This window comes from Calonectris borealis, chromosome 6 (genome assembly GCF_964195595.1).
Source record: "Calonectris borealis chromosome 6, bCalBor7.hap1.2, whole genome shotgun sequence".
Classification (NCBI taxonomy): domain Eukaryota; kingdom Metazoa; phylum Chordata; class Aves; order Procellariiformes; family Procellariidae; genus Calonectris; species Calonectris borealis.
The window spans coordinates 30,158,598-30,213,478 of record NC_134317.1 but is presented as its reverse complement, the minus strand read 5'-3'; the positions used below and the strand labels follow the sequence as shown (position 1 = coordinate 30,213,478).

Below are 54,881 nucleotides of genomic sequence, written 5' to 3'. Positions count from 1 at the left end.
CGCCTGCCGAGGAGCCTGGCCGGGGATTAGGCTTCCCAAATCTGCACCAGTGTTCCGAAGCCAACACTTGTATTTTGCATGCCGGCCCCCGGTGGTGAGGGAAGTGGTGATGGTCCCACCTCACATGCCCATAGAGGGTTAGATGTGCCATGGTGGAAACCACAGCTTCATGGCTGTTAAGGTCACCTTGGCTAGACGTTCAGATCAGACAGGGCAAAACTTGGGCGGATCGTGGGAAACGCCCTGCTCCCTCAGCTGGGAAATGGCCTGAGCTGCTCAGACCACTGGAGTGGCGAGCACTGGTCCCAGGTCAAGAAAAAATCTCAGATTTCATGCTTCAAGGTTGCTCATTTGGCAGCTTTCCTGAGAGCTCAATTCACTTACAGCTATAAGCATACAAATGTATGTGTGGTACAATCACCCTGCTTGGAAATCCCAGTGGAGCAAAGTCTTTAACTCTGAAAAATACTTGGAGTAACTTCTTTGCAATGTATAGAGCAGCAAGCATTTCAGAAACAATCTAACTGTGTATTTAAACAGTCATTACTGCCTTCTGGGTAAATAACACATGTTTTTAAAATGGTCTCTATACACAATAGACGCTAACACAATAAATCCTAATTGCTCTGAAGGACCCATTAGGCTCTATCAGGTCAATACATGGCGGAGGTTTTTTGAAAGTCACTCACCCTGTTGTTACATAAGCCACAATTTGAAAGTCCATAAATAAGTATTTGCCCAATGAGGAGTGAGGGCTTTGCCAGGGCCATTCTAATTTATCATGTCAGCTTCACTATGGGGACTGTTTTCTTTTCAAGGGCCCATGTTAAAAAAAAAAAAAGAAAAAAGCACAACGTGATGTGTTTTAAAAACTACGTATCTGAAAAGTTTCAGGCTGCAATATGCTCCCCAAGAAAATCAAATGTAAGGTTCACTGCCTCCTCCTTATCTCAGCATTGTGTGAATCACAGCAAGGAGATTTGACGATCAGCAGTGGCTGTGGCGCTGGTGGCCGGGCTGTGGCGTGGCCGGGACCCTTCCTCATCCCCACCCACCCTCCTGCGCCTTTGAGCCAGGGCTCTGATCCTGCCTCTGCCTTCTGCGTGCTGTGGTGGTGGCACCTCGGGACAGGAACACCCCTTCAGTGTGCCAACCGTGCCTCGCAGAAGGGGGTCCCAGTCCCCAGGGAGACCAACCGAAACGAATTACATACATTTTATGTGCACTTATATCTACAAATATTGTTAAGTAATAATTGATGAGTCCGGCAAGTTGAGTTTCAAATGCAGCCACTCTTCCTGATTTTACTTTAGTCTTACTTATTTGAACTTCTGGTAGCATTTTGCAAACTGCAGCACTTGTGTCAAGTGTTGCTAAAGTCTGTGTCACTGTTAGAAATCAAGTTTTGCATTAATTCACTCAGAAGTTGTCTAGTTCCGTGTAGCTTTTTGAATATGACTACAGTTTGGCGTGGTTTTGTTTTCTTGCAATATGTTAAGGTGTGTATTGTACAGGTATATATACAAAACCAAACAGTATTGATGTAGGTTAGGATTTTCAAAGGAATTTCAAGGCACCCATGGTGAAAAGCATTCAAGTGATTTAAATCTGAATTCCTGTCCCTAGCCCACAGCTTTTAAATCATTTGGGCACATGAGAAAATGTTTACCCCTGTTGCTGTTGCGCGTCGGTAGGATTCGGGTGCCACGGTCCCTCGGCAGTGATTCTCGTTCTGCTTTGCCTGCTCGCAAAGGGCTAAGAGCCGCCCTGTCTCCCTACCTGCCAGGTCCCTCCTGCCTGCGGGGCAGCAAGGTCCTTGATCTCTTATTTAGGAGCCCCCCTCCAGGTCCAGTTACCCCCAGTCAGTCTTGGTGCTGGGGTTTGCAGTGCTGGCAGCCCGCAGCCTTGCGACTCTCAGGTGGGAACGCAAATGCTTGCCAGGAGTGGAAGCAGAAGCTTCCACCTGTCTTGGTGCAGCGTGCAACCGTGTCCTGTGCGTAGGGGAAACATCGATCTCCTTTGGTACCAGTACACGGTGGGTCTGCTGTGCTGGCGCTGGCTGGGGGCTGCATCATGATGCCAAACGTGACGGCTGTCCATCCCTGCACTCGCGGCAGGCAGTAAGGCACAGCCTTGCCAGTCTTGTGCTGCTGCAAACCACCCTGTGGTTCCCAGCACCCCCTTGCTCAAGCAGTTCGTTATCAGGGGTCACTGCTAATTCCAGCAGTGCCTGAGCTAGCACAGCCTCCAGCTGGGGTGACTGGCAGGCTGCCCACCAGCACCAGGAGCCCATAGTCACCTGCGCTGGGCCCCCACCGCTCCCTTCCTGGGAGCCAGAGACTTGTCTGCAGTGCAGACAAAACCGGGATTTGCTGCTCCAAGCAGGAAGGGTTGAGGGCCAGGGCTGGTCCTACAACAAGAGGGGCAGGAGGTTCCTGCCCTGCTTTGGTACAGGCAAAGCCAAGAGCGAGATCAGTGCTCCCCGGCTTTGTCCCTGCCCAGAGCCTGAGCTGAAAAGCTCTTTGCAAAAGTCTGCTGAGTTCTCTAACAAGGGCGAGGGCAATAGCCAGTCTTTACAAAGGAAGCTCACTTAGTCCTTTTCTAAAGTCTTTTAAAAGTCACGGTATCCTTCACAAAGGCAGTTTGTCCAGGTAAACAGTGTAGGCTGGCAATACAGCAGTGAAAGAACCAAATACAGAAATATTTACCACTTTTTTACTTTCTGCTTCTACCAGGAACCGCTGCATCCCAGCTGAAAGTGCCTCAACGGGTGGAAGGTATGTCCGTGCGGACACGTATATCGTCACCCCATGCCCAGATCCTCTGGGCTGGAGCCACGAGCAGGGACTAGCTGGACTCCCAAGCAGACCTGTCTAGTGTGGTGAGGCTTCATGAACACCTCTGCACATGGATTAAAGGTAAAGCGATTTCCTAATAATTTGTAGACTTTTTTAACAACAGCAGCAAGTTCTTAGGGGCGGGAAACACTTTCTCTTTTGTCTCCAGAGTTTGGCACGGTAGGTTTTGTGCAGGCACAGCTTCTGTCACTAATAGTGCTGGATGCACATAAAGCACTGTACTCTCATACTTACTGAGAGATGAATAACAAGCCTATCAACTGTACTTCACTTACACCATATTTAATCCTGTTCTGGTTGCTCTGCTACGTATTCATAAAAAAACAAAAAGGAAACAGAAGCACAGAGCAAGCCAACAGATGTCTACCTGGCTCTTAATTGGATTTAATGTGTCCCCAGTGTAGCAAATACAGCATTATTTACAGCCAGGCTCTAAGAATTAGATACATCTGGAGGAGTGGCGAAACCTGAACCAGGCTACAAGAGTTGATAGATTAACTGAGATGAAGAGCTGCCCCATTTTCCCCTTCTTATCTTCTCCCTTCCCACCTGTGTACCTGTTCCCCATTCTGTGTCGAATCAAACCAAGACATTGCCCAAGGGAACGCTTATAAAAATGAAAAATACCAGCAAAAAAGAGAATTTCTGCTCTTGTGGAGTTTCATCAGCATTTTCTAATTGTACAGCAATGATGATAATAAAAAGGCTGCCCTCTGCTCTCAGCTATAATTTGGATAATCAACTGAAAGCCATAATGAAACTGTCCGTGATTGCTTTCTGCTGGGCTGCTAGTTCACAGAAACTCATTGTTGGGGAGAATTAAAAGTTATGACTCCTGCTACAGGGATATGCCACTGTGTTCCAAAGGAACATGTGACTTGTAATTCTCTTCCGTATAGCTTTATTACAGGCAAAACTTACAGCGTAAAGCAAAGCGGTATAGGGACTTGAGCTTTTTTTTGCCTTTTTTTTAAAAGGTTGTTAAGCATCAAGGTTGACAGTGCCAAATGATACGCACGCCTAGGCTGGGTGGACTTGTAGACAGAGTATTTCGGAAGTGGTAACGAGGTCTCTGGCCTTAAAATCCCTGAGGCCTTTGGTGCGTGGTAGCAGCAGGCCGTGCTCTGCCCACAGGCACAGGAGCCACTGGCCACAGAGTGATAGGCAAGCCAGGCTTTACCTCTGGGAGGAGGGCAGGAGCTAAGTCATGCTTTGAGTCTTTGCTTTCTGGGCTCTGGATGCAGTTGGGGGTATTTTGGGTGCATGAGATTTTGGGTGCTGGCATTCCCCAGCACCAGGGCTGAATGTGAGCTGTCCCTGTCTGTGATGCTGTGGGTATGTCTTGACTAGCAGACCTAGTGCTTCATGTCAGTACTTTGGTCCGAATCGCCCTTCCATCACAGCCACTGAGGAGGAGTGAGGAGCTCCTGTGCAAGGGCTTGGGAGCAGCCTTCCTCCTTGGCCAGAATAAGGGCGCTGCCATAGCGAGTGCAGCTGTGACCCCCAAATCCAGCTTCTGAAGCAGGTCTGTTCCCCTGCGTGCCCTGGATGTGCCGTGGGCTTCAGGAGCAGTGGAAGACGCTGAAAACCGGGCCGGTAATTGAGGTGTTCGCTATGGATTCAAACTCCTTATGTCGGGCAGCTGAGCCTGATCGCCGCGGTAGCTGCGGCAGGAGCCCGCGCTTCCCATCGCGCTGGACAGGGACCCCTGCCCCGGGCAGGGTCTCTCGGAAGCGCCGGCTGCGTTCATTCGCACGGCGCTCCGGCGCCTGCCGCCTGCTTGGGAGGAAGGTGCTTCGTGGAACATCTCCCGAGGTGGAGCGGCGAGCCGGCCGGGAGCCCAGGCCAGGAATGCGGCAGCGCAGCAGCCTGCACCCTGCCAGCTGGGCGGGCGCAGGCAGGACCGGCTTCCCTTCCCCGCGGAGGCTCCGCGTTCCGGGAGGCGGGAGCGCTGCCCTACCGGGCAGCGGGCAGCAGCGGGAGGCGGCAACGGTAGATGCTGCCGTGGCCCGTGTACCCGGGCTGATGTACGATTGCCGGAGCAAGGCACACGCGGGCCAGGACCCCTGCACGCCTTTCCCCCCCAGGGTTTTCCCCTTTCCCCCCATCCCGGTTCGGCGCGGTGAGGCCCCGGCCCCTTCCCGCGGAAAGGGGCTGAAGGGCCCGAAGAGTAGGGGGCGAAGCGGCAGCAGCACCGCAGCCGCTGCCCCCGTCCCGCTTTGCTCTTCACGACGACGAGGGGAAGCCGGGCCGGGCCGGCGCGGCGCTGGGGCGGACGGGGGGTCCCGGGCCTCGGGAGGGACCCGGTGGGCAAGAGAGGAAGGAGCCGGGGTCCCTGCAGCAGGCACGGGGCCGGCGCGGATGCGGAGCGGTCAGTGGCCGGGCGGCACCGTCACCTTCTCATTTCGCCGCCTCCCCCCGGGCCGGGGCCGCCGCGGGTCCCTCCCCCCGGGCGAGGGTCCGCCAGGACGCCTCCCACAGCCAGGGCCAGGCGGGGCGCCGGGGGCAGCGCGGTCTCCCGGCGGGGCGCCCGGCTTCGCCGCCGCGGGACTCGGTGCCCCGGGCGGGGGCGGACCCTGGGAGCCCCGGCGGGGGCGGTGCCAGCGGCGGAGGGCGGGTCCGAGGGCTGGGCCATGGGCGTTCCCGGGGCGGGGCTAGGGGCGGGGGGCGTGCCGCGGGGCGGGGCGCGGGCGCGGCGCGGCGCGGGGGCGCCCGCCCGCCCCAGAGCGCAGGTGGCGGCGGCGGCGGCGGCAGTGGCGGTCCCGGCCGGGCCCCGCTCCCAGCGCGGCGGCGGCGGCGGCAGGTGCCCGGGGCATGCGGCGGCGGTAGGACGGGCGGCGGCGATGGGCGGCCGGGGGCTGCCGGTGCCGCTGGTGCTGGGGCTGCCACTGCTGCTGGGGCTGCCGGCGGCGGGGCGCGCCGCCTCCAAGGCGCTGGTGTGCCAGGAGATCACGGTGCCGATGTGCAAGGGCATCGGCTACAACCTCACCTACATGCCCAACCAGTTCAACCACGACACGCAGGACGAGGCCGGGCTGGAGGTGCACCAGTTCTGGCCGCTGGTGGAGATCCAGTGCTCCCCGGACCTGCGCTTCTTCCTCTGCAGCATGTACACCCCCATCTGCCTGCCCGACTACACCAAGCCGCTGCCCCCCTGCCGCTCCGTCTGCGAGCGGGCCAAGGCCGGCTGCTCGCCCATCATGCAGCAGTACGGCTTCGCCTGGCCCGAGAGGATGAGCTGCGACAGCCTGCCGGTGCTGGGGGACACCGAGGTGCTCTGCATGGGATACAACCGCACGGAAGCCACCACTCTGCCGCCTTTCTTTGGGAAGCCCACGCGCCCGGCCAAGGACGCGGCCAAAAACCTGACGCCGCTCGGCGGGCAGCGCCCCTCGGGGCTGGACTGCAGCCGAACTTGCAAGTGCAAAGCGCCCCTGATCCCCATCTCCAAGGAGTCCCATCCGCTGTACAACCGCATCAGGACTGGGCAGGTACCCAACTGCGCCATCCCATGCTACCAGCCCTACTTCACCCAGGATGAGAAGACCTTTGCCACCTTCTGGATCGGCCTCTGGTCCATCCTCTGCTTCCTCTCCACGTCCACCACCGTGGCCACCTTCCTCATCGACATGGAGCGCTTCAAGTACCCCGAGCGCCCCATCATCTTTCTGTCTGCTTGCTACCTCTTTGTCTCTGTGGGCTACATCGTGCGGCTGGTGGCAGGGCATGCCAACGTGGCTTGCAACCCGGAGCACCACCACATCCACTATGAGACCACGGGCCCTGCCCTCTGCACTGTGGTTTTCCTTCTCCTCTACTTCTTCGGCATGGCCAGCTCCATCTGGTGGGTCATCCTGTCCCTCACCTGGTTCCTGGCAGCCGGCATGAAGTGGGGCAACGAGGCCATCGCTAGCTATGCACAATACTTTCACCTGGCCGCCTGGCTCATTCCCAGCGCCAAATCCATCGCTGTACTGGCACTCAGTTCCGTGGATGGCGACCCGGTGGCCGGGGTTTGCTATGTGGGCAATCAGAGCCTGGAGAACCTGCGTGGCTTCGTGCTGGCACCGCTGGTGGTTTATCTCTTCACCGGCAGCCTCTTCCTGCTGGCCGGCTTCGTCTCGCTCTTTCGCATCCGCAGCGTGATCAAACAGGGTGGCACCAAGACTGACAAGCTGGAGAAGCTCATGATCCGCATCGGCATCTTCACTGTGCTCTACACCGTGCCCGCCACCATCGTCATCGCCTGCTACATCTATGAGCAGCACAACCGGGAGGCGTGGGAGCGGGCGCAGAACTGCTCCTGCCCGGGGGACCCCCACCGCCCCAAGCCCGACTACGCCGTCTTCATGCTCAAGTACTTCATGTGCCTTGTGGTGGGCATCACCTCCGGCGTCTGGATCTGGTCCGGCAAGACGCTGGAGTCCTGGAGGCGCTTCACAGCCCGCTGCTGCCGGGCCAGGAAGCCCGTGGGAGCCTCCGTGTACGGCGAGGCCAGCCCAGCGCTGGCAGGCAGGACGGTGCTGCCCAGCATGGCCTCCTACCACAAGCAGGTCCCGTTGTCCCACGTGTGATCAGAGGGAGCCTCGGTGACCCCAGCCACAGGGAGGAGAGGGTTGCAAAGACCCAGGGCCACAGAAGAGGGGGGTGGCAGCTGGGCCACCCCTGGCATCCTCAGCCCCACCGTGGCGGTGCTGCCCGGGACCGAGCGTGCGTGCCCGTGGGGCATGGAGCAGCCACGGCCCCAGGCAGGGCAGGGAGAAGTGCTGCCAGCGATGTAGGGGCAGAGGGACAGAGAGGCCTGGAGCCTGGCACCGCCGTGATGCCCCATTTGGGGTCCCACGCCCTGTTTGGGGTCCTGGGGTGCTGCCGCCTGCAGGCTGGTCAGGTGGCAGGTAGCCCTCGAGCACTGATGAGTATCCCACAGCGAGCCGCTGGGCAGGTCTTGCTGGTGCCGGGGTGAAGGGGAGAGCTGCAGCAGGCAGGGCGGGTGGTGGCCCCCGACCCTGGTGATGTGCTGGCACTGGCACTGCGCCGCTCGCCGGAGCCCAGGGGGGTGCGAGGGGGCAGGGGGGGAGCTGGCAGTGGGGGCAGCCTCCCTGCCGTGCTGCACCCGAGCCCCGCGGACAGAGCAGGATGGTGGCCCCAGGGCCCCCGGAGCCCGCGGGCACAGCTGCGTGTGGCGGAGGAGAGGGCTGGGGGCCCTGGCGTGACGCTGCCGCTGGCCCCGCTCGGGCAGCAGCAGGCTGAGCGGGAGGCAGGGAGCCGCGCGGGCCGGGGGCTTCGGGGGCGGTGGCGGTGCAGGAGGAAGGGGCTGCGGAGAGGAACTGCCACGGGGCCCTCGAGGTGGGCAGGGACAGGGTCCCGACTGCCTGCAGCAGAGGCGGGGACCGGGTGACCCCAGAGGTCCCTTCTCCCCCGGGCAAGCGCGCGCTGGCTCTCCCCGGGCAGGGGGCTCGGGGCCAGGCAGGGGCTCAGCTCTGCGGCACCGACTCCTGGGTCCGACCTGCCACTCTGCCATGGGCAGCCAGCTCCACCGCACGGGGAGCAACTCGTCCCGGAGAGCCGAGGGGCTGCACGGGTGACGAGGCTGCTGCCCCAGCACGGGGTTCGCAAGGAGCCCGGGGCACCGCTGGCTGTGAAGGGGCCGATGCTGCCCTGCACCTCTTGCCTCTGCAGCGGGGTGAGTCTCTCGCGTCTCCCTCGAGCCGTGCAGGTTACCTGGGGTGAGGTAGGCAGCCCCAGCTCCCTGCCCGCCGGCAGCCGAGCGTGGCACAACCAACCCTAAAAGGGTGGTCGCGCTTCTGCAGCAGGTAGTGTGTGCGTGGGGGGGTTCCGAGCCCGGCAGCAGGCTGTCTCTCCTGGGGAGCTGGGTTTTGCAGGCAGCCAGCTTCAACACTTCTTGCTGCTTTTTTCAAAGCTGCATCTCTGTCGGAGACAGTGCCGGGTTCGAGAGTGAGCAGTTAATTTAGGAAAACTCAGCAGAGCGCTCGTACTCCCTTTTCCTCCAGCTTCCCAAGCCTTTTTCATGTCCCCAGGTCAGGCAGCAGCAGAGCGCTGACAGAACCGGTGCCTGGCATTAAGTGGTGGTGACAGCTGGGTTTCGATAAGTAGAATGATGGGGGGGGGAGCCCTGCTGTCACCTTCTCTGAACGCAGCGAGGGTGAGGGGCTTTGACTGCAGCACATCGGATGGGGCACAGCTGGCAAGAGGCGGCTGCCTCTGGCTTCAGCCCGCTTGTGAAACCACCCAATTTTTTAATTTTTTTTTTCCCCCTGCCCTAAGTGGTAATCACGTATGTAACTGCCCAGCCATTACTCGAGTCCTTTTCACCCTCCTTCAAGCATGGCACTGTCACCCGGCTGCTCGAGCACTGGAGAACAACTGCTGGCTTTGCTCCCGCAGGACTGCAAGGATCCGAGGTTGTTCTCAACACCCTTGGACCACTTCAGTCAAGAAGGTTTCCACCTCATTTTAAAACCAAAGCCTGGGAAGTGAGGGGACGGCCGAGTGGCACATCTACTGATAAAGGTGCTGCCAAGGTACGGCAGGAGGGTCTGCAGGGCATTCTGACCAGCGGTGCAGGGACTGAGGGCTCGGCAGGGACTGCTCAGCCGCACATAGCAGCACTCTTGCGACAGAGGGCTCGCTCCCTCCAGCGTGTTGCAGTACTTCGTCGTGGACAGAATTGCACCGTGTTGTGTTACAAACTGTAAATAGTTGTATTATAGCCTGGTTTGTACATACAGAAGCCGTAGTGACCTTTGATACGGGTTTGGGACAGGTGTGTTCTTGGCAGCGAGGCAGGTCAGGCGCAGAGACGCTGTGGGTAGTCTCGTGGTGTAATCCAGGGCATTAAGTGACTCCAACCTGTTCCAATCCACGCCTCGCTGGACTCCTCTCTTTCTATAGTGCCTTTTGTAGATACAGCTACAAACACATCATGCAATACAATGAACAAAACCATGTCAAAGGTGGTGTTTTGTTGTTTTTGTTTTTTTCAAAGTGCAACTGACTGTGTAAAGCTTTTTTTTTAAAAAAAAAAAAATCCAAGATTAGCTACAAACTGTTGCCTATTGAAAAATGCAAGAGCATTTTCAGCTTTGATCTAACGGTAGGTTAATACAATCAACTTGTGTTTGAGCCTGGCTTCTCAGCAACAAGTGGCAGGAGGGGGAAAGGAGCCGTTGCTGTGTGCCCTGTATGCTGTAGCAAATTTACATGTGGGTTTTTGCCTTTTCCATTACTGATGCTGTTCAATGTTGTTTAAATAACTGTACTATATTTTGTGAAAAGCTGAAGAAATTTTATTGAAGAGATTAGTTATTTATGAGGACAAAAAAAAAAAAAGTGTGTGTTGTTTTCTTTGCTTCTGGTAGACTATTAATTACCATAAAAACTTAACTGTGGGGGGGACAGGGCGGCACGTGCTGTGGGGGGGCTGTGCACTTACCAGAGTGAGGCAACCACGCTTGCGTGGCGCAGGAATAGCACGTTCCATGTGCACGACCCCCCCCGCAGCGCTGCCCTCGGCATGGGGGATGTCACGCACCCGCGCCCTGACCGCCGCGTGCCGTGGCCCACACGGGGCTGTGCGGCCCAGCCTGGGTGCAGCTGCCCGGCTCTGCACTGAAGCAGGTTTAATCCTCAGGGGCTGCCGTGCCGGCCGGCTGTGCTGCTGGCTGGTGCCCGTCACCTCGCTGACAGCCTGTTTCCTTCAGAGGCCAAGGTCACACCTTGCTGGTAGAAGAGGGTTAACGATCAACTTTTATTGGCGTTGTGCAGTTTGCACAGTATCAGTCCCTCGCCCCGCGCGGAGATCGGGCCCAGAAGAGGTGCCCTTTGGTACTTTGCGGGCCAAGCAGATGACAGCTCTTAGCCAAGCGGGATGCTGCTCGCCCATTTGAGTGTCCATGTTGCCATCTGCTGTGCGCGCTCTCGGGTTGGGAGGAGCACTTTAGGAAGGACAGCAAGGGGTTAAGGCTGGCTCCGCGGTGACTAATGGTGCAGGACTCTGCTATCTAGTTAGGTGTGTAGGCACACACCAGGTCCCACTAGATAGGATCTCTTACCTGGAAGCAGCATTCCAGCACCCAGCGATAAACCTGACAGCCGCACAGACTGACTCACCTGATTCCTCAGTGCCGGGTGATCTGCCCCCCCCTCCCCGTGCTCAAGTACCGACAAAACACGCTGTCAGGGTCTACTCTTGTCTTGTGCAGGGCAGCTGTTTTGGGGAGTGGGGGGGCACATGCACCATCTCAGCACGAGGTTCTTACCGAGGAGCTGCGGACACTCGCCGCCTGCCTCTGGAACTCCAGCACCTCGCTGGCAGCCTTGTTGTCATCCTCGCCTCCCAGGAAGCCACTGTGTCCTCAGCTCCCCAGTGAACAGGAGTTTGGCAGAGCTGCCATCCACCGCCCACCTCGAGCCACTCTTCCGGAGCAAGGGAAGGGCCATTACTGGTGTACTGCTGTGTCACTCCCGTGCTCTCCGTGTCCCATTTGGTCAACTGAGGCCACCCTCGAGGCAGTCACTGGCTTCCTTGGGGTTGAACAGTGCAAATGCAGCACAAGTTCAGGCTGGGTGGCATGGGGAATGACAGGGTCTGACAGCATGGGGCCCATGAGGCTTCTCAAATAGGTTTTAATATCATAGAGCAGAAGCCAAAGTGGTGGTTTCACCTAAAAAAACAAAAAAAAAGCCTTGTCCACAAAGGCAGCCCGAGACGTTTCTAATCCTATGACAAACAAACAAGCCCATGTTCAGCCAGTTAAATGCTCTTTCCCTAGCTAGTCAATTGGGAGGGTGGTGTTAGTAAGTGCACTACAGTCGCTTTGGCAGCACACTACAGTGCACTTTGACACTTTGAATTACCCTGTAATTCACTGCGTATTGTCAAACAACTTATTTGGTACAAGTGTAGTTTTCCCAGATAACGTTACGGAAAGTCAGTCCTATGTAACGCTGCCGCACTCTTGTGCTGTGGGAAATACCAGCGCAGGACGGGGTCAGCAGCCCGCCCGGTGCTGAGCTCTGAACACACCAGCTCACCCTGCCCCACGCACGCCTGCCAACCCCCCCGTGCAAGCTCTTGCCTCAATGGCTCTTCTGTCCTCTTCTGCTTGCTCAGGTTATGCTTGACGCCTATACTCTTATCCAGAAGCGATGGTCTTGACATTTAATCCATCCCTGAAGTGCCTGTCCTCCTAACTGCCAAACTCACACCGAAGTAGTTCTCATAAAATTGCCTTAGAAACAAAATACACAGTCCCCGTACAAAGGGAAAGGGCTGCTGAAGCCCAAGGGCATCACGTAGCCCACAAACACATCCATGGCGCCCTGCCCCTGCTGACTGCTAACACACGATGCTCGCGTTATTCTCGCTGGGCCACAACACAGCTATTGTCTCTGCAAACAGTATTTACTGCCAGATGGGGAGCGCTGCCCTGGAACTGGATGCAGGCAGAGGTCACTTCAACACAGATGACATGTTATTCGGCTGTTGGGGTAAGAGAAACAAGGTACATTGATCCTGTAGCTGGTTGCTCTTCCCTGGGAGCAGAGGTAGGTAACAATCCCTGTAATTCCAGTATTCTAACCATGACTGTAATTTTTCTTTTGCATTTTTGAGAAAGGTGCTGCCAATATATAAAGCATAATGGGAGTTACAGGGTATCCCCCTCCCCCAGTTCATCTTCCGGCAGAACGACCCAAATGTAATTCCTTCTGAAACACTATCACTGCTCATCCCTTCAAAAGGGAGCTGGATGGTTTACTTTTTATTGTTTACCTAAGAAAGCCCCTGCAGCCCCTAGCTGTATTTTCCAGAATCTCACTCTTTTAGGGGGACCAGAATGTTAAATGGAACGGCCATTTTTCCTCTTTTAAGAAGTGGAGTCATAGTTGAGCCCTGTTTAGCATCTGCTGAACAGATCAAAATCCTATTGCCAATGTGCCCTGCCCTGTGCTACAGTAAAACTAAAGCCAGTTAAGGTTCAAGGCAAAATTAAGTTCAGAGCCGGTCTCCTGCAGGATGCATTGCAGAAGCCGCCGCCAGCTCAAGTTGTCATTCACCTGCCGTCCACATCAGCAGGAGGAGCCTCCATCTCATTTGGCAAAAAAAGGTGAATGGCTGCCCCAAGTTTCCGCTGAGCACCTGGCAGCTGCGTTTGCAGAAGCCGTGTGCCAGCCCGCAGCAAAGTGCCTCCAGACCGACCCCACAGAGCTGAAGGCACCTGGCGGGGCTACGGAAAGTAAAGCTCGTTACCAGCGAGGTCACAAGTCAGTCCAGGAGTTGGTCACTTGTACCTTCCAATCCAGTGCTCCTCAAGGGAGAACTTAAGAAACACCAAATCACTCCAGAGAGACTGGCCCTACTTAAAGGCCATTTAAGTGCAGAGAAACTGTCAGTGAGTAGTTATTATTTGAGCAGCCCGAGCCAAGTTCTAAATCCAAACTTGGATTTAGAAGCCAGGCAGGCAGGACTCCACCACGCCTCCAGCCGAAGCAGGCTGCTGGGGCCCCGCCCCGCGCCTGTGCTGCTCCGACACTCCCGCGCTCTCCATGTGCCATTTGGTCAACTGAGGCCATCCTTGAGGCAGTCACTGGCCACCAAGTGGCTCGCAGTTGCCGAATGACCTCTGCTGCCCAGAATTCAGCAGGCACCATGATAAAATGAAGGCGAGGGGCTGGTACAGGGAACGGAGGGGCCTTAAGGCACACCACTAAGTTTTTTCTTTTCTTTTTTCATGCTTGAGAGAAGCTGCACAGCACCAAATACTTGTGAGGGGGAGTGAAATCAGACAGCTGTACAGAACACACAGTTAACCTTTAACTTTAATTAAAATAGAGTTTATTAGCTTTTCTTTTAATACAAACATGAGAAAGGAAAACCACCTGAAGATGTAGCATTATTTTCAAAATTTAATTGTGATCAATACCTGAAGTACCAAGGTCCATGGATTTGGGAGTCAGGGGCTGGCATATTTGCATACCGCAAAGGACTATATGCATCATTTTAACAGCTGAGTGCAGCCAAACTGACGGTCACGCTCAGCAGCCCCACTCTCAAAGGCGTATGGACTGGCTATTCAGTGTAAGCTTCTGGGCCGTGGCTGGAAGAGGAAGCGCACAAAACCCGTGCCATTCGGAGGGAGATCTGCTCCTAGGACAAACCGCCTAGAATCTATTTGGATCCAAGAAGGGAAGGTACTACAAAGACTTGTAACAGGAAGAGTCCAATAATACTTATCCTGTTTAGAGTTCAGTTTCAGAGCCTGAAAGTAAGCTCCGTTCCAAAGTCTCAGAAAGAGCAAAACCCAAGCCTCTAGAGCAGCTGAGCAAGATAAAATTCACTTGGGGGGGGCGGAGGGGAAGGGTTTTATAGAAAGCTTTTTGATAATTCTCAATTGAACACAATATTTTTCAATCTACCTTGTAAGGTAGTCCAGGATTCTCAAACTCATTACTGTCTCATTATGAACGTAAATCCCTCCCAGGAAACAAAAACCCAAGGAGAGCCAGATGGATGCACAATATCAGCTTTAGGAACTCCACTGTATATAGCACAAGAGATCTGCAGTAGAACTCAGAGAAGCAGTGCTGCACACACGCCATTCACCACTGGATTGCTACACTGTTTGGGATGGTGATGATGTTTCCAGACCAACTTTATCATTCAATGCCTCAGAAAAATATACAGATTGCGCCTCTTCCAGAGCAATATAAGTATTAGAAAATGAGAGAAGCACCATAATTCACAAGAAATGCAGCATGGACCCTATACATTTTAACAATACATAAAACCGTATCTCTGCCCCCAGTCAAAACATTCAAAGTCTTTTGACAATCTCTACTGGAGTGAAGTTTTGGGTGCAGAGTTGGAATTCCTTCCTGCTGGGCAGCTTCTTGGTTATGAACAGATCACCAATAATAGCAGCTTTTAGTAGCCAAACCAGGGAAAAGCCGTCAACACGTGTCTATGCTACTGTTTTCAGCTCCAGAGTGGCTTTATACTTTAAGAGTCCCATGTTTTGTTTTGTTTTTGTTAACACTGCATCGACCTGAAATACAAATGCAGCGAGACTCTGGATGACAGGGGAGAGGAGGGAAGAACATTGTAACTATAGTCATGTGGTTAGTGTTTAAATTCTAAAATTTAAAACTACTTATTATTAAAAACCTCAAGAGTTCACAGCTATAGGCCTACATAGTAAGCAAACATCTGTGGGGGAGAGAAGGAGAGAAGTTTGTTTTTGCACCTCTGGATACATTAGAAGGAGGAGAGAGTTGATTTGACAAAGGTCTTGTCTTTTGCACCAAGTATGCTCCTCAAGCTCTGGGCTCCCTTGGCTAGTTTACCCTCCTCTCCTCCTCTTGCTGGAAGACACCATCACCGCTGGCTTGTGTGCACGGAGTTGGTGGTATTCCTCCGATTCACATGGATGCTGGTTCATGGTGCTGCACCTTTCTCTCTCCTCAGGAGAGGATGGCATTAGAACGGCGGATACCAACTAAGTTATCAGCACTGAAAGATCGTCTCATAGCAGCTTTTGACAAGTCTTTGTATTTGTCTTCACACAGCCGGGAGATAGCCTGGATACCAAGTTCAGATACAAAACGAAAAGTACACATTAGAAAAGGTTGAACATTTCAAGGAAGCTTTCACAAGTGTAACACCAACACAGCAGGCACTCTGTAGCAGTGACGCTACTAGCTTTTTTACCTAGAATGAGAGTAAGAAAGAACTACTTTGCAGGGAAATATTAAAGGGGTCTGTCCCCATGCTAACAAGAACACTATCCATCAGAAAGTAAGACGTAAAGAAGGTGAGTGGTTTCCGTATCCAAGTATCTTCATTCTTTTAGCAGTCTCACTATCTAATGGAAAACTTGGATCCATTTCAGACTTAGGAGTTTGTGGAAGTTATGTTCAAAATTGCACCTAGTAGCTAGGTCCGGTGCACGCGGCAGCACAAAAATTTTATTTTAACAGTACAAAAACGCACACAGCCATTTCTATGAGAGAAAAGGTTCAAACTGAAAAGGTTTCTGCACTCCCTCAGGCACTCAGTGCAAGTGAGCCTAGGAAGTGAAGTTCTACTAGGACATCTGTTTTGCCTTTACCTTTTCTACACCCTCGCCCCCAAAACGCTCTTCCCAGGATCACTCACGTGATCAGGTTCCTGAAGAGGTCCGAGAAGGGAGGGCAGCCCACTGCTCGATGGCATGCCAATAGCCATGGCACTTTAATGCAGCTATTAAATACCAGCACCTGTGGACAACTTAGTATTTAACTGCTTTTTCACCCATTTATTGGCTTGCCTCTTCTCTGCTTATCTAGCTAGTCAAGCAGCCTTTATTCTGGTGCAACTATTCTAGTAACAAGCCTAATTATTTAAATCCTCATAACACATGATTGTCCAGAAAACACTGTGTCCCTTCCCCTGCAAGGCCTATTTCCAATTGGAGCCTTCAGGCATTATCAATGCAAATAAATAAGGATACCTGTAATAAAAGGCTGAACTGCACTTCAGTCCTGAACATGCACTCCCATTAATAATTTACCACCTATCACCAGATGAACTTTCAGAGTCCTGCGATCAGCTACAAGCCTACACCTTCCCTTTAAGGCAGCACCCATTCAGCATAGCCCAAGTTCAAAAGGTGAAAAGCACTCTGAGCATGAATAAACTTCTAAGTGTATTTTAAAATAATTATTTACATTTATTTCTGCCGACCTTCTGGAGGCATGCATTTGGCTCAAGAGTGGCATTCTTTGAGACATTGGCTGCATGAGCTCCCGGTGCAAGACCAGGCGGACTCTCCATCCTGTTTTAATGCTAGCACATCAATCATAAAGCAACCTGTGTTGACATATTTAGCCCCAGTCGTCCATATGGTGTAAATCAGTTTTCAATCCCTGGAACTAATTCACTGCCTCGTACAGGCTCCTATCAATTGCTTGTGTGCTTCTAACCGAAAGGTAGAATTAAAAATTTTAGCAAATGGTTTAAATGTTTATCACGTTTTTAGAATTAAAAACCAAAGTGGCCTACATACATGCATTAGTAAGTGCATTATGGCAAATCACATACTGTACTGAAAAAAACTGTCTGGTTTTAATACCAAGCCCCCAAATGCTAGCAAAGAAGAAACAAAACAGGCTCACAATCTGTAAATCATCCACTTATGCCTGGGCACTGAGCAGTTCAGTAAACAATTTCCTGTGGAATATGAACTGCCCTACAACCACATTTACAATTAGTGACAGTGTTAGCTTAAAGTGCAAGTAACAAGGGTGAGACAAAGCAGAAGAGCTGCATTGCTTAACTTTAAATAGAGGAATTTGTAGGCACCTCATACCTATCATTCCAAAGGACCAGGAGGGATCACACTTATTCCCAAACTTCAGCCACTTCTGGGACAAAATAAAAAACCCTGGCACTTGGCAGAATTATGGGGGTGGACAATAGAACAATATAAGCCAAGAATACCGTAGCACACCCCTCTTTCAAAGGGGCGATGGTATCAGTGTACACAGGGCCTGCGGTAATGCCTTTGTCGAAAGGTCAACAAAACAACATGCAGAGTCATCAATTAAACCTGGACAGATGAAAGGTTGCATTGATCCAACAAGAAATTTTGCCTGGGAACCCAGGTAATGTAGATATTTTCAAGTATCTTACGTATCTCCAACAACTAGGAAGAAAGACTGACTCTGCAAAAGTTCAAGTTTTTTTAAAATGAGCCTTCATACCGAAGAGGGCTGTGGGGACTCTCAGAAGGGCAGCCTTTCCCATCGAGCAGAAAGGGCCAGTAATTTGTATTTACACTCCTCTGGACATTGTGAAGGACTCCTAAGAAGCAGCTATTCCAAAAGTTTATCTGAAAGCAACATTTCTTTGGAAAGGTGAGGTTCTAAAACTTGTGAAAAGAAACATATCATTATTTCTGCAGCTGTCCCCGGACAAATGGTTTATTAAACCATGAGAGCAGTAAGAGTGCTCCCTCTAAATCTAAGAGCAGCTGTGCAGTGGGATGCAGTGGGAAACCTTCAGCTGGTAGTATTTAGAGAGGTCTGAGTGTGACTGTCTCTAGGTGCTTGGAATACAGACTGTGAACAGGGAAGGACAGACAATCCATTACATATGACACTAATCCTTTCAATCTTAAGTAGCCTAGCTGAGCTGCAGTCCCCAAAATAACATCCATTTTATTTTGCGATCTGCTAGACTTCCATAATCTTTGTCCCTTCCTTTCCTCAGAATGCTAGCTTAGCCTAGGCATGGTTTTAGAAGTGCTAACTGTAGTTATAAACAGGTTAAATTAACCTGTAATACACTAATCTAAAAGCTTTTTAGTTTTTCTAACTGCCACTTAACATGATTAGCAACAGATGCTCTTACTACACACACAGACAGAGTCCTCTGTTCAGCCAATCTCAGACCATTACCTCCAGTTTCTGTGCTCTCTCTTTACTGAGAGGCTCCAGCAGAAAGCTCAGGTTATTGTCGTCTGCTAGGGAGCGAAGATCGAAGTAGTATTTGGCGTAAACACTGGCAGGAACATTGATATTGAACTGCAGTAGCTCCAAGAAGTGTCTTTCCATCTCGTTCCTAGGAAGTGTAAGGGACAGAAGACAAAGGAAAAAAAGATTGTTTTAGCTGGCTGAAAACACTGAAGAGACCTCAATCTTGTTTTTAAAACCAGCAACTTTGAAATAGTCATCAAGAGCTCTGCATTATTAGTTTCGAGAGACAGGTCATTCACTAGTGCTCAAAACAAGGTGCAGCTTTTGAGTCCTGGCACCTCCGGCTCGGAGAGAAAGGTAGTGCCCTGTCGTGCACTCGCGCGGCTGACCGGGGAGGTTCATTCTTCGGAGTTCCATTAGTGCAGCTGTACAATTCATGCGCCATTCTCACTCTCGTACGGCCCCACGCTATAGTGATCAGATGAAAGGAATGATGTATGCTGTTTATTAGCTCTGAAGAACTTGCAGACATTTTCACCAGGCTGATAACAGGAAGGGTGTTTATTGAAGTAGAGGCGGACTAACAAAAGGAGTAGGCAGATCACCACGGCAACAAATGGATCTATGAAGAGCTGCTGCTATTATCTCACAGAAAAAAGCCTCTTGAAGCAACATGGATTCATCTCCAATAAATAAATAAATAAGCAGCATTAGGTGGGAGAAGGAATTTTCTCCTCAATAGCATTAGGCAGGATAACAAAGTACTATGTCAAAGGGCACTGTCCAGTTTTTACTCACTCGTCTATTTTCACTGGCCAAAATATTTGGAGGAAAGTAGGGAGAGAGCCATGACATGAAAAAGGCTGCTTTGGCCACTGTACCGTGGTCAGCTAAATCAGAGGTGTTCTACAGAGGAAAAACAATGTTTTACAAATTAACCTAAAAGAAAGTGGTGGTACCCAAACCAAGCAATTCAGTTCAACTCTAACTCAACGATTGTTCCTACTGGTAGCAGACCTGTCTCAACAGAATTTAGCAGCTGTATAGGCCAACTGTGAATACACCAGAAGATAAGTTGCACAAATTCAGTCCAAGGCTGTTCTTGCTTTTCGGGAGCTTTTAAAATGGATGTTTTACCTCCCAAGAGGAGGAGGGAAATAAATCAAGGAATCATCCAGGTTGTGTGCTGTATTGGGTGGCGGGTCTCAATATGAATAGCAGCTTTGTGCTTGTTTCTAGCATAGTGGACTTGAGTATCATTGAACTTAGTGCCAAAATTAATTTCCTGTTCATATGGTCATAAGCCTATAGAAATGTAAATCAGATAATGTTTTGATGATCAGCTGATCAGAGCTTGATTTACCCTGTGAATAAATGCTCTTCACTGCCCCTTTTGTAGTCACTACCCTAATACATTTTAATTGTGTAAAAATACAATTCTTCATTGGATTAACAAGTCTATTAAGAGTGGTTTAAAACCTGGGAAAGGATAATGCCCATGTGTTTTCTGTGCCTTATTTACAAATATAGGTAGCCAAAAGAATGAACAGCATGTGTCCCCTTACAAGCAATCATAGCAAGATTAGAAGCTGCACAGCTAATTTTTCAGTGATTATGGATTCACTCTCATCAAAGCAAGCAAGTTTTGACAAAGGATGACTTCCAAATATCAATTTAATTTCCTTTGATTTTTTTTCCCTATTAGAAATAGGTAAAACAAAACAAAAAAAACACCCCCAAAAACCAAAAGAAAAACCCCTTTCTATAAAAAACCCACCTTTGCTTTGGTCAAATAAGAAAGGGCTTGTGATAGAAAAAATAAGATGAACACTTTACCTATGTTGAGTAGGAAGAGGGTAAGGCAAATGAACTCATCTGCCAGTCGCGAGGCCTGGATCACGTATCCTTTAACATACTTGAACCCACCAGCAGTTTCTGTGAGAGCCACACAGCTCACACTGCTAACAGAGTTGTGAGGTGGGGCTGCCAAACGAGTGTCTTTAAGCAGTCAGGAGAGTGTCTTCTCTGGTGGGGATCAGGTGAACCTACGCTGCCTTCAGAAGAGGTGCCTGGCTTTTACACGTACACGCACGCGCGCACACACAGATTTGCAAATTGGGTCAACTTAACCAGATATAAAACCCTTTTGCCAGTTCCAGAGTGGTGTATCTCCCATGCTTGGCTTGCAGTGGCTCAGCAAGAGCATCCATCAGGTTAGTGAGATCATTCTAGATATGGAGAGCCAAGAGGAAAATTCACAGAAAGTTCACAAACAAAACTCTCCACCAGTCCTTGTAGACAGGCCTTTACTGCACAGGAATGGCCCACCCAGTAGAGTCCTGCCAGCAATCTTTAGCTGGGGAGCTGTTGGGGTTTTGGGTGGGTTTTTTGGCAGCATCACCAGCCATCTCCAACGTTAGAATGCAACCATGCCTGAAATCCTTTGCCAATTGTTTTCTCTCAGTTACGCTTCAGAATACCTAATACTCACCATTAAGTGACTAGTTTAAAAAATAATGGAACAACAAAAGCTGACAATTAACTATAGTATCAACTATTAATTGAAAGTAGACTTATAACCTTAAAACTCAGTTTTGCTGAGTATTTTAAGCAGTTTTCCAAGGTCCTGATCGTGGTGATGTTATCCAATCCAGAAGCAGTGAAGCCTGCCGAGTTGCAGCAGTGCGGGGCCTGGGACGGACACTCCTGGGCCACTGTCAGAAAGGGCGTGTACAGTTTTTGCCCCTACCTGAATTCAAAGGTCTAAGTCATTTCAACTGAGACGGGATTACAAAAATCCCATCTTCAAATTGGGGGAAAAAATAAGCCTAAATTCAGTCTATTTTCCCTACCATCATCACTGCTTTGAAAATGCAAGTACTGACAATTTCAGGAGACCCAGCATCGGCAATAAACATTCTGCTTGTTACAGATATTTTCAGTGCTATCAATTTGATTTGTCCCAAATAGGGCCAGAAGAACAGACATCAAAAAGAGCAAGATGTATACTCCAGCACTCCTAGCATCGCTGACCCCACTTCAGCCATCTCAGAGTTATTTGCAGCAACGCTTCAAGTATGTTCCTCAGACAGATGAGCACTCTGAGCCAGGTTGAGTGAAGATGTACATTGTATAAATCGCTAATTATGCTTTCCTGAAAGCACAGCTGGCACAGCCCTGCATTTGGAAACAAAGACTCCCAGGCAAGAGGTATGTATAAAACAAGGTACTATGTTTGCTGTTGCTGTTTGCGACGTGAAATAACTTGAATAACAAAAACTGTTTTGGTGCAGATAACTCCCCCATTTTTAGAAATGCCACCCCCCACCTAAAAGGAAGAAAACTGGATATTCCTCCTCCTAAAGAGTCCCAGACAAATAATTACTTACTGTATTTTAAACATTAGCTTTGGGCTGAATCCAGGGAAGAGAGCCTGGGGCAAGAACAGACTCTCACGTAGGTGCCACGCAGCCTCCCAGTGCTGCGTGCAAACCTCTGCCACCTCAGTCTGCTCCTGTTCTAGAACTGACTGTTACGCATAGGCCTGGACACACGCTCAATTACAGCACAGCGGTGTGACAGAACTCAAACACACATAAAACATGTCATCGAGTTTATTAAGGCCAGAAAGCCTGATATTAAGCTAGCCTTCTAGCATTTCTACCACTGTGATAATAAGGGAAATAGAGGAACAAGCTGGCAAATAGAATCAAAACAACAATGTTGACATCTCAAGCTCTCAGAGACAGAACTTTGTGAGAAGGAATCTAACAGAAAATCTAATGGGCCAAATCCACTCCACATAAACATGCCGCCAACCCGTAGTATGAGCCTGGAGCCACAAGGACGAACATCCTCTGAAACTGCTTAAAGCTGAGTGCACCGAGAAAAGAGAGCAGATTCAAAATTTCTGGAAGACTGAAATCTACGTCTGAGACAAGAACATATACAAGAAACAGCCTTACATAAACAAGCAGTAGTAAGATTGAGGATTTTGTTCTCAGCACTGTCGGCAAGTCTAAGAACTCACCCAAAGAGGATGAGCTGTAGCAGTAGCTGGATGTAACACATGCAACCACAGATACCGACACAAATGACACCTGTCTGCCAGCAGCAGCGGCTAGGAATTCAGGCCTTGAGATATTTAGGCCTTAGCTGGACACATAAGTCACAAGTTATGGCTTACCTTGCAATTTTTCATATTCTAAAACAGAAAAGGCAGGGAACAAATTTGGTTCACTTTTTTTTTTTCCCTTCCCAAAAAGACTTTTGATAAGACTATAAACTGGGCATTTTAGAGTTACACCAATGCAGAAAATTAGTGGAAACCAGCAGCCAATCCCACGGTTCATCACTGGGGGAAAGAAGGTAAAGAAAACTAACTTTGAAGTTACTCACCCAAGTCATTATAAATATTAATACATATTTGTCTCAAAGTAGGGTTATCCAAAGTTTCCTAGGTTAAAAAAGGGAATGAGGCCAGACACCAGACATATAGCATGTACATGTATCATAGCATCAGAGACAGACATTTTTTCAGTATGATCACAAAAATTGCCATTCCAAAAAAAACCCCCCAAAACCCCACCACTGCAGATTAGCCAAAACTTGCAACTTACATGTCCTCAACAGTAATGTCCTTCAATATTTGGCAATAATCCACATTCCATACAGCCTGATCATCCCAGACTTTAGAAGCCAGCAGAATAGCTCCTAGGACTATCCTCTTCCAGTTACTAGGGCATATGTCAATCTCTGCATAGGTTAAAAGCCTTTCCAAATAAACCTATAAAAAGAAAAAAAAAGTTTTATGTGTGTAATTAAGACCTGGAGCTGAGTTTTGAGCAGCAAGCATACCAGTCCAATATGACTATTTTATCCCATTAACGTTAAGCGTGTTAAAATAAGTATTAGCGATTACTACTTACACTTTAGAATCCAAACTTTCAGGAGTTACAGGTTCCATTTTTTAGTGCAACACAAGAACTGGACCAGCAAGGTATACAATAAAGATACTGCAGAATCAGTTTTGAGCAATGAGAACTGAAACTGCTGTTTCAGTGAGACGCTGCTAGAGTTCTTTCCATCACACTCACTGGCAGGTTCTCATCAGGGCCTATGTGGGATAGTAAATCACTCAACGTCACACTAGCCTTTCATCACGGTTAAGGTTCAGCACTTGTAGCTTAACAGGAGGTGCTAAAACCTGCATCATGATCTGTAGTCATGGGACGAAGATGCATTAATTGTTATCTTTCCACAATAAAAGGTGTTATCGTGCTATTTCTACTTCACCCTGTAAAGAACAGACTTCAATCCTTCACCTACAACAACGTCATTCTCTGCTTTCATCTACATCACCAGCTGCTTAGATAGTGAGATACCTAAGTCCAAAGATACATCTTGGTCTTTTACTCATTCCTCCCACGTAATGTCAAATCAGCCCCAAGATGTTGAATCAGTCCCTTCCTTAAAAGTCTTCTGCTATTTCACACTCCTATAATGAACCACGTGCTAAGTAATTTGAACTTTCAAATTTGAATATAGATTGTTTTTAATGTTCTATTCCCTAGACTAAGTCTAATGTCCTACTGAAACCTTAGATGAACTAGTGGGCGCAGGAAGCTGTGGAACAGGCCTAAGGACAGGATCAATCTTTATTGCTAGGATCTCCCCACACTTTTTTCCCCATCCTCTGCTTGTAGCTTTCAAGTGGACTAAAGGTGTTCCTATAATAACAGAGCCATCTAGTGGTAAAATCCACTTCAAAAACTCTCTTTCTACTTTTTGTAAATACTTCAGCTGGCTAGATTGCCTGGGGTTAGCTATCATCTTGTGCTGTCAAAATTGCTTGCATGTCTTTGGAAAAGCAAAAAACTCAAACTACTTTCAAAATTTCAATAGCTCTAACTATCCGGCCTTTTTAATTACTTATTTCCTTATTAAAGAGAGTCCTTCAAGGTGAGTTTGCTTAACTGACACATTGTCTTTTGGTGATAGTCCTCTTCTGTTCTCCTTTCAGACTGGTTTTCAGAAAGAAGCCACAATGAAGACTGAAGTCTAGTATGCAACAAAGTACAGTTTAAGAGATCGTCTAATGCAGCAATTATATAGGTTGCGTTTTTTTTTTCCCCTTCATATACATATATGTGTATGCATGCATATATGTGAGTGTATATAAATAATCAGTATCATCGTCAATTTTTTATATCCATCTTGCTTTCTGAAATCAACCAACCAACTGTAATGAGATTATTTCTTACTATTGTTCTTAAGTTCCAAGTACCTCCATATCACCTGGGGAAAAAAGTTGTAGCCTCTTTGGTTTAATAAAAAAAAGTTTGGTAGAAAGGTGGCAATGATTGAAGGACATAATAATGAGAAAGTTCATCTCCTGGAGTTCGTATGGTGTTGATCCTGGACCCCTTAGGGGGTGTTACTTGCACTGTTCTGGTTAATATGAACTCAAAACTCCCACTTTCCCCTCCACACAACTGAAATAAAAGATGTCTTTGTATCTGATCTTATTATACCCCACTGTTTACGGTGTCCCACTGTTCTGCCTTTCTCAAGCTTCTTCAGCGAGTTATATATTACGAAACAAACAATGTTTGATTGGACAAGTAATTAAGCATTACATATTCATATATAGAAAAGGTAAGTTCCTTTTTAATTAACCACTTCTGTGACTACTTAGAAATCTTCTCTAATGAACTCACTTGTACAGTGTCTTCACAAGGTTTCATGAGATACTGTAACTATTTAAATGTCAGTTCAGCCCAGTTCACTCATTGAGGGGAGAAAAAAAGTCTTCCAAAACCTCAAGTTTCAGTAATCAGGCATCTCTTACCAGTGTCACTATTGCACATTCAGCTGTCAGCTGTGCAGCACTGAAGAGTGTCCGAACAAACCGGTAGATGTGCTTGTGATCAGGGTCATGCTTGTAATAGTCATCTGGAACTTCTTCCCGCTGAAATAAAGTTCTCGAATTACTGAAAATCTGTCTTAATTAATACTGCCTTTAAAGAACAGCCACACATGGTTGTTTCTTCTCACGGAGTAGAAGTGTATACAACCCTTCCCTGTCACAGAGGCAGAACAAAATCATATACTGAAAGCAGCAAGCAGCCTTGCAATATTATGAATATTCCAAAGAAAACACAATAGCTTTAGCTGATATCTTTGTTTTGAACACTTTTTTGATCTGTAAGGCTAACAGGAAAGAGCATAAACTACCATCACTATTACACGTGCTAACTGTTGTCCATGGAACAGACTAAAAGAGGTTATAAAAAAAAAAGGTTTCTGCCTGCAAGAAAATCACAGATACATACACACACCAGGGAAGCACTGGCTCCTCAAAAGGCAAAATTAAGAGACTTCACAATATTCCCCTTCCAGCTGAGGAAGAGCTGAGGAACACATGTCAATAATTCTGTCACAGGTAGAACTGGACTTACGCTGTCTTCATAGGACTCATTCTTGAGAGATTCCAGAAAGACAACGAAGCTAATGGACAGCTAGATTTAACTTTGACACAATGCTAAACTGTTTCTAAATACAGGGGAGAAAAAAAGCTTAGAATAAACAGTCTGTAAAAGCGATCCTAAAATGAGTGTTTGAGAATTCTGACCGTGTCCCCCCAGACATTTTGATATTCAGCACTCTTCATGGAGGGATGAAACTTCAAGAGCTCCAGCTTTACACCTGGTTCTGCAAGATTGATACTGAATAGGTTTCTATCTACAGTCCAAGTTAGACCTATAGGATGGTAAAGATATCAGATGAGAACAGCATAGCTGCTTGACATTAAACAAGTAGTCATCAGGTAAGCAAAGCAGCAAGCATTTTCATGGGGTTTTGTAGTTTAAGATAGCCAGGTAACAGTATCAAGTAAAATGAAGAGGTGAGTTAACTTTGTACTCTCCACACACCTTCTAATATACCACTACCAATGGAGGTTACCTCTTCAAGGTGGGCATGCAACATTAGGAATAACATGAACAGGATCCCCCTTGCATAATTCCTGCGTTACGAGCAGTACAAAAGCACATCTGGAAGTACTGACATTTTTGCTGACTGGAACTGAGGAGGAAAGGACTGAGACTGGTATTTGTGACTAAGCCCTGTGATGCTGGTAACTTGAAGATTGTTACTACTGCTATTAGGGTCAATTGAGCTTGGATTTGGACTCCTTGTGACTGAATCTTTAGAGGACAAGGTGTTCAGAGATTTCCTCCAGCTAATTAACCTTTTTAAAAGAACTGTAGGTACCCAGCCAAAACCCCATTGCTATAGAAACTAACAAGCCATTTGCATCTTCCCCCTCAGAAGTATAACATACAATCATTACTGTATTTCTGTCTGTATACTACAGTAAGATAGAAGAGTCCTTTAAGTGTTCCCTAAAGGACAATGATTTTCCTCTATTCATACTCATGAAACAGGAGGTATGCTACATGAAAGGATCAAAAGATATCAGGTTGCCAAATAAAGAAAAGAAATTGTGTGATGAAGTGGAGGTCATCTTACATAAATAATTTTTAATGTGAAACTCAGATTCAGGCAGTTAAAACAGTTTTGGACCAGACTTCTCTCTTAAAGTGCCACAGTCCATACAAGAAATCTTCTACATAGCTCTTCTCCTGAAGTTCATTATTTTTATTGAGTAAAGAGTTGTATTTATTCAAGTGTACAATTCCTAGCACAATGGGTCATGTTTAGAGATGAAACTCTTAACAAACTTAAAATATTTAATTATTTCTTAAAAACTATTTATTAACAAGACAAATCTGTAAGATAGATTAAGCTGCATTCACTCATGTAAGTCCCAGAGCAAACTGAATTTTTAAGCCACTAGAGCTTTGTTAAATTCATTTCAAGTGAAAAACGAAGTGGTTCTGTAGGACAGTCATTAAGCTAGTAGTGCTCAAACTGGACATAAAAAGCACACGCTCCACTCTTGAGCTTGCCTGTACTATGAGGTTTTGCATCTTAAAGATTGTCTAAAAAGGCGTACCAGGACCAGTCACATTAAAATCACATGCTGAATGCTCTCAGCTGTTACTGCAAGCAGTATTAAGCGTATTTTGCTTTAAAATTTTGCCTTTCAGGTTTTTTTAAAGACCAAACTCTGTCTCCTCCTTTGTGTGATGCTTCACGTATTATGTTCTTCTGTTTGCAGTCCTTTAAAAGGTTAGGCACATACCTACTAACCATGTCTTCCTAAATAAATAGGAAAGACTTTTAATTAAAATAGTGTTAAAGAGGGGAAGAAAGGAGTCAGACAAGAAAGTTGGGATACGAAATATGCAAGAATCAGCACGTGCTTGCTTTCTATTTACATTCAAAGCATAGAAAACCAAACATACTTTGCAACATTTAGAAAGCTTGGGTTCTGTTCATGATCTAGCTGATACCAGAAGTCCAGAGGACACTGTCTGCACTGTATTTTATACATAAAGATACAATTTAAGATCGATTTGCTTGTGACCTGGTGCTAAGACATTTTTATGACTTATACAATACAAATCAAGATATTAAAAAATATGTATATTGATACACATTCAGAGGATCAAAAAGTTACACTTACTGTGAGAGGATGAGATTTTTCATCAAAAATATCCAATGATCTGTCAGAATCTCTACAAAGTAAAAATCTCTATTTTAGCAACAAGAGTTAATTGGTAATGCTATGCTCCACTAAAAAAGTATTATTCATTAAAGAAGATAAAGGGGAATATTTTATAGTTCAGCTTTTCCTAGAATATGGTATGAAGTTATATTGTATTTTTGCAAAGCATTTAATGAGATCTTACAACTGAATATTTAAGAAGCTAAACAATTAATAGCTAATAGTTCTCATATTATGCTTAGCACAGTTCTCCCTTAAAATGTGAAACTCTCTCCTTAATAGCATTTATTTCAAAAAGGCAGCTGTAATTTTGAAGCATAGGCTGTAACTAGCTATAATGGCAAGGGTTATTTGTATATGGGACAGTGTTCCTCCAGTCATCAAAACTAATCTGTACCTCTGTATTCAGGAAAAGATAAACAAAGTTCAAAGGCTGATTTGTGGTGAGTTAAGCGTATTCTCCTCACTCCCTCTGTTTTGACTTTTTATGCTTCATTCTCGATGAAGCATGTGCCATTGGATGGGTGTATCACTGATGTTTCCGTATCAGCTCAAGAGGGGGTAAAAGAGGAAGCAGATACAGCATGAAGTGTCAGATTTTTCCACATCCTGTAAGTTGTACTAGCTGTTACTAAGTGACCAAGACCATATCCCTGGCTCAAAAAGAAAGTTAGTACATTTCAGGGGAAAAAAAGTTCACTCACCTGTTCTTTATATGGTAGAATATTGCTAATGTTACACTAAAAAGGAGAAAGAAAAAAAGAAAAGACTTAACAGAGCACATTCTGTGCACACTACTCCACTGCAAAAGCTGTTGTTCAGGGCAAAATGTTCAGAATCCATTATGTATTGGCTTTCTCTCACATTCTTGGGTACTCTGTCCTTCATTTCTGATGTTTACCTGCCTGAACAGAAACTGGCCAAATCAAATTTGCTAGCCAAACTACTTTTATATTCATTGTACAGATATTTGTGCCACAAAATAAATATTATACCACATTTTAAACACACACCTTCATTGCCTGATTAGGTGACATTTATTGAAAATGTGGACTATTCACAACTAAAATATAATAAAAGTTCTACTCGATGTTACATATACTGTCATAGAGATTCTGCTGATGTTTTAACTCTGTATCTCTGGCTGTCTAATTTAGGACCTGTCTAAAAAACAGAGAATAATAAAGATGATATTATGCCAGCATAATCCAAGAAGGGGACAAGAACAGATCTGTCTCCGCTGAGTCAAGTAAGGCGATAGATTTCATACTGACACTCATCTACTGTGGCCAAATTTCAGGTACTTTACTGGCAGTGGCAAGAGGAACACTGCCATCACAGGAATCCGTCATGGGCGAGCTCTGATCTGTTGCCAGCTGTATACCGCTTCAAAATGGCACAAGCACCATCTTTTAGGTTTTCTTCTCTAGAAAAGGAGGAGTGACATGCTAGATACCTCTGTTTGAAACCAAATTTGAAAGTGACAAATCAACTTAGACACTTCCAAACTCTACTAAGTGTTAAAACAGTAAAGCCTTCTGGGCCTGAAGCTACTTTGCCTTACTTTCCCTTCAAGCACAGTAAAACTCTCTTCTCAGTTCTCAGCTGGTATCGTCTATGCACAAAGAACTGTCTCTGTGGTACCCAGAAAAATAAGTCAAACAGCAATTTCCACTGGAGAACCAAGACGACTAGTTATCAAACTCACCTACCTAAAATAACAAATATATGAAGAAAAAGTAGAAAGGCTAGAACTAAAACCAAAGCCAGCAACATACTGTTATCCACAACTAGAGGGCAGACTAATATCACTGGCAACGAGCAAACACAGTCCCTACAAACTCTTCCTGCTACTCCATACAAAATCCATTTCAAGTTTTCCCAGATCGAGAATTTCTGGATTTGGCTTTCAATGTGAAGACTTTGAGCTCCCCACCCCAAGACACACTTTTAAACCCAAAATGCTGATACACTTCCGCACTGCCTCAGATTCTCAAGTGCACAATGATAACTACTTTGAAATACAAAGTAGTGTATTTCACTACTGTATACAGTAATACAGTACTGTATACAGTAGTTACTGTATACAGTATTTTAGCTCTGTAACTGAAAAAAAAGCTCGCTTCAGCAGTCAGAATTAACCAGACCTCTACGTCCCTTCCATGACCAACCTGAATAAGCAGTGCTGTGCTCCTCTCATTCAAGTGTGTGACTGGCTTTGGAACAGACAAGACCACCACAAAATGCCAAATAAACCTTGCAATGCTACTCAGCCCCTTGTCGATGACAAATGGTTCTTACCACTTTATTGTGCTTCTAAGGTTAGGTTGACTGACGGTGCTGTCATCTATAAATATTGTAGAGCATGAGCTGTATTTTTTTGTAAGCTGCCCAGGAGAAACCTTAGGGGGAAAAAAAAAAGAAAAAAAAAGAACAGAAATACATTCAAGAAGAGGGATTCTGTGAGCTTTGGTTTACCACGCTGAATACTGGCTTTACACCTCAACTAGTTACGGCAGAGGAGGTCTTTGAAACGACTGCTCCTGCTATGCAAACTACCCTGTAGCCTTCAAGTTCCTGAGGATACCCTTTGTGTAAGATAGGTTTATAAATCATCCCTTGTAATATACAACATGATGTTTTTAGGTAAGTAATTTTCAGCAGAAATAGCTGCAGCTAAAGCAGCAAGTCCTCCGATTTTCTTACTTCTCTTCCATTCCATTCTTGCCAGTTCGGGTCTCAGTCTTCCCTCTCTATGATGTACTTTATTAGATTTCCCTGTGACTCCATAATGATCTTCTCCATTCTTTTATATCCTATACCCATACATTTTCTGGTTATCCAGTATCGCCCCCTGTAAAGACAGTTTTGCATTTGGGGTTTTGTCTTGTTATATTTTAGCAAAAAGAAAACCTCTTCCTGACATTGCTCACTTCACTCATGTCTTGTTTAGCATCTGGAATCTGGAAATAAAGTACTACTATTACCCTTACTTTTACTACTCAGAGGTAGCAATATGTTCCATTATCTATCCTAATCCTGTAGATTTCATACTGTAAGAAATCTTCCTATATAACATTAAGTCAGGGTTCCCTGAGCATTTTTAGAGAATGCCTTGCACTAAAGCTAGGACATCATAACTGAGGGAAGAGTTTTAATCAAGCAATTCAAGATTCATTAGTTTTTGCCAGAATCTTTGTAAATGCCTTGTCTAAAAACTTGAAAGTCTTCCATATGAAAATGTTGGCACCCTTCACAACTCAAGGGCTGCCTGGGAACATCTCCCATTCCAGCTGAAGTTTGCCAGCAAAAACAATCCAATCACACTTCACCTTGGTGCTGGCAGACTAAAGCTGGAACTGTAACTGAAAAAGAAAGAAAAGAAAAAAGAACTACCCCCCATAATCATAATCATGCTAAATACAACAGACTTGAAATATCATTACCTTGCCAGTAACTTATCAGTAGACACTTCTGCTAAACAGTATTTTTAAGCTTTGTGTTAATAACTTCCATTCTTAGCTTTACCAGTCAATAATTTTTTATCCACTTATTAATGACATTGCATCTTTTTTGTATTTTTTTTTTTGGTAAGTGAAGTGTCAAAACCAACTAGTATTTGCAGAATAAGTTTAGAGCATATTTTCAGATTTTAAAACTAATGGATTATCATTTGTTTATCATGCTGATTATAATGTTTGATCTTCATTCTCTTTTCATGCTGGGTACATTTCTTACAAGCAGTCCTGTAGTGATGCTCAAACAGCAAGTCATTTAAGACTTGTCATCTCAGCTGAGAAATTAATCGTTTTATTTCTGTTTAAAAAAACCAACATAGGCAGTTTGACCTATATTTTCTCCTTTACTGTTCTGAAATGCTCAAGACTGATATAACAAAAAAAGCCATTCTTATTCTTTTGACATCAGCCATTCTATGCTCTGTGATACTGTGCCTGTTTATTTTTTAAAGACAGGCAAAGATAATTCAGTTTTATCTTGCTAAGGAGGATTTGGAACATGTGTAGGACTATATACATAGAACTACTACAGTTGTTTCTTGAATTTGTCTTTGTCCCAATATGCTAATGTTATCTGTAGAGCACATTAAGAATTGGTTTTACTTACATGATTGATGTGGTTACTCTTCCTCTTCTCTCGCACTAGAAAGAGGGAGAAAGAATGTGAACGGAAAGGTTTCTAAAATACAATCCCAATTTACATTCAATAAAGTCATTCTATTAACCCAGTCTTTTGAAGTACATGAGTATTAGAAGTTTCAAATTTAACTTTAGGTGTCTGGAAAAGTAGTTTGAGGAAAAAATACTGAGTTTTATCAAGCTAGTAAACTACATACTACTTCCAACTATCCACATGTACATTTAGGAACTACTTCTACCCATCGCACTAAGGGAAAAATATCTCAGCTTTGAAAAGATGCTGTGCATCATGAAAAACTAGATGATTTCAGATAGTTCAAACAGACAATGTCCAACATCTAACAGCAACCGCTCAGCAAACAGAAGTAAAAACATCACACACTGAACCTGCCAAAGACACACAAGGAGGAAGGTGCCCAGCATTATATTATGTGTTCTCTCTCCTCCTATGAGACAGCAGAAGGTAAAAAGGTATTTCACTATACAGAAGATGCTGGCACAAGCTATGCCTATTTATCATATAACTGCAACCATGTTATTTGATCATTTTAAACTGTGTCAGCCTTTCAAAAAAGATTGTAAGGTTTAGCTTCTAGCTATAAGAGCTGCAGTAAAACAGTGCTGTTAAGGGAGAGCGGAGAGTTGCATACATGCAGAAAGCTATACAAAGGTGACCAGCCTGGACAGGTGATTTCTCCAAAGTTTTGACCTCAGATCATTTACACTTGTTAGCAGGACACATTCTCGTACATATTTAGAAAAATTAACAATTGGAAGAGAATATCCAAATTTTTTGGTCTTTTTGCGTAAATCAAAACTCATAATCCTGATAACATCTCAGTGAGAGAGAACTCACAGATATTAATTCTACTAGTTCTACTAGTTCTAAAGAAGATCCAGTGAAATTAGAAAATAAATTCTTCTGCCTGACTTGTCCATAAAAATGACCTGGAAAAATCAATTCATCCAAGTAATACAAACTTCAGAGGATAGTTTAATAATTATTATCTCACCTAGCAGACCATTTCTCTACATGAACAGAAGTGTATACATTTCAATACATTACATTTGAAGAATGCCGAATCACGTTTAAAAGCAATACTACCCCCAACAAGGACGTTCATGTAGTTTGAATGTTACTTGCAGCAAGGCTGAAAGGCTGCACAGTGAAGCTGCACTACAATGTTCAAGAACTGTGTCAACTTGCTAATTGCAACTTAAGCAGCACTCATCTAAGAGGTGTTTGAAATGTGCAGGTCAGATCCCCTGTCTGTTTGAAGACCAACCTTAGAGGCCTCAGGGAAGAGGCCTACATTTCCTTGGTATCATCTCTTCTGGAGAATCATGCTAGTGCTTGTTTCCACTGCTCAGAGATTACCTGAGCGTTGCAATTTTACTACTTGCTATCAGACTCTGAATAGCAGGACTGCAACTGATAGACCTGTCAAAACAATTCTATTTTTCTGTGGCAAAGCTATGCCAAGGTAGAAGACACACTGCAGCTTTCCATCAACATATCCAATCTCAAGTGCAACACTGCCTTAGAAAAAACAGTGCTTCGAACAAGAACCAACTATAAAAGGAACAGAAGCATTTTTAAAAGAATATCTTAAAGTCCTTTATAGTCGCAACTTCAAAATTTACTATTGTCAGAATTCTTTATTTGTGCAGTATCTAAATGCCTCCACTTTTTAACAGCATTTTGGAATGCACAAGCTATAGTAATTGTTCAAAATTGACTTTATTAAGTAAACAAGGGATTTGCAAAGAAACTGAAAATCCCAACACATCCATGTAATTAAAACCAGGATTCAAGAATAATTGAATGCTACTGAAACTATTCAAGCAGTTTAAAACAACATATTCAAAAGCAACTGATACAGACTGATGGCTTAGGCTTATTATTCCTTACAGAAAACTGTCCTGTAATTTTTTCTTTTTTTTTTTTTTTATTTAGAGCAATTTTTAAAACAGTCCTTGGTCATAAAAAAACCCACCGCTGCTTGAAGCTTGAATTACACTAGTGAAGAAAGCCTGGCTCCTTCAGACTACTAGGATCCAGACTCTGAAATCTCCTGGTATTTAAGCGTTTAGACGAACAAGTGATTTTAAGTGTTAACTAAAACAGCCTACGAACACATTTCTGTGTAAACACGCAAATTATTAATCCCTATGCTTTGAAAGAATTAAAGCAATTTAAGTGTTCTTGAGCCATATAATTTAAATAGGCAGTTATTCTTCCAGTTTTTCTCCCACCTTTTTTAAATTGGAAAAAACTTAACTTACCATCTGTTTGAGACTTGCTCAGAAAAATTGTGCTTGCTCTGGGATGATCAGATGGATTAGATTCCAAGGCTAAATCTGAAACACAAAGGACAAAAAAAAAAAAAAAAAAAAAGAGACCTTTAGCAGAAGATGATTACTGCAATGATTCCCACTCAGTCTTAAAACGCTCAAGAACAATGATGGAGACAAGATCAGAAACACATAGAATGGGCTGTCTTTCTAAAGCAAAACCTTACTTTTGCCAAGATAAATAAAAATCTGTCATTTTCCCCTCTGAAAAAAAGCCCGTGCAACCTATTCCTACTGCCATGAAGCTCTGAAGTAGCTTACGGTTTCCATCAAAACAAAATCTGGAAAGGGAAGTCTTAGAAAACAACATACATCTTCAAGAGTCAGTATGTGCCCCTGCAGGACACCGCTGATCTTTCACTCTATGCTTTAAGTATCCAATACAGCAGGAAACAATCTCTGTGGTCTTATAAAAGAACCTAATAAGTAACTTTTAGAGTGCTGATAAATATCAAAACATGGATCTTGCACTATTCTGTTCTTTTAGAATTTCAAGTAAACCCCTGTACAGCTAATATATAAATATTGAAGAACAAAATGATTGCTTTAATTCTTTGCCACAATGAACCAGGGATGACATTAGATGAAGATATATTACTCCCTTAGATGAAAATAGGAGTGATCACTAAAAAGTTTGTTGATGAAACTGTAAACATCATGATGAAATTTTGAGCTGCATTAGCTTTGACAGAAGAAACAGTTGTTCTCAGGAAGTCACGCTACAGACACACTGACTTGTGTGAATATATGAACAGAATAATCTAGTACTGTGATCCTGTACATCCTGGAAAGAGCAAATTCGCATCCATTTACATTGTCATTCTGATCTTCCTGTGTGCTACTTATGCCATGCTAACCATAAAGCATGCAAGCTCGCAAGCTTGTGTTTCAAGGTGGTACGCCAATGCAGTCACCACACCCTTAAAAATCAACATCATCTAAGAATCACCATCAACTTTTAAGGAAAAAAAAAAATCTTAAGAGTTTTTTATGCACTCAACCAACAGAACTCTGGTTAAATAGTAGCCAAAGTATGCACAAGCTGTCTTGGTGCTGGAAGTCTTAACTACACGAATGTTTTGTGCTACTGCACCTAACCCATAGCACAGCCACAGCCCTCATGCGTCAGCGAGTGAACGTAACTGCAAAAGTACGTGTGTCCCCAAGACTTCTCATTCCAGATTCCCACTGGTACACAACATTGGTATCCAGACCTGGATGTTTTCCAAGTACTTGGCTTACAACATCACTGATCTTAGTCCAACAGTATTGCTCTGACACTGGTCCAGGATGCGGACCGCTGTGATTTCTAATCTCTACTGTGTAAGTAAGGTAGCCAACGTCTATTTAGGAACACAAAGATTGTTCAACCAGGAATTTCCTCTCCTCTCAAAAAAGGCCAGAGTCAGTTATGAAAGCAGACCATCTCGAGCAGTTTTTAAAAGCTAGCTTACGAAAACAGTATTTCTATTTCCACCTTACTGTGCTCATTCATGGCACACAGTGAACAGATACCTGAATTTACTCATGTAGTTAAAAATATAAGAAGTCCTGGTTTACAAGTCCTAGAACACAATTTGCCTTACAGCTCATACCTGAAGTACCACTAATACACACTTGATTCTCTGGGGGGAAAAAAAAAAAATCCAGCATACAGTAGTATGCCATACTAGCACATTTTAACTACCATTAATATCTCAACAAAATAGTATAACTGTTGTTTAAAACTTGTCCACAATGTTGACAAGTTTCTAACACTGGTTTAGCAAAATCACTTTTAAGAGACAGTATAGAGACCAACTCTAGTTTCTGCTGCTACCATCTATTAAAAAAACCAACCAAACAAACAAACAACAAATTTTGACACAGACCAAGGAATTCACTAATAATGGCAAATATTAAACAACTTTTTAGATTTCATAAAGGAGTGATTCAGAAATTGAAGTATTTTGCTAGTCTACCAAATAACTTGAGTATCATCAACAGGCAGAACAGGAGGACTGCAATATGCAGATTTAAAATACAGATTATTATAAGCAAGTTATGATGCAAACACAGAGCAAACAACTCAGAATTTATTTATTTACAGTTCAGCAGTAACTTTCAGAATAACCAGTTAAGTCAGGTGAGAAAGGACCTCAGGAGGTGTCTAGTTTAACCTCTTGCTGAAAACAGGGTCAGCTATAAGGTAGAATTAGGCTGCGCAAGGCTTTATCCAGTTGAGTCTTGAAAACCTCCAACGAGGGTCAACAGTGCCCAGATCACCTTTTCCACTGAGAACTAATGCCTACAGGGCTATGGGATTCACCATGGAATGGCAGGGAAGAGCATGTGGGACTGTAGAAGACTTGCGTGGTATTTAGGGGAAGGCAGCAAGGAAGACTGGGGAGGAACAAGCACAGGAAAACAGCGGGAAAAGGGCTATTGAATTCAGTAACTCCTAACGCAGGACTTTGTGTTTCTCCTTGTTGAATTTCATAGGGTTCCTGTTGGCCCAATCCTCCAACCGATCCAGGTGCCTCTGAATGAGCAGCCTCCAGCATATTGACTGTTGCCCAGCTGGGTGTCATCTGCAATTTGGGTGCACTCCATTGCCACCTCCAGGTCACTGACAAATGTTAAACTGGACAGGTGCTTTTTCCCAGGGAAGAGACAGTATGGGATAATGCCCATCCTCCCTCACCTCATAAAGAGGTACACTGTTAACATCTTGACTTTTCTGAGGTTTTGATTTACTTTGAAACTGTGTAACTTTTTAAAGCTCACTTCTGATGTTGGTTTTGCCTCTTCTGGTGCTCTGCCAGTTCCTATACCCATGCTTCTTAGATGTTAGAAATCAGGTCTAGGGCTAAAAGCACTACGAGAATTAAACACATGCAAATATAACCAACTGTCATCCTGGACAAGAAGGGTCTAAGATCTGCAGCACTGCAAGGACGCACCAAGGGACATAATATTGACATGGCCACACAAGTCAGACTTGTCCCCCTGAACCCAAGCAGTCCCACACATTTGGGGAAAGGAACAGCAGTGAAAGGAAAATAGACTTTACTGGCTCCAGTTTCACAGCAGCTCTGCCAGACACAAGATGCTTTCTGCTGGGCAAAGTCAGATGTATCAGCACCCATAGCACATTAAATCCACAACACAGATTATACAGCCAGAGAGTGTTACAGTACTAATGAACTCCCAGACACATTGTGCAGCCCCTGGTATAAAACCCTACAAGAAGTGATCAAGACCAACCGTACCTAGGCTTATCCCAGAATAACGTGGCACTAGCAGAAACAGCACATTTGTTTTTGTCTTGCAAGAGACTGCGAAGAAAGATGCATTTAGTACACCGCCTCCCTGTAGCTTTCCCCTTCTAAGCAGCCAGATAATTTCAACCCTCGTTTCTGTGCTGTTCTCCCTGGACAATGCTTTTTTCCAAGCAATGGAAAAATTAGTCATATGATTTGCTCTTCCTAAATTGCCAGTGTTGCTCATGAAATACAAAAAAGCAACAGCAATACAGTTGATGAAGGAAGCATAAGGCAAGAGGGAGATAAGGATGTGAGGAGAGGCAAAATGTAATGGGAAACACAGCAAAAGAAAAGCCAGAGGAGGAGATTAATCTGTCTGCAACCAATTTGATTCACAACCAAGTGTAACTCCTAATACTTCATCCTGGTAGCACTTATGAGTCCAAAACCAAGATATCTAGCCCTGAAAATAAGGGTAAGTCTTGATTAGGAGCTACATCAGAAGATGTATGACAAAAGCTCAAACTTCACGGATAGCTAACAGAAAAAGAAAGAAGCATAGCATGCCACAGGATGAACAGAAATAATGGGAATTAAAACATGCAGAAACACGAATGAGAGAAATGAGAGAAGCAACAGGATGATATAAAAAGCAAGAAAACAACTACAAAACATTTTTGGTTCAGAGGCTATCCACTCAGTAGAAGTCAAAACACATTTTCTATCGGACCCTCACACTTCATGATAAAGAGGTGAGCAGGGAAGACTCCCAGTAGAAATTAAGTTTGTGGGAACGGCACAGTAACATTGCCATGCTATGACAGCCCTCCACCTCTGAGAACTGCATATTAAAAATAGCCTTCCCCCTTATTTCCCTGCATCTCTCAGTGCCATTTACTCACATGGTGCTACCAAGCTTGTCAGATCAGCCCTGTCTCCAATTGAAGCAGAGAGAAGCCTGAACTTGCTTCCCTCTCCCACCGTTCTCATTTTAAAAATTCCTTGCAGCTTGCTTGCCCCTCAGACAATCTTGGCTACCTCTGCTGCTGCTGTGCGCTCCATGCGCTGATAAGAGCATACAGTCGCCCACAGGGCAGAGCACATTACTTTTAAAAGCAAACCTCTGCCCCTAGCTCAAGATCTTAGGTCCTTTCCTCAACATAAAAGCTGCATGAAGACTTGACTTCACTCATCTATGTCATATAAGAATGTGCGTGGGTTTTAGGAATTTATAATGCGAGCTACTTATCTACTGTTTTACACACCTCCATGGGCGATTTCTAACTATTAAGAACACATTTTACACACTGCTTTGTGCTACATATATTATCTCATGAATAAAGCTGACAGTCAAAGATGTCACTGTTACTAAGTAGCAGCCCTTTGATCATTTCCCTCCTTTAGAACACTAAAATATTGCATTTCCTTTAAGAGATTTAGCCCCATCCTCTGCTTTACTAGACAGCAGTAGCATTTTGATACAGCACATATTTAGAGCAGTAAATCATAAAATCATTTCTTTGCTGTAAATTGAATTTCTTCCCTTGCTCAGTGGGTTACTAGCTTTGATTAATGGTTGAATTTCCCTTATATTTCATTACCCTACAGTGTGAAAGGTGCGAGTTACTTAACACTTCCAATAAAGATTTAAAAATTAAAACAAATCAGACTAACAAATTTGCCCATATATTTCGGACTCTGTTATTCCTAACAGTAACTTTATATAAAGTGATTTGTCCTTTAAATTATGTTATTCTATTTCTATTCCCAAAAACGTTCCTAAAAATCCACCTTGCTTTGTTCACTCCTCACCAGCTACACCGAACGCAGCACAGAACCCAGGGCACGTAGGTTGTTTTCCATTTGCCTTCTGTCATGTCGTCAGTTACACACAGGCTAGTCTACCCTTTAAACGCTCCATGGGTGGCTTCTTCCCCAGATTTGGACAGAATGAAAGCATTCTGATCTCCTGATTATTCACCTTCAACAAAATGCATCTCTCTTCCATAACAGGATGGACTCCAAAGATACAAAACTTGCTCTGTTTTCATAACCAATACAAGCAAATTTGAATACATAAAGGACTGGATCTGTTGCATAACAGAGTGCTTTCAAACACAACCAGTTCTCAGAAAGGAACTCTATTTTGATATCTTGGTGAAAACAATCTTAACCAACACTTGCATATGCATAGGTCCCTTAAAAACACCCCTAACTCCCCAGAGGAAATAAACTCTTTATTTAAAAAGGAAAACAACTAAAACCAACCCACACAGTTGGCCTTTGTTCACAGAAAGACAGAATCATGGAGGCTGGAAGAGACCTCTTGAGATCACCTAAGTCCAACTCCCCGCTCAGGCAGGGTCCACTACAGCAGGCAGTCCAGGACCGTGTCAGTCAGGTTTTGAATATCTCCACAGACAGAGACTTCACAACTTCTCCGGGCAACCTGTGCAGTGTTTGACCACCCTCACTATTAAATGATTATTTCTAAAGATCGTGACTTTACAAAATACGCACAGAAGGATGTTGTAAAGCTATTTAAAATCTGTCAGTTGTTCTTTATGGCACTACTGCAAGAACAGCGGTATCATTACCAATACCCAGGACATATGTAAGTGCACTGTGATGTTTTAGAAGGCCACAGAAATTACTTCAATAAACAACAAGCTCTGTTAATTAAGAATGAATTATTTGCTCTTTCACACTACACTCCTGAGTTGCGCTGGTTCAGCAAGAAACTGACACAGTAAGCATTTCAAATTTGCTACTAAAATCAGAAGAATTTAGAAAGCAAAAGTGTAGACCATCTATTAAATATTGTGGGCTAGCCAGGGTTTAAGTTATCTATTAATTTCTGTGGTTTAAAAAAAATCAATACGGTATTAGCATTCTTGCATTTCTTAAACTGCAGGAGGAATCCACACCGCTATCGTCAGCCTCCACAGCAAATCCCAACGTGATCCTATTGCACTTGGTTCACAGCCCTTGCTGGAGAAAAATGATCGAGAGATCTGTTCCACTATCTGTTCCATGATACCTAGCCTTTCTGGGACTGAAAGAAGTCAAGTAGGCTTCCATGTGTTTCATGATGGGTTATAATCACATTTTGGCTAGGCAGAACAGCAGGATGTCAGGAGTGCCCCAAACTCCTGAAGGTGAAGTGAAGGCAGGACCATTTAAAAGGGAGGAAAACTAGATGTCCCTAAAATTTTATGTTGGAACTAGAAGGAAAACAGTAGTTCACAAGCTAGATCTTAAAAGTAACTAACGTTTTGTTAGGGATGTGTTTCTGTACTGCATCTAACGTAGGACCATTTAGAAAGACAAGAAGAAAGAATTAGTTCCATGCTGTCCACTTTTTATTCCCCAGATAGACCTTCACACGTAACACAATTCACTACCATGAGAAGCTAAAGCAGAACTCCACAGCTCTAATTTTTTAATTGATAAGCCAAAATAAAAATTTATAACGGTACACATTAAAGATCAACCAAAATTTACACCTCTCGATCCATGCTGTTAACTGCCAGTGTAAGGGAAACTTTCCCCATAACAACTCTTCACATGCTCTCTGTCTTACTTCTCACAAGACATGGTTCAGAAAGAAAAAAAGAGGTGAGTACCAGAAATTCCAGTCTCATCTAGTGCCTGCAGGAAACCAAAATAAGATGCACTGTACTGTGTGCTAGGTGTCATATGCCACCTAATGGACTGGCGTATGTTAAGTTTTTTCTCCTCTTCCAATTCCTCACATTAATGCAAACTTCAAATCAAGTTTGAGCTTTTATGAAAGTTAACAGTTTCATCAAGTTTTGTGCCATTTTAGCCACAAGCTCAAACACAGTCACTCTTTACAGTGGCTTTGTGGATTCTCAGTTTACCTGCAGCTTGTTCTATAAAAGAAAAATAACTATCTGCATAACAAAACATGTCCAACAGCTCTACAGAAAAGCTTTTTTTTGGTCTTTGAAAGAAACTAGCATTCAACAGTTTATTATCTGAGTCTGACTGACATGTTTGATGACAAGCCAGTGTTACTTTTCACACTGGAAAAAACCCAACAGCTATGTTTCATTACTGCAATGACTCAAGACCCTTTCAGAACTCCAAACAGAAGCAAAGCTGTGCTATACACACACGGCTCATCAAACACTGCAGAATGCTACCTAGCTGACAGTGGGATTTTTGTGTAAGTTGTTGAGGTAACCCCGATAATTTGCATCACCTGCAAGTATGATCTTCAGTTTTATTCATCGGGCTTTACTACACATTTAAATAAACAGCGCCAAGCTTTTTAAGCCAGTTACATCTTCGCTTGTCCCTTCAAGTGGAAACATTCAGAGTTTTCTTCTGAAAACATTATTTTTATAGTGAGTGAAAAAAAAGTGCACGTTCAAACTCTAGCTGTAATGAGGAAAAAACAAATAGATTTAGAAATCTCAAGATTAGCTTGTCGGCAAGGATCTACAGATCCATGGTCTGCGTTCTTAATGTTTGGGAGCATTTTCATCCTGCCTCCCAGAGTCACCTCTTCCTTCTTCCTATATGTGGAAGAAACATTGTTAGAAACCTTAATTTAATGTGTAATGCGGATTTGGGAGGAGTAGGTTTTTGTGTTTTGTTGGCTCGTGCAAGAGTTCATTCCCGTTAGTCAGCTTTTCAGCATGACCTCACCACACTGATCGCATTTGAGAGATACTTCTGGCCACAAAACTTCTGTTGCTCTACAACATCTTCCCTGACACGTAGGAGGGAAAAGAGCAATTCTCCTGAAGAAAGCCAGAAGAGGAAAGGATACTAGAGATAAGGTACATGGAAACCAGAGTTTTTTTAAAAAAAAAAAAAACCCAATATGAAAATTAATTCTATTTCCTTAATTCCATAAGTTTCAACAAATCCCTCAGGTTAGCCATATATTTCCTTTTAATATTTCCCATTTTATGAAAATCTCTCAGTTATAATAGCTGTTATACTGGAAGCCTGAAGAAACACTCACCAAAACAAACAAATCAGTTTCCCTCCATATGTTCCATATCAACCATTCTTAAAAACCTAGGGCTTACACAAACTTGCTCACTGCAGAAGTCTCCAACATTTAGTGAGGAGAGAAAAGGATAGAGGATTCCTTAGCTGTCTGTAGTACCCAAGCATAAAAACAGAAATACAGATACTATCCTATGGTGATGACTTCTTCTATTTCCAATTCCTAAATTTGTAGATCAATTTCATCATTGTTTCTGAATGACTTATCGATTCAGTCATTTCCACTACAGGCACTTTACAGATCATTTTGTAAAGGCCATGACATTAGGCATCTTAAGCTGACAACATGGAAGGTGTTTCAGGAGAGTCAATTCTTTCACATTTGTCAAGATCACATACTATTGGTGACTGCTACAAATACCTTTGTAATTAATTCCTAGTCAGTTATAGGAAAGAGATATTGAGAGTTCTGGGGAAAGAACAGTGAGCGTAAGTTAGGTGAAAAACCTGGCAAATACAAGGAAAGAAGGAGCGGGAGCACCAGAACAGGGACCGGAGCACCAGTTGGTTTTCACCCCCAACTTCATATCTGTCTAACTAGACAACGGTATTTGTCAGCCTATGCAGCTCCCGATCTTCAAATACGGAGGCACAAAAAACAACACAAGATGGTTAAGCCTTTCCTGTGCTAAAACTGCTGGCATCAAAAAGCTGAGTCCTTGCATCAAAGTGTTCATCTTTTTTTTTTATTATTTAACTTATTAACATTTTAACCAGGATTTAAAAAAAAACAGGGAAAAAACCCTCCACCCACATGCTTGAAGTAAGCTGACATTATATAAGAGAGGAACAAATGAATAGTATTTAGACCTTCTGCAAGGACGTTTATAGACAAGCTGGTGGTGAAATCAGATCACAGGCAATCAATATATTCAAGTATCTGTTCATCTTCAACACTGTTTAATAACTGCGGCATGCAGGCAACTTGGAGCTTGCCCCTTTCAGCATGACACAGCCTCTAGAGAGCCAGGGGGCTGTTGAAAAAAGGAAAGTAGGCTCACAGGTGCTTGAAGAGTTATTCTAGGCACTAGTCTGTCTGAGCCTGTTCAGGTAAATCTCACTTACTTCATTCTCTATTAACTCTCCTCTTCAAAGTCCCCTTCCATTTCTTTTCCCATTTAACCTCTGTGTGATGACTGCATCCCACTCAGCACCTCTCCTGATCCATTTGCTGTTCCCTCTCATCCCCGATTGCCTTTTCCCTTGTCATTCTCCACCACCCACCCACCCCCAGTTCTTCAGGTGAAGGTAGCAGGTCATTTTGTCCCACCAGTTCAGTAGGTCTTCCCCTGGGTTAATGCGAATCAGGCAAACCTCTGCTCAAAACCACTGAGCTCAGTCAACAGCAGTGGTGGAGGGAGATAATGTTTTCAAGTACAAATGAGAAAAGTCTGGCAAGCGAGGCCTTGTTCTAGTTTTATCCAAGGATCAAAGAATTTATGAAAAATTAGAGCTATGTTTAAACACAGGGATCTGGCAAGAAAGTTTCAGCCATAAGAAGTTCTCCTCCAAGTAACCAGAAAAAAATAATGGGAAAAAAGAAGCCCAAAATAAAGTTTAGCAGACACTCATTTGGGAAAAAAAAAACCAAACAAAAAACCCCCAAAAAACAGTAATCGGCACAGCCCAAATGGCACATTAAGATCATAGAGCTGCTATTTCTAAAGCTAGAGAGGAAAGCCTTTTTGCTCAATTCAAACTGCTTCGGACTGTTGCTTGCACGCTGAAAGAAGGAACACTTAATGCTCAGCTGAACAGTCAAATAGCAGCTTTAGGTTCATTTTAGCTTTCAATATTTAACATTAACAGTAGGCATGAACCTATTTGGAAGAAACTATCGTTTTCAAAGTTACGTTTATTCCTGTTTACTTGGCTTAGCATATCAAACCACAAATGCAGGTTTATTCCTCATTCTGAAAAAGCATGCACTGAAGAGGTTATGGCTCAGGATCTTGAGAACGATAAAATACAAAGTCATCCTTTAAATTCTCTCTTAGCAGTTGATCTGACAATCCCTTCCCATTTGAATTAACTGTTGTTGAAACATTACACTTCCAGTTTCACAGTGTTTTATCTCCATCCCACTTACGACTCCTTTTTTGTCTTACATAAATACCACTTCATAATCTCCCCATTTTAAGAAAGTGAGATTTTTCTTGTTTAATTCTGATCTGATACAGACAATCTAAGCAGTGCTGGCTGGAAAGCAGTGCCTGTTAAGTAGTGTGCTGGAGAAGCTACAGAATAATCTTCATTTAAGAGCATAGACCTGTGAGGACCACATTCCATTTGCTACAAAAAAGCAAGACAAAACAATACAAAACAAAAAGCTCAAGGCTCAGCTGGTAACTTCTGCATTGCTGATAGAACCGAAACATTTAATTTTAGCATAACAAGTGCAAAAGTACTAAGACAGACTTAAGAAAAACAAACAACTTACAGAAATTTAAGGAATGAAGCATCTCCATCACATTCGGATGCTAGCTTTCTGATATATTTAGCTGTGTTCTTAGAAACTCCTAGAACTGAGCAGCATGGAACAAAAATAGCCAAGATGATCTTCACTTTTTTCCCCCTGTAGCTTTCTCTCTTTTCCCCACGCCAAAGCATTCCAGAAAAGGCCAGTTAGTAGGTTCCCCGCCTTCTGCTATTGATAAAATTGGCATCTTAGCTAACCTATTATATTACACATCAAAAGATTATAGAAGTAATATTTACCCCTCAAATTAAACTGCTGGGCTACTTACCACTACAGCAACAAACTAATGTTCTGTAGTAGTCAACAGCACAGAAACATGTAGGCTGCTTGCATGGTTTGGGTATGCTGACAGCTTTTATATCCCAGGGTTAAGAGGGATAAGCATAGCTATCTGGTACATGCAAGTGCTGCGTTTACAGATTTGTTATTTTCATAGAAGGTCTTAAATTAAACAGGTAGCAATACCACTTAAAATTTCATTATAACGTCTGTTTCATAACACTCCATTTCAGACTTCACAAATAATGCTTTACATTTTGAAGTTAACAGCTTCAGTCCTACCCTGGTAGCGCTTTAGAACATTCAAAAACAAACACAAGAAGTTTTACTTCCAATATTGACATCCAGAATTGTATTTTCATAAAGATATCAAACTTTGATACTTTTTCCAGCCCTGAACAGTTATATCAATCAGAAAACTGTAGACAAAGAGCATCTATCATTTGCAGCAGATCTACTTCTGAGGCCATGCAATAGTGAACCACATACCACTGTAAAAGTGATCTTTAAAATCATCTAAAACTACTTATGCAGTTCCAATTTTAGGGTTACCTCCTGCCTCAAGACTAAAGTTTCCATAGCCATAAAAGTAAAATTTGTGACAGACAGCTACTCTCTCATTCTTGGACTATACACTTTTATTCAAGTGTCTGCAAATTCAAAAAATCAAATACTTCCCTACTTCAAGGCCAGTTCTGACATCTGGATGAATTCAAATTAAGCCTAGTTACTTAGCACTGCTGACAAGATCACATACTAAAGATTCAAACAAATACAACCCTTATTCCTGAGCAGATTTATTTAGCTTAGGCATTTTTGCTTGGCTTATTAGAATCTTTAGAGAGTTTAATTCCTCCTCCCTTAATGAGTATGGGAGAGTTGAGAGACTTCTGTAATATCTTCTCACAAAAATAAAGTTTTATTTCTCCTAGATGGCAGATATAATTTCTCCTATTCCTGTATCACACAGCTGTCTCAAAGGAGATCCAAGGGGCTGACTGTTCCATCTCATTTCTGTAACAGCTGCACCATATGGTGCTGTGCAGAACCATGCAAGTTTAAGAATTCAATTTCTGAAGGTTTCCTCACACTCTTCTGCAGCCAGTTTCTCTCTGATAGCTAAAAATTTTTTCTTAAGTTTAAGATGAGTATGTAGGGCCAGTGATAATTGTTATTGTATGCATCGTACATTAAAGATGTCAGACAGCTATCTTTTTTCAACTGAATATATTTCATATAGGTGTGGTTATAATTATGAAAAGGAATAGCAAGACTCTTGTTAATTAAACTAAGTTTTGAATATCATAAGCTGTTACACTGTGCTGTATGCTTATGGTATCACGTGAACATACAGACAGACAGGAGCACTCCTAACCTGTTACATGTTGTCTCGGTAACTCACTGCAGCACAAACCTGCAAGCTCTTCCCAGGCATGTCTGAAAAGGAGATGCATTACAGAGCAGGTCTGTGTGACACCAGTGCTCCAGGTATAACTGGAAGGAATCTGAACAGCAAACACGTCCTCTCCTATGAGCTCAAGGAAAGCAAATTGGGAACACTGAGAGCTACATGACAATGAACCTCAGTGTAATGAGTCCACAGCTATAACCGAGCACCCTGCATAGCTAGATTATAAATTACCCACGTCCAGCCACAATGATGTCATATGCACACAATCTTTGTAATTCTTAATTCCCTTATTCCCCACACACCCTCTTCCTTCCTCCTGTTCAACAGAGACTGGAAATGCAGCAGCTTTTGCGAACTGCCTGAACATTACGACTGAGTCACGACTCCACAGTTAAGGAGAAACGAGCGGCCAGACTTCCACCTCAAACGGGAGCACCCGGGGCCTCTGCCATGAATCTTTTGGGTTCCCCGACCCCTCTCTCCAGAGGGCCGGGAGCGGCCAGCGGAGCAGCCAGGGACGCCGGCAGGGCACTCCCCGGGCAGGGGGGGAAGCGGCTGCTCCTCCGCCCTTGGCCGGTTACTTGTTAAGCGGGCGCGCCGGCTGCGGCGGCCCCGCGGCTTGTACTTCGGCAAGAGGTCCCGTACCCGCAGCCGATTTCCCCCGCCCGGCGGCAGCAAGGCGGCGTGCCCGCAGGAAACCCCGGGCCTGTCAGAACGGTGACAGCCGCGGGGAACTTTGCTTGGAGCGCGGCGCGGGGCCGGGCGGCGGCAGGCCGGGCCCCCCCTCCCCCGAGGGGCTCGCCGGACCGCACGCTCCCCCCGCCGCCGGGACAAAGGGGGCGCGCCGCGGGCGGGGAAGCGCCGCGCCCCGGGCTGCCGGTGCCCCCGGCCACCCACCCGCGGCGGAGCGGGGCGGGGGCACCACGGGGACAGCCGCTGGCGGGGCGGGGATGCGGTGCCCGGCGCTCCCCGCCGCCCGCCCGCCCGCCCGCCGGGCCCCGCCGCTCGCCCCCCGCCGCCGCCGCTCACCATCCGGGAACTCCCGGTCGCTGATGTGCTGGAGGTGGGGGCCGCCGCCGCCGGGATCCGAGTCCCCCGACTCGGCCTCCGCCGATCCCGAGCCGCCGCCGCCGCCCGCCGCCGCCGCCTGGTACGCGTCCGCCCAGCGGTCGGGCCCCGGCGCTGCCCCGCCGCCGCCGCCGCCGCCGCCGCGGGCCCGGCTGAGCTTGGGGCTGGCGTCCGGGGATACGCAGCAGGTGACGGTGTTGCCCATGGAGCTCGGAGCTCCCCCGCCGGGCCCCGGCTACGCGGCTCCCGGGCTGGGGCGGGGGAGGGGGCGGAGGGGGAGCCGAGGCGCCGGGCTGAGGGAGGGAGGGACAGAGGGAGGGGCGGGCCTCAATGCCGCATCGCCGTCGCCTCCGCCCCGGGCAGGCCAGGCCAGGCGCGGCCCCCGCCCGCCCCAACGGCCGCGCGAGCCCCCCCGCCGCCTCCTGCGCGCGGCGAGCAACGGACCTCGCGCGAGCGGCCACCTTCCCCCGGGCCGGGGGAGGGGCGGGGGGAGGCCGGGGGGGAGGCCCGGCCCCGCCTCGCTCCCACCCAATCGCCTCCCGCCGGGGCGCCGCGTGACGCCGCTCCGCCAATGGGCGCCGGGTTCGTCACGCGGCCGCCGCCGCGCCCTTCCTGGCCTGCCCCCTTCCTTCCCCACGCGCACACGCACACGCAGCACCGCCCGCGGTCCCTCGGCCCCGCCCCTCGGCCCGCCCCCTGGCGGTGCCACGGCCTTGGCCCCGCCCCCGGGGCCGCCTGCCTGGCGCTTGCCCGGCCGCGCACGTGCTGCGGCTGCAGCACCAGCAGCACCAGCGGCAGCACCAGCAGCACCAGCACCAGCACCAGCATAAAAATAATAACAATACTATAATAGTAACAAAATAATAATGAAATAATACAAAGCAATAACATAGTATAATAAAACAACACATAAATATATTAATAAATAACAATGATAATGTTTGTAATACCCCGCCACGCGCTGCCTGGGCGGTGGTTGCCTACAGCAGTCCAGAGAAGGTTAGTGAGGGAGGCAGGCAGCCTCCATGCTGCGCTTGCGAGTTTAAAAGGTTGGTTGTGGGTCTCACCAGCTCTTTTCCCCTTTATTAAAGGTTTTAAGGGCTTCTGGGCTGGTCCGGGGTGTTTTGCCCACCTGCCCCCACGCGTGCTACGCGGGCGGCTCGTGTTGCTGGGTGCCTGGCTGGGCCGGGGATTGCAGCGGCCGCCTGGGAGCTCTGTGGTCGGTTCTGATGACTTTACAGTGAAGTCCCTCAAGTAGCGGAGCCTAAGCACTGCTGCATCCTGCTACTCGCTTATGGCTTGCAATTTGCTGCTCTGCGCATTACCTGCATGCAGTCTGGGGAGGAAACGTTACATGTGGCTGCTGGGATTCCCAGGGACTTTTGTTTCGCTGTATTGAAAGTCTCCAGCAGCTGCGTTTTTGCTTGGTGAGTCTCAGCCACCTGAGAGATTCTCAGAGGACTGAAATGCTCAAATACACTCCAGGGAAGATGGATTAGAGGGCAAGATACCCACAGCAGTCAGAGGCCCTGATAAACACGAACATAAGTCGTTCTGCAATGGATCACCTCGCTATCGCTACAAAAATTTAGCTCTGGCCCCTGATCAGAAGAATGGCTCTGCATAAGACTTGAGAACACGCAAAGTATTACAAAACGCTGCTGTCGTGCTGGCAGTTATTCCAGAGATAGGCAGGCTCAGGGTTTTACTCCATTTCGTAGCACTCCATGTGATCGCGGACACAGAGTTTTCAGACAAACCATGCCTAGTTTCTTTGAAGAGAGGAAGTCATAGATGCTGCATTTCTAGAATCTGTACAACCTAATCCCAGGTGCAATAAAGGGAGGAACTAAATGATTTATAGTCTTATATGAGGATTATTCCCTCAAACTGATGAATTATACTTTTTCACTTGCCGGCAAGTTCTCTAAGCTGTGTTAGCTAAGCCTCTCTGCGTGCTACTGACAGTTTGTAAAGCCTTGTTACTCCGGAGAAATCTGACCTCGCTGTGGATTACACGAGGGCCTCAGATATGATTTGCTTTCAGCGCTTTTTGAACCACTTCAACCCAACGTCCCTCCGCAGCCTCTGTACTCTGCTTGGAAAGCTGTAGGACGGCAGGTCCTGCTCCCAGGTCTAGGAAGGACCGGGACTTAACCGTCGGGTGGGACAGGAGACTCGCCCGAGTCAGGGAGGGAAAAAAGGGGCTTCATGCAAAACAGCCATTCAGAAGTTGCTGTTTTCTTCCCTCTGGCATTGCATCCACTGATTTTTGGTGAGGTTGGTGGGGGAAGAGAAGAAAGCTGGAGGGTTGGTGTGGTTTAGTGAAGTAATTAGTTCTCAAACAAGAATAAGAGCTGGCTTGCATCTGCGCTATTTAATATTAAAACTGGCATAATTTACCCTCTTACCCCACAAAAGCAATACTCTTCCTTGTTTGCACCCGGCTGACTCTATTTTAGAAAGCGGCAGCAGCTGAGCAAGCTGCGCTCCTGCTGCGCTGCCGGGCCCCATCCAGCGGCTCAAGGCCGACGGAGGCGAGCCTGCTCCGTCCGGAGCAGTGGTAGGAATCACAGGCAAATCTGCACATCTCAGCCAGACAGCCGTGATGCCGAGTGTCCGTTTCTTAAACCGTGTCCATCCTGTTCCTTGCAGCCACGCCAGCGCGTGCGATGGGGCTGCCTGGCTTCGGTGGAGGGAAATACAACCGCAGCAAGTGCCTCCTGGGATCCCAGCAGCAAGCTGGGACCTCTGCTAAGTCTGGGCTTCGGAGCACCCTTTGCCAAAGCTGTGGTTTTGGGCAGTGGAAAATCCTTGTTCAGGGGTGAGGAAGAAGTGAGCAGGAGTGGCTCACTGGGCGGCCGAGCGCCGGGACCCAGCCACCGAGGGCAACAGCCAAAACCGCACGTACTTGTCCCGATACACGAAAAATGCTGGGAACTCGGAGTGGCTGGAGTACGTGACGTGTCTCACTGCTATTTGGGCATGAGGTTTTGGTTCCTCTGCCTCCCGGAGGCTGAAGTTCCCATGGGTCTCATACTTGTTCTCGGTGTGTAATGCTGCAAAGGGGAAGAGACGAGGGCTGCTCTTCCCCTGCGCTAGCGCTCTTGTGGAGTATCAGGATTTATACAAACACGCAGAGGGAGGAAAGAAATCAGTAGTCTGCTTCCCTGCGTAGCCTTATTCATGTAGGTCTTAAGCAAGAGGAAGCTGACTTTAATCCCTGGAAATCACAGAAACAGCAAACTGTCCCACCTCCCATCATTCCAGGAGAATTTAAGCTTCCGTTTCCACATACCTCAGCACACCAATAAGGAGTATTTTTCCATATCTGTGCATGTTTCCCTGTAGCTGCAGTAATGAATAATATTCATTTTCCCCTCCACTTTGGCAAAGTAACTCTTAAAATCTTAATACAGATCTGATTTATCAGGATAATATGACAAAACCTGTTGCTGTGTGTATTTTCCGCAGAACCAGGCGATCCTTTTAATAGGTATAGCCTGAGCAACAGAGATGAAACACATTATCTTTTATTTATGCAGCTTAGCACTCTATTGACTTACTGCTATAGCAATATACTGAATACCATCTATCATGATTTATTACCACTCCTGATTCTCTTCCTATTTTCTGTCTCGTCTTTCTACTGTTTTGCTTGATTTACCCCAGTGAATCATCAAACAGTTTCCATTATAAAAAAATCAATTACGTTGATGTACAATGGGCAGCACATACCTAGTTCCACATTTTGCATGATAAGTAGGCATTTTGGATGCCGGATCTTGGCAATAACGAATGCGTAAGCCGAAAATAGCTTACTACGGACTGTTGCGATTCAAGCCCTCTTCCTCCTGCTCCAGGAAGAGAGGTCCGTGCCGTGGGACCCTCAGTTACTGCCGCTTCTCTCTGAGCAGGGCACCCAGTGGGCAGCAACCCCCCCTCGCTCACAAACACCAAATACCGTGCTTTTACACGTTCCTTTGGACTGAACTGTTTTTCCACCCTGCTTAAGCGTTTCCCATTAGTTGCAGCGTTCACCCCCCGCCTGGTTTCAGGGCTGTCCTGGTTCACCAGGGCTGCGGCTGGGGTAGGGCAATTCCCAGTGTAGATGACGGTGCAAGGAGGGTGGGTCAGTTTTATTGAGCTCTTCTGATCACAGGGCTGGCCCATAAAGATTAGTAAGTCTTACTGCAGAGGAGCAATAACGATGTCCCAGGTAATGGGGGAGGATCGCTGCTATTCCTGGGGAGGAGCTGAGAGTAACACTGGCAAGTGCCAGTCCCACCGATGGCAGCACGCCGTTTCTGCGCCTCGCTTGGGAAGGACACTCCGGCTGCGAGGCGTACTGGGTGAAAACCGCCGTGAGAGAGACTTGCAAGTTGATGGAAATAGGATTCACGGCATATTTGCTTGCTCGCTTCAAGCCAGAGGCAGACACTTGGGAAGAAGTCTGATCACGAGCTTCAGCCTATTCTGAATGGGGCTCAAACCTGCATGTTTGCAGGCAAAATTCAAACAAATTGGAGAGAACTTGTGTCATCCTCTGCGCTGGGCAAACACTTCTTAAAATGGTGAAAGCTTTTTTTTATGGGACGAGAAAACAGTTTATCGCTCAGCTTTAAATGCATGCAGTATTTGTAATTTGGATTAGTGCTGAACATTCATGCTCAATTAACCTCTTAGGGATTACGTTTAGTTTCATTTGAGCAGTCTTGATGCTGCATTCAACCAGGATAACTCAGGCAAGGAGGGCACAGTCAGACCAAAGTCCTGGATTTTAGGCAAGTGTGATCCTCAAATGAAGTCTTTCTGGGTTTTTTAATTCTGTCTCTCTTTTCCTGTTTCAGTTGCATACCCAACAGGTTTCAGTTGCCCACTATGGGGAAGAAGGACCAGCTCTCAGTGCTGTCCTGAAGGTCGGCACATAAAAATATCCCCCCGGAGTGCTGGCCGGGCTCTGAGCACAGAGCGGGGCGATGCAGCAGGAGCTGCGGCTGCACCGCAGCCAGCAGCCATGCGCCCGTGCATGGCTTGGCTCGGGGAGAGCATCCCCTCTCCCACCTGGCAGCTATTCCCCACCGAGGCAGCCATGTCTTAATGTGACGGCAGACGTTTCCTGGTGAGTGGCCTACTGCAGGCTTTCTTGCAAGGTGCTGCCCAGCTGAGCCGCGGCGGGCAGACCGGGGATTTGCAGCGCCCAGAGCATGCACGGATGCGGTCGGGGCAGGGACACAGGCCCTACAGCTGCTGGGGGCAAGATGCACGTCTCTAAAAACCAAGCGTAGGAGTAACTTCAGTAGGGTCTCTAGGTCTGTTCCTCAAAAGCATACTGCATCTTTCTCCTGGGGAGCAGAGGGGAGCAGAGCAGCTTTTGACTTCTTCTGGCATTGTAGGTTTGCTTTTTTTTTTTTTTTTTTAAAAAAACACCCCAGAATCTTGCTTTTATGAAGATAAAAATTAATTCTCTTGCATTTGTGTTCACAAAGAAAATGTGACCTAAATGTAACCTACAAAGTAATAGCTCAAGGGTACCGACTGCGGAATGGATTCCAGCGGGTGTTAATGCCAGCGCGGATGAGAGTTTATAAATTTGACGCTTAATGTCACTATTCCCTAAAGAGAGCAAATTTGTTATACAGGCCTTCATTCCTCCTCCAAGTGATGGCTCATGTTTAACTTTTAATAATGCGTGGTGGGGAGAGAGTATGTTTGTTTTAATTTTCACAAAAGGGAAAGCAACTTTCCAAAATGTGGGAAACAAATCCTAATTGAAGCCCTCTGGGGAAGTTGCTGTAATCTCCAGGACAACTCCACACAGCCTTTAAGGAAGGCCAGGTGGGATCCTGAAACAAGACCTAAGTCAGATCGTGATGACAGCCAAAGGAGGAGCAACCTATATTCCTGAGATGCGGAGATGAAAAAGACCTATGATTTATTCGGAAAATACAAAGGACCAGATTCACTCCTGATGTGAGTCTAATGAGGCCAAAGGATCTATACCAGCGAGGAACGTACCCTGCCAACTACTGAATGCAGCATCTGAGCTATAAGCTTAACTATATGTATAATTATTTGCAGGGTGCATAATAAATGAATACTGCCAGACTTGACAGGACTAATATTAGTGCTACCAGCTGTGTTTTGGCTTGTGTGCTCACAGGGGAAGGTAATTCTGGTTCTTTACTTGGCCCGTTTGCCCCATACATGTGAGCCGCTGTCTGCTTCTGTTCAAAGGAACTCCACTTCTCAGACAAGTCTTTACATTTCCTACCTCGAGCTTTCCCTGCGATGGTTACTTGTAGGTAGATTTGTGCATGTTTTTAACTCCCTCTCCGAAAGCTTAGCGCTCGCATTCATAACCACACAATCCCGTAGTCCCTTGCTTCATGATGCAAAACCAGCTTCCCTTCATCTGTGAGCAGCAGTGTCCCTGAGAGGAGAGGTCTGAAACCATAGTTACTATCTGAATAACGACCCTTGAAAAATTCCCAATTCCAAGGGTATGTTCTTGCAACAAGAAGCTGAGAGACTCCTAAAACGCTTAAAATTAAATTGTAGGATTTTCTGTAAGCCATCCAGCTTCACAGTCACCATCAGTCCCAGAAATGGAGAATGGCTCCTTGCAAATGCTCGGTTGTGCTTCACAGGGCCAAGAATCTTAAATCCTGTAAATTCTGCTGTTATCTTCACCTTGACTTAGTACTGCACATGCCTTTCCAAGGCCATGTGCCTCCTTGCTTGTCTGCAGGGCAATAGCACCAGCTCTGGGATGTGTTTTGTTCAATTTCTCCCTTCTTAGAAAGTGTCCCAGCTGCGGGAGAAGGAATGCTTTCGGATCTTACTCTCAAGCAGTTTATGGATAACTTGGAGAC

At 45.7% G+C, this 54,881-nt stretch overlaps 2 protein-coding genes across 3 annotated transcripts; one reads left to right on the top strand and one right to left on the bottom strand.

Moving 5' to 3' along the window:
- Positions 1 to 5,701: 5,701 nt before the first annotated feature.
- FZD5 (frizzled class receptor 5) lies at positions 5,702 to 7,562 on the top strand. Its single transcript, XM_075153461.1, has one exon. It carries the CDS (start codon positions 5,702 to 5,704, stop codon positions 7,430 to 7,432), a length of 1,731 nt encoding a protein of 576 aa, XP_075009562.1. The 3' UTR covers positions 7,433 to 7,562.
- Positions 7,563 to 13,613: 6,051 nt separating this feature from the next.
- On the bottom strand, positions 13,614 to 48,455 carry CCNYL1 (cyclin Y like 1). 2 transcript variants are annotated; one of them, XM_075153459.1, is made up of 10 exons: positions 47,968 to 48,447; positions 34,410 to 34,484; positions 32,092 to 32,126; positions 30,268 to 30,368; positions 28,671 to 28,706; positions 27,925 to 27,976; positions 25,183 to 25,302; positions 22,952 to 23,118; positions 18,315 to 18,477; positions 13,614 to 15,455 (listed from the first exon to the last, which is right to left on the bottom strand). In XM_075153459.1, exons 1-10 carry the CDS (start codon positions 48,209 to 48,211, stop codon positions 15,339 to 15,341), a joined length of 1,110 nt encoding a protein of 369 aa, XP_075009560.1. In that variant the 5' UTR covers positions 48,212 to 48,447; the 3' UTR covers positions 13,614 to 15,338. The 2 variants fall into 2 exon arrangements, with proteins under 2 accessions (XP_075009560.1, XP_075009561.1); XM_075153460.1 differs by lacking the exon at positions 13,614 to 15,455 and adding an exon at positions 15,467 to 16,133 and having other exon boundaries at positions 47,968 to 48,455.
- Between the last annotated feature and the right edge of the window lie 6,426 nt (positions 48,456 to 54,881).

Excerpts from the sequence above, each read along its gene's own strand:
- FZD5 (XM_075153461.1), top strand. The coding sequence starts at position 5,702 with ATGGGCGGCCGGGGGCTGCCGGTGCCGCTGGTGCTGGGGCTGCCACTG.
- CCNYL1 (XM_075153459.1), bottom strand. The coding sequence starts at position 48,211 with ATGGGCAACACCGTCACCTGCTGCGTATCCCCGGACGCCAGCCCCAAG. Across the intron at positions 30,369-32,091 it reads AGAGTAACCACATCAATCAT|GTTTCTCCTGGGCAGCTTAC; the intron begins GTAAGTAAAACC and ends TTTCCCCCTAAG. Across the intron at positions 25,303-27,924 it reads AAAAATCTCATCCTCTCACA|CGGGAAGAAGTTCCAGATGA; the intron begins GTAAGTGTAACT and ends ACTTTATTTCAG.